This window comes from Camelina sativa, chromosome 20 (genome assembly GCF_030686135.1).
Source record: "Camelina sativa cultivar CO46 ecotype springtype chromosome 20, ASM3068613v1".
Lineage (NCBI taxonomy): Eukaryota > Viridiplantae > Streptophyta > Magnoliopsida > Brassicales > Brassicaceae > Camelina > Camelina sativa.
In genome coordinates, this window is record NC_141899.1 from 19,546,612 (window position 1) to 19,614,883 (window position 68,272).

The 68,272-nt window shown below is 35.7% G+C and overlaps 7 protein-coding genes, 1 long non-coding RNA gene and 3 pseudogenes across 14 annotated transcripts; 4 read left to right on the plus strand and 7 right to left on the minus strand.

Annotated features, from left to right (window-relative positions):
• Positions 1-6,810: 6,810 nt before the first annotated feature.
• Positions 6,811-7,415, minus strand: LOC104751190 (putative small ubiquitin-related modifier 6). The gene is made up of 3 exons (XM_087504248.1): positions 7,277-7,415; positions 7,048-7,200; positions 6,811-6,945 (listed from the first exon to the last, which is right to left on the minus strand). The coding sequence occupies exons 1-3, from the start codon at positions 7,382-7,384 to the stop codon at positions 6,868-6,870; spliced, it is 339 nt and encodes a 112-aa protein (XP_087360374.1). The 5' UTR covers positions 7,385-7,415; the 3' UTR covers positions 6,811-6,867.
• A 3,150-nt stretch (positions 7,416-10,565) lies between these two features.
• On the minus strand, positions 10,566-12,565 carry LOC147919176 (uncharacterized). The gene is made up of 10 exons (XM_087506082.1): positions 12,426-12,565; positions 12,211-12,306; positions 12,051-12,127; positions 11,893-11,975; positions 11,733-11,793; positions 11,595-11,662; positions 11,438-11,519; positions 11,266-11,349; positions 11,098-11,181; positions 10,566-11,007 (listed from the first exon to the last, which is right to left on the minus strand). The coding sequence occupies exons 1-10, from the start codon at positions 12,439-12,441 to the stop codon at positions 10,681-10,683; spliced, it is 978 nt and encodes a 325-aa protein (XP_087362208.1). The 5' UTR covers positions 12,442-12,565; the 3' UTR covers positions 10,566-10,680.
• A 2,828-nt stretch (positions 12,566-15,393) lies between these two features.
• LOC104773986 (uncharacterized) lies at positions 15,394-17,061 on the plus strand (annotated as a pseudogene).
• Positions 17,062-18,239: 1,178 nt separating this feature from the next.
• Positions 18,240-20,173, minus strand: LOC147919177 (uncharacterized). The gene is made up of 6 exons (XM_087503879.1): positions 20,084-20,173; positions 19,725-19,991; positions 19,325-19,611; positions 19,159-19,237; positions 18,621-19,017; positions 18,240-18,531 (listed from the first exon to the last, which is right to left on the minus strand). Exons 1-6 carry the CDS (start codon positions 20,171-20,173, stop codon positions 18,257-18,259), a joined length of 1,395 nt encoding a protein of 464 aa, XP_087360005.1. The 3' UTR covers positions 18,240-18,256.
• Positions 20,174-21,764: 1,591 nt separating this feature from the next.
• Positions 21,765-23,420, plus strand: LOC147919178 (uncharacterized; annotated as a pseudogene).
• A 1,090-nt stretch (positions 23,421-24,510) lies between these two features.
• Positions 24,511-33,541, minus strand: LOC104722908 (uncharacterized). 2 transcript variants are annotated; one of them, XM_087505970.1, is made up of 15 exons: positions 31,523-33,541; positions 29,526-29,591; positions 28,201-29,055; positions 27,720-28,085; positions 27,537-27,641; positions 27,369-27,443; positions 27,201-27,275; positions 27,015-27,107; positions 26,689-26,928; positions 26,453-26,611; positions 26,094-26,360; positions 25,694-25,980; positions 25,528-25,606; positions 24,991-25,387; positions 24,511-24,901 (listed from the first exon to the last, which is right to left on the minus strand). In XM_087505970.1, exons 4-15 carry the CDS (start codon positions 27,915-27,917, stop codon positions 24,627-24,629), a joined length of 2,250 nt encoding a protein of 749 aa, XP_087362096.1. In that variant the 5' UTR covers positions 27,918-28,085; positions 28,201-29,055; positions 29,526-29,591; positions 31,523-33,541; the 3' UTR covers positions 24,511-24,626. The 2 variants fall into 2 exon arrangements, with proteins under 2 accessions (XP_087362096.1, XP_087362097.1); XM_087505971.1 differs by lacking the exon at positions 31,523-33,541 and adding an exon at positions 30,068-30,391.
• On the minus strand, positions 27,948-28,833 carry LOC147919179 (uncharacterized). The gene is made up of 2 exons (XM_087503880.1): positions 28,201-28,833; positions 27,948-28,085 (listed from the first exon to the last, which is right to left on the minus strand). Exons 1-2 carry the CDS (start codon positions 28,831-28,833, stop codon positions 27,948-27,950), a joined length of 771 nt encoding a protein of 256 aa, XP_087360006.1.
• LOC104722902 (uncharacterized) lies at positions 30,626-32,262 on the plus strand. Its single transcript, XR_757259.3, has 2 exons — positions 30,626-30,766; positions 31,101-32,262. It is a non-coding gene; the product is annotated as an uncharacterized LOC104722902 (long non-coding RNA).
• Positions 33,542-38,745: 5,204 nt separating the features above from the next.
• Positions 38,746-40,413, plus strand: LOC104722917 (small ubiquitin-related modifier 1-like). Of its 6 annotated transcripts, none has more exons than XM_010441190.3 (4): positions 38,746-38,920; positions 39,705-39,845; positions 39,936-40,085; positions 40,184-40,413. In XM_010441190.3, exons 2-4 carry the CDS (start codon positions 39,729-39,731, stop codon positions 40,235-40,237), a joined length of 321 nt encoding a protein of 106 aa, XP_010439492.1. In that variant the 5' UTR covers positions 38,746-38,920; positions 39,705-39,728; the 3' UTR covers positions 40,238-40,413. The 6 variants fall into 6 exon arrangements, with proteins under 6 accessions (XP_010439492.1, XP_010439499.1, XP_087360566.1 ...); XM_010441197.3 differs by having other exon boundaries at positions 38,749-38,920; positions 39,701-39,827; XM_087504440.1 differs by having other exon boundaries at positions 38,753-38,920; positions 39,642-39,845.
• A 1,780-nt stretch (positions 40,414-42,193) lies between these two features.
• Positions 42,194-48,993, minus strand: LOC147919180 (uncharacterized; annotated as a pseudogene).
• A 2,961-nt stretch (positions 48,994-51,954) lies between these two features.
• Positions 51,955-54,839, minus strand: LOC147919181 (uncharacterized). The gene is made up of 3 exons (XM_087503881.1): positions 52,857-54,839; positions 52,324-52,406; positions 51,955-52,162 (listed from the first exon to the last, which is right to left on the minus strand). Exons 1-3 carry the CDS (start codon positions 54,837-54,839, stop codon positions 51,955-51,957), a joined length of 2,274 nt encoding a protein of 757 aa, XP_087360007.1.
• Positions 54,840-68,272: the final 13,433 nt, after the last annotated feature.

Below are 68,272 nucleotides of genomic sequence, written 5' to 3' on the forward strand. Positions count from 1 at the left end.
TAGGAATAACAAGGTGTGTTATGACTATAAATATCTTTGATTGAGTTGTGATCAAAGGTATGAGAGATTGAGAACTTTGGTGTTTAGTTTTGAGTTAGTTTCTAAACATAATAAAGAGAGTTATTCTTTATTCAAAGTTTCTTAGTTCTCTTTATTTGGTATCAGAGCTTTAAGGAAAGACGATCCTTGAAACTTGTTCATCGGCCGAGCCATGGCAGACGGTGAAGCAATTATTGCAGCTGACACAACACGCAAGGAGGGTGTTCCTTCTTCGCTACAATGTCCGATGTTAACTGCCACGAATTATACCGTGTGGGCTATGCGAATGAGGATTATGCTGCGCGTACAGAAGGTGTGGGAGACAATTGAACCAGGCTCAATCGATGCTGACAAGAACGATATTGCAACGGCATGGATCTTTCAATCTATACCTGAATCACTTATTCTTCAGGTTGGTGATCAGAAAACTCCAAGAGATATTTGGAACATGATCAAGAACCGGAACCTGGGAGCAGATCGTGTCAAGGAGGCTCGACTGCAAACACTTATGGCTGACTTCGAGAAGTTGACGATGTCGGAGTCAGACACAATTGATGACTTTGCCAACAAGTTATCACTAGTCTCGTCTAAAGCAACTTCACTAGGAGTTCCACTAGAAGAGCCACGGTTGGTTAAGAAGTTCCTGAGCAGTCTGCCGAGAGAAAAATTCATACAGATTGTTGCTTCATTGGAACAGGTTCTCGACCTCAATACAACTGGGTTTGAAGAAATCATCGGGAGGCTTAAGGTTTACGAAGAAAGGACACTTGGTAACCGCAAGCAGGATGAGACAAAGACAAACTCATGTATGCGAGAACAGATCAACCGAACTTTGGAAACTCGAGGGGTCGAGGTCGCGGACGAGGAGGAAGAGGAAATAGAGGACGAGGCAGAGGAAGAGGTTATCAGACGGATCACTCTTCAAACCAGAAAGAACAGAATCAGACCAAAGAGAAGAAAGATAAGGTCTTGATTTGTTTTAGGTGTGATAAACCTGGTCATTATGCATCTGCCTGTCCAGAAAGGACTCGAAATCAAGAGGTTAACAAAACAGAGACTGAGGAAGCAGATGCAACTCTCTACATGCATGAGATCATGTTTCTTAATGAAGAAAAACTACTACCTAAGAAGTTTGAGCAAGAAAGAGTCGAAGAAGGAACTTGGTACTTGGATAATGGCGCATCAAATCATATGACTGGAGTCAAGTCATTCTTTTCGGAGCTGAATGAGAGAATCAGAGGTAGAGTAAAATTTGGAGATGGATCATGTGTTGACATCAGCGGTAAAGGATCAATTCTATTTGAAGGAAAGAATGGAAAGCAACAGTTAGTAAAAGATATTTACTACATACCTGAGCTGAAAAGCAATATTCTGAGCCTAGGAAAAGCAACAGAGCATGGTTGCGATGTCAGAATGAGGCTGAACTATCTGACTTTACACGATCCAAGAGGAAGGCTCTTAGTAAAGGTACTAAGATCACCAAACAGACTCTACAGAATCAAGTTAAAGATTGGACAACCGATCTGTCTGCACACAAGATCCGAAGAAGAAACATGGCGATGGCATGCGAGGCTTGGACACATCAGTTTCAAGACTATTATGAGTATGTCAACTAAGGAGATGGTGTATGGACTACCTAAAATAGAGAAAGAAAACCAACTATGCGAGTCATGCCTTGTTGGTAAGCAAACGCGTCAAGTTTTCCCCACTGCAACACAATATCGTTCTGCAAAAGCCCTAGAGCTGTTACATGCGGACCTGTGCGGACCCATATCACCAGCTACACTAGCACGAAACAGGTATGTGTTCGTGATAATTGATGACTGCACTCGATATATGTGGACTATATTGCTAAAAGAGAAGAGTGAGGCGTTTGAGAAATTTAAAGCTTTCAAGAATCTTGTCGAGAAGGAGTGTGATAAGCAGATCATTACTCTTCGTACTGATAGAGGTGGGGAGTTTACTTCAAGATATTTTCAGGATTTCTATGAAAAAATGGAATAAGAAGACATTTGACAGCCCATTACACTCCACAACAAAACGGAGTTGTTGAAAGGAGGAATCGTACGCTAATGGAGATGACAAGGAGCATTTTAAAAGCTATGAGGGTTCCAAACTACTTTTGGGGAGAAGCAGTTCGGCATTCAACATATTTGATCAATAGAGTACCTACACGAGCTCTAAAGAATCAAACTCCTTATGAGTGTTTTCAAAACACAAAACCGAGTATATAGCATATTAGAGTGTTTGGATGTCTTGCTTATGCAAAAATTGAACCGGTGAACTTGAAGAAGCTTGATGATCGGTCACAAACACTAGTTCATCTTGGGATTGAGCCAGGAACCAAATCTTACAGGCTTTATAATCCAACAACTAGAAGAATTGTTGTTAGTCGTGATGTTGTTTTCAATGAGAAGGATAGTTGGACTTGGAAGGGAGCTGATGAGGTTGTTGAGAGAGAGCCAGGAATGTTCAGTATGACTTGGGGAGAAGTCGTGGATGATGGACAAGGACCATATGTGAACAACCAAACAACGAACAGCCAAGAAAACAGAGCACAAGTCGAAAACAGAGCACAAGTCGAAAACAGAGCACAAGACGATCGAGCTGAACAAGAAGTTGACACTGATCAAGGCGAATCTGATGGAGATGATGTCGAACTTGATAATCAACCTGCAGAATTCGCTCAACCACCGCAACTTTGTCGATCAGAAAGACAAGTGAAGCGTCCTAGTTACCTTGATGATTATGCACTTCTAGCAGATATCGAATGTGAGAGACTTCATTTATCTATCAATGATGAACCATTGAATTACGAAGATGCAAAAGGGCTAACTGTGTGGACAAAGGCGTGTCAAGAGGAAAGCAGCTCTATTGACAAGAATAAGACCTGGACGTTAGTTGAAAAACCAAGAGAAGTGAAGGTGATTGGTCTTAAATGGGTTTTTAAGATCAAACGAAATGCAGATGGATCGATCAGCAAGTATAAAGCACGTTTAGTAGCAAAAGGATATGCTCAACATGAAGGAATCGATTTTGACGAAGTTTTTGCTCCGGTGGCTCGACTTGAAACAATTAGGTTGCTTGTTGGACTTGCTGCTTCTCATGGCTGGGAGATCCACCATCTCAACGTCAAGACCGCGTTTTTACATGGAGAATTAAACGAGGACGTTTATGTGTCTCAACCCGAAGGTTTTGAAAAGAAGGGAGAAGAACATAAGGTTTTCAAACTTGCTAAAGCTTTATACGGGTTGCGACAAGCTCCACGGGCATGGAACACAAAGCTTGATCAGATTTTGAAGAGTTTAAACTTCGAGAAGTGTTCAAAGGAAAGTGTTGTTTACCGTAAGTCAGAAAAATCAACACTTCTTATAGTTGTTGTTTATGTTGATGATTTGTTCATCACTGGGAGTTCATTGGTAATTATACAAGAATTCAAGGCTTCTATGTCTTCTAAGTTTGAGATGACAGACCTCGGTAAGCTCACTTATTACCTTGGTATAGAAGTCCTGCAGAATGAAAACGGCATTGAGCTCAAACAGGAGGGTTATGCAAGAAGAATTCTAAAGGAGGCTGGTTTGGATGAGTGTAACTTAACTCATATACCTATGGAGTTTGGTTTGAAAATGTCCAAAGCAGAAAAGGAGAAGCCTGTAGCAGATGCTACTTTGTATCGTCGAAGAATTGGGTGTTTACGGTACTTGTTGCATACGAGACCTGATCTTGCCTTCTCGGTTGGAGTGGTGAGCAGGTATATGCAGGATCCGCGACAGTCTCATGGTGTTGCTCTTAAGCAAATTTTAAGGTATGTGCAAGGTACGTTAGCTTATGGTTTGGCTTACAAGCGGGGAGGATCGAAGGATATCATTGGCTACTGTGATAGTAGTCACAATGTGGATCTTGACAACGGAAGGAGCACTACCGGGTTCATATTTTACTTTGGAGAATCACCAATTACTTGGTGTGTGCAGAAGCAACAGACGGTTGCTTTATCCTCCTGCGAGGCCGAGTTTATGGCCGCAACAGAAGCTGCAAAACAAGCCATTTGGCTTCAGGATTTGTTGAGTGAGATTACGGGACATAATACAAAGAGGATAAATCTGTACATTGACAACAAATCCGCCATTGAACTCTCCAAGAACCCGGTATTTCACGGCAAAACCAAACACATACACAAACGATACCACTTCATTCGAGAGTGTGTCGAAAATGGTAAAATTGAAGTGGTGTTTATTCCCGGAGAAGAGCAGAAAGCGGATATACTCACTAAAGCACTGGCAAGGATTCAGTTCAAGGAGATGAGGAGCTTCATTGGTGTTCAAGACCTCACTAAAAAGAACTTGAAGCTTAAGGGGGTGAATGTTGGAGTAAGCTTCTAGAAGATTGAAGCTTGAAGCCCAAGATATCATTAGCAAGTCGTTTAATGACAAGATAGGCTTAAAAGGAAAAGTTCCAATTGTAATAGGTTTAGGAAAAGAGAAGTTTTCCATTATCAAAATAGGAATAACAAGGTGTGTTATGACTATAAATATCTTTGATTGAGTTGTGATCAAAGGTATGAGAGATTGAGAACTTTGGTGTTTAGTTTTGAGTTAGTTTCTAAACATAATAAAGAGAGTTATTCTTTATTCAAAGTTTCTTAGTTCTCTTTACATTGGATCTCCCTTTGTGTCACAACAGCCTCATTTTCATTCCAGGTGAATGGAGAACTAGCAGGTTATTTTCGAAGTGATAGAGGCCTGCGACAAGGCTACTCTTTGTCGCCATACTTATTTGTTATTTGTATGGACGTCCTATCTAAGATGTTGGATAGGGCTGCTGGTGCACATGATTTTGGATATCACCCTCGATGTAAGAATTTTGCTTTAACACATTTGTGTTTTGCTGATGATTTCATGATTCTAACGGATGGTAAAGTCAGATCGGTGCATGGTATAGTTAAGGTTCTGAACCTCTTTGCGTGATGTTCTGGTCTTACTATTAGTATGGAAAAGACAACTTTTGTTTTAGATAGTAATAGGAAGCTAATGGGAAATCCTTATACGTTTGGTTTGGGGCAGCTTCCTATCAGATATTTGGGTCTTCCACTTACCACCAAGAAGCTAACCACCGCAGAACTATCTCCTTTATTTGATCAAATACGACATAGAATTGGAACATGGACATCAAAGTTCCTCTCGTTTGCAGGGAGACTTAATTTAATCAGTTATGTTTTATGGAGCATCACTAATTTTTGGATGAGTGCTTTTCGGTTACCTCGTACGAGTGACAATGAAATTGAAGGTATTTGTTCTGCTTTTTTATGGTCAGGGCCTGAGTTAAGTTCACATAAAACGAAGCTATCCTGGTCAAAGGTGTGTAAACCAAAGAGTGAATGAGGACTTGGTCTGTGCTCTCTAAAGGAAGCTAATGCTGTCTATTGTCTAAAGTTGATCTGGCGATTAATTTCTAATGGTGAGTCGTTGTGGGTATAATGGTCAAGGATGAATCTTCTCAAGAATGAATCTTTCTGGTCGGTCAAGTCTACTTCCACATATGGTTCCTTGGATTTGGAAAAGGTTATTAAAATACAGATAGAAAGTATAGTCATTTACCAAAGTTGAGGTCAAGAATGGTGCTCGCACCTCTTTCTGGTATGATAACTAGTCAGACAAGGGTTGTTTGATTGATTTGGGGATTCGGGAACATATGACTTTGCAGAATGTATGGAACCAAAGGAGGCGTCGAAACCATAGGGTGGACTTGTTGAATGGCATTGAGGAGGCTATTACTCAGAAGTATCAGTCCAGAATTCCCGGTCAGGAAGATGTGGTCTTATGGCGGGGTAAGGGGGAAGGTTTCAAGGCAAGGTTTTCAACCAAAGACACTTGGAATCACACACGAACAGCTTCTAACCAAGTAGCTTGGCATAAGGGAGTATGGTTTCCTCACGCAACCCTGAAATATTTTTTTTGTACTTGGCTTGTGATGCATAACCGTTTGTTAACAGGGAATCAAATGTTGGCTTGGAACAATGGTTACTCTGTAAATTATGTTTTCTGTTCAGAGCCATTGGAGACACGAAATCATTCGTTCTTCTCCTGTCAATATACTTATGCAGTTTGGTTAGCCATAGCGCATAAACTTTATCAGCGTAGGTTCACTACAGATTGGCAACAGTTAATGGCTCTCGATTCAGAGTCTCAGTCTGACCGAGTTCAAGGCTTCCTAATTCGATACACTCTCCAACTCATAATTCACTTAATCTGGCAAGAGAAATGCAAGACGGCATGATGAGGCTCCCAGTTCAGAAGCAATCCTTATCGGCTGGATAGACAGGCAGGTGCGAGCTCAACTTCTGGCCATTCTAGCCTTGGGGAACACTCGTTATGCAACGGGCCTTCAGGCATGGTTTGCTACTAGAAGTTAGCAGGATTTTCTATGTATTTCTCAATTCTTTGATTGGTTAAATTTTTTGAAAATCTTTTTATACACAATCTTCAAAACAAGCAGATATAACAAATTATTTTTTCTTTGAATATAATTGAACATTTTATTCAAAAAAATAAAAAAGACGATGCACAAATGGTTTTAATGGTCTTTGTGTAGTATGTTGTAGTATTTAAAATTGATTAGATTATTTATCTACTACTGTAACATCTTTCTATTGTTACTCTATTTCCCCAATGTTTGCAACACTTTTATTCTATTCAAAACTTGTAACTGAAGCAACAGAGTAATTGTTCCTTTCTTGCATGTAACAATGAACCATTTATTGATATATATATATGGATTTAGAAATCTGAATCTGGGTATTATTACATAAATTAAACACTCAAACTCTAAATATTATAGAAGACGAGATGGACCAAAACCACTTTCTTGATACAACATTGCGTCAATTTCATCTCCATCCTTAAGCTTCAGCTAACAAAAAAAAACACAGTGAAAAAAACGGATCAATTGTAACTGACATACGTATCTTATACTATATTATAAGAATCATTGAGCTCAAATGATAATACATACGTCATCCGGAGTATGGTACTCCCGAATTCTCGAGCCATCCAATAGAAAGCGAAATGTGTTCCACTCGACACCTCTCATATCGCTGTAATATTGCATCAACTTAAGCAACTTAGTCTTCCTTCTCACCTTGAACACTCTAACCCCTTCCTCGTCCTATATCCAAGCATGCTATTAGTTAGGTTAATGTAGAATATGTATAGCAACAATCAAATCTTACATGGAATCTTACCTGACCCTTCACGTTCAAAGTAACATGAGTTGACTCCGATGCAACATTACGCTTTGCCCCTTCCTTCTTCACCTTACTCCTTTCATAAACTTTGGTCGTCGTTGACATTTTCTCTAATCAGATCTTTCAATTTCTCAAGAAGTAAAAAAATAAAAAATGAACCATTGTATATATATACATGAGTTTTGGTTAAAAGAATGATCATGGAAAATTAACATTGGGAATATCAATATTATGAATTAGTCATACATTTGTTACCGATGAGTGTATTTCTACAATTAAATGAATTATGAAGTATTGTCTCTTGAATTTTCATATTTTTATTTTTTTTTGAATGGAAGATGACTACTCTATAATTCAATTAATTGTAGAAATACACTCATCCGTAAAAGAAATGTATGACTGATTTGTTATTCCCAATGTTAATTTTCCATGGTCATTCTTTTAAGTTTTAACCAAAACTTCATTAACTAACTACTTAGGATGAATACCCAAATTAATACCTTTAATGCACATTGACTGGTTATAAGTAGGGAGTGGAGATGTTAATAGGTAAACCCTCCCTATTTATACCTACCCCATTTATGTGTAAATTCATTAACCCCATTTAAGGCCTTTGACCCATTTAATATTTCTTTTTTTTTGTAAACTATAGTATCATATAACCAATAAATATTTATTTGATTATCTAAAATTTATTGATTACTAGTAAATTTTTAATAACTTAACTGACATATATAGTGAATATATTAATAGCACTTATTAGTTTTTGATGAATAACTAGGATTTAACTTGCAATATAGACCAAAAAAAAATTATCTAACATGATCTCACTGTCCTAATATTGACAATGTAAAATGTAAACAAAATAGTAAAATGATGATCTAACTTATACTGTAGTATCAAGTTAATAATATATAAAAATTATATTAATGTCGATCTAAAAGCGTTTGTTGTAATTTAAACTATTTATAATTTTAAATATTCATAATATTTAAAATATTATTATAAGCTTAAATATTCAAGAATATTATTTATAACATCTAAAAAGTTTAAAGTTCATTATATCGGAGTATAATAAAACTGTTCAACTAAAAGAACAAAATTAAACGGAATACAAACTTTTAAATGTGAATGTGATTAAATTAAGATTCTTGTTCGCTAAGCACTTCGATTCATTTTGGTCTTGTTTCTAATATAAGTATAAATTATTGTGTAAACAATTTAGTCGATGTGGATGTTGACTACACAATTTTTCCTTCATTTTTGAGTAATATATATTTGTTTACATATATTTGAATTACAACAAATGCAAAAAATAGATTTTTATTAATTTTATGTATTATATGATGATTCAAAGCAATTCTGTAAATCAAATAATAGAAGAATCACAATTTAAAATTTTTGCAAATTCTATATTATTAGTTGTGAAATATGAATATTTCTAAGTGAAAATATACCAGTTTGACACAAATTTAGCAATAAATTGCTAGATTAACACTCAATCCTATCCAATAACTAAATTGACATAATTTTTTAGTAAAAAGACTAAAAACCCATAAATTTTCTTTTATTTTTTTTTTAAAAATGAAAAATGGAAAAAAAATTATAGTATTTAATATTTTGATTTAAAAATATGATTAATGAAAAATAAAAAATGATTAAAAAATATGATGTTTATTTTTTAATATAATTTATAAAAATAAATATGATTTAAAATATAGTGTATAAAAATAATATTCAAAAAATATTAAATAAAAGTATTATGTCTAAAGATATGATTTTAAAATATGAAGTGTAAGATTATATAGTTTAAATAAGTTTTATACAAAATATAATGTATGAAATTATAACTAAAAATAATGTATATAAAAAATATTAAAATAAGATTTATGAAAATCTAATATAATATATAAAAATATGATTTTAAAATAAGATGCTAAACTTTTTAATATGATTTAGGAAAATGAAAATGTATAAAATATGCTTTAAATATATGAGTATAAAAATATGATTTATAAAAAATATAATTAATAAAATATGACTGAAAAAATATAACTTAAAACAAATCTGTTGTCACTATATTTACATTTTACATCTAATAAATTTATTATCAAACACCAGATATGGTGTTCACATAAGTCATAACGTAAACAAACCTGCCATAACATATGGTGTTCACATAAGTCATTTTAGCAATTTTAAAAAAATGTTATAAATCCGTTATCAAACGACATATTTTTGGTTAAATTAAAAAATCAATTGTAACTTTAGAAAAATCTGTTATCACTAGAGGTCAACCTAGTAATTATTTATTTGTAAAAAAATCTGTCATGTTACGACAGATTTTTAATCAAAAAAATAATATGAAATAACTTTGGAAAATAAATCTGCCAGACATTATATAAAATCTATCATATGTTGTGAAAGTCTGTGGTGTCTTTATTGTTAGATAAAGATTTCATGTATATCTTTATCTAATATTTATAAATAAGTTTGTCGTAAAAATAAATATGTCATCAATTATAAATCTATCATAACTGTAGTTAAAAAATCTGTCGTCCAAAATAAGTTTGTCATAAAAAATCTGTCATACAAAAATAAATCGGTTGTTCAAAAACAGATCTGTCATACACAAATAAATCTATCACAACTAGTCCGGCAGACTTTTGAAAATATTTTGATTTTCTTAAAAGAATTTATGGGAGGATAAATTTGATTTTTTTTTTCCTAACAAAGCAAAAAGATATTTTAGGCAAAAAAATAACTCATCTAACCCTCACATTTTATGAGTTACTCTAGTAATTAACCTCTTAATTTGGCTCAATCTAGTTTTTCTCCCTATTTCTAATTCGTTTATCTTTTAGTGAGCTTCATACTATATGAAACTTCACTCTCTTCAAGTCTTCATCCCCTCTTCCTAGGATAATGTTCATCCTCTGAAGTTATAGAAAGTAATAAAATCTTTCCGGAATCCTCTTTTAACCGCCGGAAAGCAAACCAGAAAGTTCCTCAGATTTAATCATATATAGGTGAGTTTCTTCATGGAAATCTATAACTTTTTCTTCTTTTTAAACTCGAGAACGTGTTGGTGAGGGTTCTAACTAAGATGAACTTCTAGGTAAAAAGAGCTTCAGGATCTTTTGGCCAACCTCTCCCCGGTAATAGTCAACTGTGGTCAACAAACCATTCGTAAAATGAGGAGGATACTTCGGTAATGGGAAGGGTAGACTCCATTACTAACAAGTAAATCCTTTCTATGTGAAAAATCTACCATTGCCCGGTGTGGTTTTTTTGGCGTTGCAACACTTTTTGATATTTATTTAACTTGTAAAATATACACTTTTATATTTGTCTTATATTATGTGTTATAGATAGAACATAAGAATCTATGAAGATAAACTTTATTGTTCACGGTCTTCAGCTTCCGTGGAGAGAAGACCGAAGAAGGGATTGGTAATCGCATAGTTCAACTGAAATGCAGCGTCTCGAAGCCGGTTGATGTCTACGTCAAGGTAAGGTAGATAAAAGAACTCAGATCCATCCTCTCTCTTGAACCCACAAAGCTCCAAGAACTCAATACCTTGGCTATATATCCCTACTCTCTCATGGAACAAGCGGTTCGTGAGACGAATTCTTCTATATCTTTCTTCACCTGACTTATTAGCTGCGTTCCTCACAATTGTCAGAAGCGTTTCAAATGCCCTCCTCGTGATTCTTGGATCTTCATCCTAGACAACAAACATACAAGATTTCATCAGCTTTCTTGCTTCTTTTTTTTTTTTTTTTTTCGGAATTAAATCAATATGAGACCTTCTTACTTTGTGGTTTCGTCTTAATGACCTTAAGCATTCCCTCATCTCCTCTGCTTTTGATGCAGGGCTTGGCGGCGACATTATTACCCTCTGTAGTTGCAGTGTTGAAGTAAAACTGTCACGTTCTTCGTAGTTTTAAGGGTAACAAAAAGAATAGATGATGAAGCTTTGTACCTTAGTATTGAGTGGAGAAACATGAGTTGATGTCGAAGCAGATTCTGTTTCAGTTGGTAATCCAAGCCTCCGCTTTCTCTTCAGCTATACACAAACATTTAGTCCCAAATTTTTTTGGTGGAGATCATCAGTTTTCAATTTGAGTGTACAATAAGATATCAAGATTCATCACCTTGTCTTCATTAACTTTAAGCATAATTTGCTCTCTTGCTTTTTTCCCCTCATCTTTCTCAGCTTTCCTCAAAGCTATATTCCTGTTTTTATAGTATCCAACATTGTTTTATTTAATTCAAAGGGACAATGAGATAAACAAACTCTCTTCCTCATACCGTCTTCTTTCGTTTTCTTCAGGAATTCTCTTTGTCTCCATCATCTCTTTCCCTGCTCGTATCCTTTCCTGCAAGAGAGTTAGAGCTGTAAGTCTTCTTCGTGAAGATATTGTATGGTGCAAGCTAATTCCTTCGTACCTTTTCTCTTTCTCTTTCACGTTTAGTTTCTTCTTCTTCTCTTAGTTTACGAGCTTGTTCCCTAATAATATATGAACAATGAAGTATTGAAGTCATTTGTCCTTATAAAGAATTAAGTTTAGGAAATATGCATATATGTTCGAATGGGAGAGTTACTTACATTAGTTCTTTAGCTCTTGCCTGAGAAGTTTCTGCAGTATCATCATATGCATTTGGAGACTCAATCTCAATGTTAAATTCCATCTACAAGAACACCTTATTCAAAAGTTTGTATGGAATCTATGAAAAAGAAAAGAAGATGAATATAATTATACATACCAAAGGCATTTTTTCAAACTGTGAATCGTTCTCATGGTCTATGATCCAGTTCACAGCTTCTTCAAGACTAGAGTTACCTAAAGATGAAAAGAGAGACAAAATATGGATGATCCATGACATGATTCTAGGAATTTTTTGAAGTAGTTTTTACAACATATACCAGAGTGATGCAGAGCCCATGCTGCTCGAGCCATTGAGAATCCCATATCTTCGAGCTCCTTCAGCAATCCACGATTAACCTCAACTGCATCATTTTCTGTTTAATTACAACCAAGAACATCAAGAACAGCTTACAAAAACAAAGATGGTCTAACAAAAAAACAGAGCAATTATCGATCTTATATGATTGAAACAAAGAAGAAGCTATATTGTCACCAATATGTGCTGCCATATTTCAAAGATATCAAGTATATCTTGATGTGAGCAGACGATGCAAGAATGGTTTTAATGGTATGTTGCAATATTGATAATTGGTTAGATTCTTTAACTAATTATGTGACTCTTTTGTTACTTCCGTTAGTCAAAGTTTGCAACTCTTTTATTCTATTCAAAACTTGTAAAATAAGCAACAAAGCTTTTGTTCCTTTCTTGCATGTAACATTGAACCATATACTGTGTATATGTGAATTTAAAAATCTAAATATGTGTACTATTACATTCACACCATAAACACTCAACCTCTAAACAAACCACAATGAAAACAATAAAAGATAATTTTTGAGTGATTTATCTTAACATTTTGTAAGGATCTTTAAGTTTTAATTATAAAATATAGAACTCATCAGGTGTATGATACTTGTAAGAGAGAAATGTATATTAGGGATATAATTGTAATTAGTGTATATCAAAACCCTTGTGTATGAGACTATATATATCTTGTAACTCATATCAATAAGAAATAAGTGGCTTCCATAATATGGTATCAGAGCAGTAGTATCCTAAAAACCCTAAAATTTTTTTTTTACGCCGCTCTTCTTATCTCTCTTTTAAATCTTCATCTTCTTCTACCTCTCTCTTTGCTTCTCTCTCTCTCTCTTGCCACCATGTCTTCTCAGAGTGTAACCATTGTCACCTCCGATCCATCGCTCCTTCACAACGTTAACATGGCTAACGTCACGAAGCTCACAGCCACCAATTTCATGATGTGGAATCGCCAAGTTCATGCCTTGTTGGATGGACATGAACTTGCAGGGTATCTCGATGGTTCCACCGGCTCTCCCCTCAGGTCCTCACCTCCGATGGCGTTGACAAGGTCAATCCTGCGTACAGCCACTGGAAACGACAAGACAAACTCATCTTTGCGAGTCTTCTTGGTGCTATCTCTGTCGAAGTTCAACCCTTGCTCTCCAATGTAGAACTGCAGTTGACCGCTTCTTTGATTTAAAAATCATTTTCCACGTGAATTCTAATTCTCTTATTAGTTACTAGGTTACACCAGGATACTTTTTTTTTTTTTTTGACCGCTCACTACTCCCACCGAATACTTTTTGTAACTATTTTAAGATATATTTAATTATTAAAAATATGACTTTTTTTGAATTGGATTAATTATAAAATCTATAGTTTATACAATGAGAAGATAAAAAAATGCACTAATAAATATAAATAGAGAAATCTCAAAGTCAAATCTAAGATGACTTATAAATATCTATATTTAAATTGGGTAAAATTAATTATATAGATAGCCTAACCAATCCTAATTTAAATATATTAGTGTAGTTTGAATTTGTAGTGTAATTTTTGTAGTTTTTATAAATTTAATCACATAATTGTTATATAATTTTTTTTATATCGATCTTATTTTCGGGTAACTTCAAATGACTTTGTTGAGAAAGATCAGTACCTGTTAATTTTTTAGTACCATCATATTTGAATCATTTTTTAATGGGAAATTTTCAAAAATAGCACAAATTTAAGTTTTTCTTCCAGACTTAGCACACATTTTTTTATTTTCCAAAATTAGCACACAAGCTCTAATTAAATATTAAAACATTAAAAATAGAGAAATGCCCTAAAATGCCACTCAAATAGTTTTTTCCCTCAAATACCACACATTCCTTATTTTTCCATCAATACCATTCATTAATAAATATAATGACTCTTTTATCCTTGCATTTTATAAACCCAAATTGTGTTAAGATTTTATAAACTCAAATTATTTCTTCCACGAGATACGATGGCACCAACTTCTCCGACGAGATCTTCTGGTAACGATTAGCTCCGTCGTTGTGTCCCATCATTTCCGGCGATATCTGTCAACTTTGTCTAGCTCCGATGTCAGTTTAGTGATCGATCCTGCTTAATTTGATAGTGGTTCCTCTCGATTCGCAATTTCAATTTGGTAGTGGTTCCTCTCGATTCATATTGAGATCTAGCCTCAATCACAAGGTGATCTCTAACTGATTAGTGACTATGATTGAGTTATACTCTGTTTGTGGGGAGTGGAAACAAAACCATAGAGGAGTATGGGATTTTGCAATTGTTTCTAAAAAAGGAAGATCTCTTAGTGAAGTAGATGAGAATATCACATATAAGGTTTTAGCTGAGATGGTAATTGAAGATTTTGGACTTGATTGTTTAGTGAATGATATCAAACTTAGCTATAGGCTTTCTTCAAGGATGAATTTGATGGTAGAAGATTCTCCACCAATGTATTTGCGAAATGATCGTCAAGTACAGATATTTTTCAGGAAGTTTCAAGATGACCCTGAGTTGAATCGTTTATGTGTGACTGTAAGTGAATACACTGTAGTTTTCTTACTGCATTAGTATGTCTTTCTTATATATGATGTTTTTTTTTGTTTTTTTATGTAGTTGCCTATTGATTCTGGGAATGTTGAAAGTAATACTCTGTCAGCTACTTTAGAGAACAACCGATGCATTCAAGGTTTTCAGTTTTCAAATAGTGATATATCTGTTGCATCAGTTCATTATCTAACCAAGGTAAACTTGGCTTTATTTTTTTACTCAAAAAACAATGTCTTACAAATGATAGAATACATATGTGCTTTTTGTAATAGGTGCTTGCTGTGAAGAATAGAGTCATATATATTAGAATCTTTCTTTGTGCATTAAGAAGGATATGATGAAATCAAGTCTGATATCTATATGTTAGGAAAGTCGTCCTAAAGTCTTTATCAGATATCCCCTAATGTTTACATTTTATATGTAGGAGTTTCATGAACCAAGTGGAAGTGGCGCCACAGTTTCTGAATCACATTCTGATACCTGTTCAACTGCTGAAAAAGTGATTTATGATGGTATTCCTAGAGGTTTTTCACATCACACTCAAGGGACTGATTATATACATGAGGGGAAATATTTCAAAAACAAAGTAGAGTTGATGATGAAGATGCGGCTGTTTGCACTTGAGTTCAAGTTTGAGTTCAGATCTTTGTGGTCAGACAGAACAAGATTGATATTGGGTTGTGTCGACCCTAGATGCAACTGGAAGATGCGTGCAACGAAGCTCAAGTCATCTGATTTCTTTGTAGTGATTAAGTATATGGGAGAACACAATTGTGATACAACGTACAGGAATGCGAACCATAGGCAAGCCACTGCAAAACTCCTTGGTTCTTTTATTTGCAGTCATTTTGCAGAAAAGAAGGCTGGACTCAAGCCAAAACAGATAATTGAGAGAGTTAGATTAGATCATGGTGTTCATATACAATACAAAAAAGCTTGGAGAGCAAAAGAGGCAGCTCAGATTTTGGTTAGAGGAACTCCTGAGGACAGTTACCACAACATAGCAAAATGGTTGTTCATGGCTAAGGAAAGAAATCCAGGATCAGTTGTTTATCTTGAGATGGATTCTGGTACTAAATTCAAATATGTGTTCATTGCATTCGGTCCATCGATAAGAGGTTTTGATTTGCTGAGAAGAGTGATTGCAGTAGATGGTACCTTCTTGAAGGGGAAATTTAAAGGAACTTTATGAGTAGCTACAGCACAAGATGGAGATCATCACCTATACCCGATAGGCTTTGCTATTGTTGATTCAGAAAATGATAAATCTTGGAATTGGTTTTTTAGGTGTCTCCGTACTATCATACCTGATGCCCCAGATTTGGTGTTTGTCTCTGATCGTGCATCGTCCATTGCAAAAGCACTTACAGAGTTGTATCCAGCATCACATCATGGAATCTGCAAATACCACCTTGGAAACAACATCAAAGTAAGTTTCAAGGGTCAATCATATTTGCCACTTGTTGAATCTGCAGCCATTGCTTATACTCGTGAAGAGTTTGCTAAAATATTCATCCAGATTCAAGATGCTAATCCTAAGTTGGCTGAGTATTTACAAAAGGCTGATTTCAGAAAATGGGCTCGTTCCTATGCTCCTTCTAATCGTTACAATATTATGACAACAAACATTGCTGAATCATTTAATTCGATGTTGAAAGAACCAAGAGAGTTGCCAGTTCTTTCTCTCCTTGAGACAATCAGGTTAACTTTGACTTCGTGGTTTCATGAGAGACGTGAAAAGGCTGCTAAACATGACAAGCTTGTCACGCCGCAAGTAGTGAACAAGTTGGTATCAAGGTTCTCAGATGCAATGAAACTTGACGTTTTCCAAGTTGATGAAGACGAGTTTGAGGTGAAGGACAACATTAATAAGTTTATTGTTCACTTGAAAAACATGCATTGCAGTTGCTGTGTTTATGACATCGACAAAATTCCGTGCATTCATGCCATTGCTGCTGCGAAGCGTTCAAATAGGGATGAAAATAAGTTTGTTCATGTTTGCTACTTGACTGAGACATGGGCTAAAGTATATGCTGAAAGCATACACCCGAATGGAGATATAAAAGATTGGATTTTCCCTGATTCTATAGAAGAATTCTTTTGTGCACCTCCATTTAGTAAGCCAAACAGTGGGAGACCACCAAAAAAAAGAAAGCGATCTGTTGGAGAATTTGGGGTGCCAGGTTCAAAGTCTCAGAGTCACAAGTGCAGTAGATGTGGCACAGCAGGACACAATAAGAGTACATGCCGACTTCCCATATGATTATCGGTTAGTTATAAATTTCATACAACAAAGCTATATGTTGAATCTGTGACATTTTTGGGATATGTATTTTAACATTTTTCATTTTTTTTTTTGTAGGTGTTGTAGAGGATGATACAAATAGGATGATGTGTTTCATACTTTACAGTATTCTATTCTTTAATTTCAATTTATAGTTTTCATTTGATTGGGTAGTCATTCTGTTATGTGAAACATTAAGACAACATACTTTTATATTGTGAAGGAAGGTCATCCTGAATTTCAGAAACTCCTTCCTAAATATAATTAAGTTTTTTAGTAGATATAATTTGTCTTTCCTTTATGTTGTTATTTATGAAAGCTTTCAGTTTTTTTAACACACATTCTTGTTTTTGTGTGTTTTTATAGGTTGTGAATCCATTTTTGCATCATTATTTCTTAAATTAAATGCTATCCTAAATAACAAAATAGTCTTCCTAAAATAAATAGCCTATATATTTCATCATATATAATAAAGTTTATTACTAATTACCGAATAACAGGCTTTGGCCTACTGGTTACTCTCCCCTTTGTAAACTCTCGATGTCGCGGGTTCGAACCTCCTGGATGCGCATTTAAGGAATGCCATCCTTATTTTTCGTAATCCTTTCCTAAATGTCATCCTAAGTGTTTCACCATATATAATAAAGCTTATTACTAATTACCGAATTACAGGCTTTGGCCTACTGGTTACTCTCCCCCTTGTAAACTCTCGATGTTGCGGGTTCGAACCTCCTAGGTGCGCATTTAAGGAATGCCATCCTTATTTTTTGTAATCCCTTCCTAAATGTTATCCTAAGTGTTTCACCATATATAATAAAGTTTATTACTAATTACTGAATAACAGGCTTTGGCCTACTGGTTACTCTCCCCATTGTAAACTCTCGATGTCGCGGGTTTGAACCTCCTGGGTGCGCATTTAAGGAATGCCATCCTTATTTTTTATTTTTTTGAGGAAAGTCATCCTGATTTTCTATAAACCCTTCCTAAATAACTTTTCATTCTTTCCCTAATTTGTACAAAGACCATCTAAAATAAGAAAAGTTTCACAAAACACACCATTTACTAAGTATTTTAACATTTAAATCATAATTCCAAAACACACAACATATGATTCGAATAAATCCCTTGTAAACTTATAAATCCAAAGAAAAGTCTACCATCTGAAAACAAAAAATCAACCTCTAAACATCTCAATCTTCTTAAGAATTATATCATGATAGATATCAAAACATAACTTGGCTCTAATATCTTCTGAAACCTCTTCTTGAAGCTTACTCATCATCTCTTCTACGCCCATTGAGTGGCATTTCACCATTTTGAGGATGAATAATCCACAGTTTGCTTCACTCTTAATGCGACGAAAGAACTTCTTAGGGCATAAGACTTTAAATGGAGACAGATCAACTGTTCCTCTGTTTCTTTCAGTGCGTAAGAGATAAGGTATCATCTCTGCAATACACACAAATAGTTATCAGTAATATATCACAAGCATAAAATTCACATCATAATCAAATTATCATAATCAAATAAGTTCTTACCTGCAATTGGCTTAACATGAGTTTCCACCAAGTCACCTTTACTCTCATGAGTTCGACAATCAAAAACAGTAATCTTCCTGGACTTGAAGCTTATTTCCATACCAATGTACTGTTTGTATTTAGAGTTATAGGCAATACCATAAACTCCCTCGAGATCCTGCCACTTCTCAGTAGGATGACAAACCGAAGGCAACTTCCCACTCACAATATCAGTGACTTCTTTTGGAAACACGTGTTGTGATTTAAACTTATCCTCCTTGAAACTGAAGTATCCAGCTTTCAAATTTGAAAAGAAGTCTGGCTTCACAAAGGTTGATTTCGGAAGTCTCTTGTTGTGAAAATAAATGGGATCCTTGTTTCTTCTCAACCAAAGTAATCCCAAAGCTGCATCAATATGCTACATTAAAAAAAGAAAGAAAAAGACTTTTAGTATATTAGGAGAAATAGACACGATAATATTTAATAATCTGACATTCAGGATAAGATTCATGAAACCACCCAACACAAAAGAAACTGAAACAAATTTTGTGAGCAGTACCGTTTCTTGCAATTTCTTCTCTGGTCTTCCCAGCAAATGTATCCAATGTGAGGTTAATGGTTCTGTATCCGTTATTACCCTGGAATTATCAAAAAAACATTCTCTTATACTTTGATAAAAACTTAATTTTTAAAGTTGACAAGAATTGTTAAAACGTCACACTAACCCTGTTCTGATATTTGAGCTCTTCCAAGAATTTAATTCTTCAATATCATTGAAAGATGGAGACAGGAAAGGGTTGAACATTGGATGAATAGCAGATGTGGCAGGGTTTCTTGGTGCTTTATATGGAGTAATGGTTGAAAATGATGGAGTTGTGAGCCGATTGCTTTGCCTTGGAACATGCTTCTCACCTTCACCATCATCTTTTTGCTTCTCATCATCACCATCAACTTTTTGCTTCTTTCTTGGAATAACAATTTTATCTTTCTTATCCAGCTTTCTCTTTTTTTCCTGAAATGGAGATGTAACAAAGAAACGTGTTTATGAATGTCCTCTTTGTACTTTTTACAAAAATCAGCAATGATATATACAAAACAAACAAGAACTGAATTAAATTAACATACCTCAGGTGAACTAAAACATTTAAGATCAAATGATGGTCCTTCATCTTGTGGATTCTGTTTGTCTTCTTTTTCATCATCACCATCATTTGGGCTCACTCCTTCTGGTACATAATCTTCTTCTTTATCAAGACCATCATTTAGATTCTCACCTTCCTGAGGAAGGTTCACTTCATCATCACCTTCCTGAGGAAGGTTCTCTTCATCATCACCTTCCTGAGGAAGGTTCACTTCATCATCACCTTCTTGAGGAAGGTTCTCCTCATCACCCTACAAGCAAAACACGTTTTAGAACCTTTTTTAGCTTAAGAAGACTTTCTTACAAAATTAATAACAGGAAAAAGTTGTATAATAAAACTTACATCAACAGCTGAATCGAGTTTCTGGGTCATCTGAGCTTCTGAATCGAGCTTCTGGGTCATCTGAGCTTCTGAATCAAACTTCTGGGTCATTTGAGCTTCTGAATCGAGCTTTTCGGTTTGGGTGAACCTCTCTGTTTGGTTTTCGCTTGGAGTAATTATTTCACTTGTCAATATAATGTGTTAGAATATTTTTAAAAAGTTCTAAGAATCATTAAATTTACCTCAGCAGTTAAAACTTCTGGATTTGGTTCACCTTCCTTCTCACATTTTAGCACACATTTTTTTATTTTCCAAAATTAGCACACAAGCTCTAATTAAATATTAAAACATTAAAAATAGAGAAATGCCCTAAAATGCCACTCAAATAGTTTTTTCCCTCAAATACCACACATTCCTTATTTTTCCATCAATACCATTCATTAATAAATATAATGACTCTTTTATCCTTGCATTTTATAAACCCAAATTGTGTTAAGATTTTATAAACTCAAATTATTTCTTCCACGAGATACGATGGCACCAACTTCTCCGACGAGATCTTCCGGTAACGATTAGCTCCGTCGTTGTGTCCCATCATTTCCGGCGATATCTGTCAACTTTGTCTAGCTCCGATGTCAGTTTAGTGATCGATCCTGCTTAATTTGATAGTGGTTCCTCTCGATTCGCAATTTCAATTTGGTAGTGGTTCCTCTCGATTCATATTGAGATCTAGCCTCAATCACAAGGTGATCTCTAACTGATTAGTGACTATGATTGAGTTATACTCTGTTTGTGGGGAGTGGAAACAAAACCATAGAGGAGTATGGGATTTTACAATTGATTCTAAAAAAAGGAGGATCTCTTAGTGAAGTAGATGAGAATATCACATATAAGGTTTTAGCTGAGATGGTAATTGAAGATTTTGGACTTGATTGTTTAGTGAATGATATCAAACTTAGCTATAGGCTTTCTTCAAGGATGAATTTGATGGTAGAAGATTCTCCACCAATGTATTTGCGAAATGATCGTCAAGTATATATATTTTTCAGGAAGTTTCAAGATGACCCTGAGTTGAATCGTTTATGTGTGACTGTAAGTGAATACACTGTAGTTTTCTTACTGCATTAGTATGTCTTTCTTATATATGATGTTTTTTTTTGTTTTTTTATGTAGTTGCCTATTGATTCTGGGAATGTTGAAAGTAATACTCTGTCAGCTACTTTAGAGAACAACCGATGCATTCAAGGTTTTCAGTTTTCAAATAGTGATATATCTGTTGCACCAGTTCATTATCTAACCAAGGTAAACTTGGCTCTATTTTTTTACTCAAAAAACAATGTCTTACAAATGATAGAATACATATGTGCTTTTTGTAATAGGTGCTTGCTGTGAAGAATAGAGTCATATATATTAGAATCTTTCTTTGTGCATTAAGAAGGATATGATGAAATCAAGTCTGATATCTATATGTTAGGAAAGTCGTCCTAAAGTCTTTATCAGATATCCCCTAATGTTTACATTTTATATGTAGGAGTTTCATGAACCAAGTGGAAGTGGCGCCACAGTTTCTGAATCACATTGTGATACCTGTTCAACTGCTGAAAAAGTGATTTATGATGGTATTCCTAGAGGTTTTTCACATCACACTCAAGGGACTGATTATATACATGAGGGGAAATATTTCAAAAACAAAGTAGAGTTGATGATGAAGATGCGGCTGTTTGCACTTGAGTTCAAGTTTGAGTTCAGATCTTTGTGGTCAGACAGAACAAGATTGATATTGGGTTGTGTCGACCCTAGATGCAACTGGAAGATGCGTGCAACGAAGCTCAAGTCATCTGATTTCTTTGTAGTGATTAAGTATATGGGAGAACACAATTGTGATACAGCGTACAGGAATGCGAACCATAGGCAAGCCACTGCAAAACTCCTTGGTTCTTTTATTTGCAGTCATTTTGCAGAAAAGAAGGCTGGACTCAAGCCAAAACAGATAATTGAGAGAGTTAGATTAGATCATGGTGTTCATATACAATACAAAAAAGCTTGGAGAGCAAAAGAGGCAGCTCAGATTTTGGTTAGAGGAACTCCTGAGGACAGTTACCACAACATAGCAAAATGGTTGTTCATGGCTAAGGAAAGAAATCCAGGATCAGTTATTTATCTTGAGATGGATTCTGGTACTAAATTCAAATATGTGTTCATTGCATTCGGTCCATCGATAAGAGGTTTTGATTTGCTGAGAAGAGTGATTGCAGTAGATGGTACCTTCTTGAAGGGGAAATTTAAAGGAACTTTATGAGTAGCTACAGCACAAGATGGAGATCATCACCTATACCCGATAGGCTTTGCTATTGTTGATTCAGAAAATGATAAATCTTGGAATTGGTTTTTTAGGTGTCTCCGTACTATCATACCTGATGCCCCAGATTTGGTGTTTGTCTCTGATCGTGCATCGTCCATTGCAAAAGCACTTACAGAGTTGTATCCAGCATCACATCATGGAATCTGCAAATACCACCTTGGAAACAACATCAAAGTAAGTTTCAAGGGTCAATTATATTTGCCACTTGTTGAATCTGCAGCCATTGCTTATACTCGTGAAGAGTTTGCTAAAATATTCATCCAGATTCAAGATGCAAATCCTAAGTTGGCTGAGTATTTACAAAAGGCTGATTTCAGAAAATGGGCTCGTTCCTATGCTCCTTCTAATCGTTACAATATTATGACAACAAACATTGCTGAATCATTTAATTCGATGTTGAAAGAACCAAGAGAGTTGCCAGTTCTTTCTCTCCTTGAGACAATCAGGTTAACTTTGACTTCGTGGTTTCATGAGAGACGTGAAAAGGCTGCTAAACATGACAAGCTTGTCACGCCGCAAGTAGTGAACAAGTTGGTATCAAGGTTCTCAGATGCAATGAAACTTGACGTTTTCCAAGTTGATGAAGACGAGTTTGAGGTGAAGGACAACATTAATAAGTTTATTGTTCACTTGAAAAACATGCATTGCAGTTGCTGTGTTTTTGACATCGACAAAATTCCGTGCATTCATGCCATTGCTGCTGCGAAGCGTTCAAATAGGGATGAAAATAAGTTTGTTCATGTTTGCTACTTGACTGAGACATGGGCTAAAGTATATGCTGAAAGCATACACCCGAATGGAGATATAAAAGATTGGATTTTCCCTGATTCTATAGAATAATTCTTTTGTGCACCTCCATTTAGTAAGCCAAACAGTGGGAGACCACCAAAAAAAAGAAAGCGATCTGTTGGAGAATTTGGGGTGCCAGGTTCAAAGTCTCAGAGTCACAAGTGCGGTAGATGTGGCACAGCAGGACACAATAAGAGTACATGCTGACTTCCCATATGATTATCGGTTAGTTATAAATTTCATACAACAAAGCTATATGTTGAATCTGTGACATTTTTGGGATATGTATTTTAACATTTTTCATTTTTTTTTTGTAGGTGTTGTAGAGGATGATACAAATAGGATGATGTGTTTCATACTTTACAGTATTCTATTCTTTAATTTCAATTTATAGTTTTCATTTGATTGGGTAGTCATTCTGTTATGTGAAACATTAAGACAACATACTTTTATATTGTGAAGGAAGGTCATCCTGAATTTCAGAAACTCCTTCCTAAATATAATTAAGTTTTTTAGTAGATATAATTTGTCTTTCCTTTATGTTATTATTTATGAAAGCTTTCAGTTTTTTTAACACACATTCTTGTTTTTGTGTGTTTTTATAGGTTGTGAATCCATTTTTGCATCATTATTTCTTAAATTAAATGCTATCCTAAATAACAAAATAGTCTTCCTAAAATAAATAGCCTATATATTTCATCATATATAATAAAGCTTATTACTAATTACCGAATAACAGGCTTTGGCCTACTGGTTACTCTCCCCCTTGTAAACTCTCGATGTCGCGGGTTCGAACCTCCTGGATGCGCATTTAAGGAATGCCATCCTTATTTTTCGTAATCCTTTCCTAAATGTCATCCTAAGTGTTTCACCATATATAATAAAGCTTATTACTAATTACCGAATTACAGGCTTTGGCCTACTGGTTACTCTCCCCCTTGTAAACTCTCGATGTCGCGGGTTCGAACCTCCTAGGTGCGCATTTAAGGAATGCCATCCTTATTTTTTGTAATCCCTTCCTAAATGTTATCCTAAGTGTTTCACCATATATAATAAAGTTTATTACTAATTACCGAATAACAGGCTTTGGCCTACTGGTTACTCTCCCCATTGTAAACTCTCGATGTCGCGGGTTTGAACCTCCTGGGTGTGCATTTAAGGAATGCCATCCTTATTTTTTATTTTTTTGAGGAAAGTCATCCTGATTTTCTATAAACCCTTCCTAAATAACTTTTCATTCTTTCCCTAATTTGTACAAAGACCATCTAAAATAAGAAAAGTTTCACAAAACACACCATTTACTAAGTATTTTAACATTTAAATCAAAATTCCAAAACACACAACATATGATTCGAATAAATCCATTGTAAACTTATAAATCCAAAGAAAAGTCTACCATCTGAAAACAAAAAATCAACCTCTAAACATCTCAATCTTCTTAAGAATTATATCATGATAGATATCAAAACATAACTTGGCTCTAATATCTTCTGAAACCTCTTCTTGAAGCTTACTCATCATCTCTTCTACGCCCATTGAGTGGCATTTCACCATTTTGAGGATGAATAATCCACAGTTTGCTTCACTCTTAATGCGACGAAAGAACTTCTTAGGGCATAAGACTTTAAATGGAGACAGATCAACTGTTCCTCTGTTTCTTTCAGTGCGTAAGAGATAAGGTATCATCTCTGCAATACACACAAATAGTTATCAGTAATATATCACAAGCATAAAATTCACATCATAATCAAATTATCATAATCAAATAAGTTCTTACCTGCAATTGGCTTAACATGAGTTTCCACCAAGTCACCTTTACTCTCATGAGTTCGACAATCAAAAACAGTAATCTTCCTGGACTTGAAGCTTATTTCCATACCAATGTACTGTTTGTATTTAGAGTTATAGGCAATACCATAAACTCCCTCGAGATCCTGCCACTTCTCAGTAGGATGACAAACCGAAGGCAACTTCCCACTCACAATATCAGTGACTTCTTTTGGAAACACGTGTTGTGATTTAAACTTATCCTCCTTGAAACTGAAGTATCCAGCTTTCAAATTTGAAAAGAAGTCTGGCTTCACAAAGGTTGATTTTGGAAGTCTCTTGTTGTGAAAATAAATGGGATCCTTGTTTCTTCTCAACCAAAGTAATCCCAAAGCTGCATCAATATGCTACATTAAAAAAGAAAGAAAAAGACTTTTAGTATATTAGGAGAAATAGACACGATAATATTTAATAATCTGACATTCAGGATAAGATTCATGAAACCACCCAACACAAAAGAAACTGAAACAAATTTTGTGAGCAGTACCGTTTCTTGCAATTTCTTCTCTGGTCTTCCCAGCAAATGTATCCAATGTGAGGTTAATGGTTCTGTATCCGTTATTACCCTGGAATTATCAAAAAAACATTCTCTTATACTTTGATAAAAACTTAATTTTTAAAGTTGACAAGAATTGTTAAAACGTCACACTAACCCTGTTCTGATATTTGAGCTCTTCCAAGAATTTAATTCTTCAATATCATTGAAAGATGGAGACAGGAAAGGGTTGAACATTGGATGAATAGCAGATGTGGCAGGGTTTCTTGGTGCTTTATATGGAGTAATGGTTGAAAATGATGGAGTTGTGAGCCGATTGCTTTGCCTTGGAACATGCTTCTCACCTTCACCATCATCTTTTTGCTTCTCACCATCACCATCAACTTTTTGCTTCTTTCTTGGAATAACAAATTTATCTTTCTTATCCAGCTTTCTCTTTTTTTCCTGAAATCAAGATGTAACAAAGAAACGTGTTTATGAATGTCGTCTTTGTACTTTTTACAAAAATCAGCAATGATATATACAAAACAAACAAGAACTGAATTAAATTAACATACCTCAGGTGAACTAAAACATTTAAGATCAAATGATGGTCCTTCATCTTGTGGATTCTGTTTGTCTTCTTTTTCATCATCACCATCATTTGGGCTCACTCCTTCTGGTACATAATCTTCTTCTTTATCAAGACCATCATTTAGATTCTCACCTTCCTGAGGAAGGTTCACTTCATCATCACCTTCCTGAGGAAGGTTCTCTTCATCATCACCTTCCTGAGGAAGGTTCACTTCATCATCACCTTCCTGAGGAAGGTTCTCCTCATCACCCTACAAGCAAAACACGTTTTAGAACCTTTTTTAGCTTAAGAAGACTTTCTTACAAAATTAATAACAGGAAAAAGTTGTATAATAAAACTTACATCAACAGCTGAATCGAGTTTCTGGGTCATCTGAGCTTCTGAATCGAGCTTCTGGGTCATCTGAGCTTCTGAATCAAACTTCTGGGTCATCTGAGCTTCTGAATCGAGCTTTTCGGTTTGGGTGAACCTCTCTGTTTGGTTTTCGCTTGGAGTAAAGAACTAGAGATGAATTATTTCACTTGTCAATATAATGTGTTAGAATATTTTTAAAAAGTTCTAAGAATCATTAAATTTACCTCAGCAGTTAAAACTTCTGGATTTGGTTCACCTTCCTTCTCTTTCTGATTTAGTTCACCTTCATTCTCTCTATGGAAAAACAGTATTTGTTCTTTTCCAAAAAATTCTTCTTTCTTTGATTTGTCCATTAAAACACTGATTCCTGTATCATGAATTGCTCGCACTATTCCTTTGCTCCCTTTGTTCTCACACCTAACTTCAACTTCTTGCAGCAATTGTACACAGTCATTCAATGATTGCTGAAAAAAACATTAGAAGCTTTTAGTACATTGATTAAGAATACTTTCCCTATCATTCAAAATACAAATACCAAACCAATTCTTACCTCCTTAGTAATCTGAGTCTCAGAAGTCAGAGCCACATGCACTGTTTTTTGTTCAGTGGTAGACCTGTTAGATGGTCGGATCCCATCACCACACTGCAAATATAATTCGTTTTTTAGGAAGCTTTAGTGCATAATTATGAATACTTTCCCTAATATTCAAACAACAAATAAGAAACAGATTCTTACCTCCTTAGGAATCTGAGTCTCAGATGTATATTGTTCAGTGGGAGAATTGTTAGTTGGACGGATCCCATCACCACTCTGTAAATACAAATCGTTTTTAGGAAGCATTAGTACATAATTAAGACTACTTTCCCTAAAATTTAATTTACAAGTAAGAAAAAAAATTCTTACCTCCGTAGGAATCTGAAAGTCACATGTATATTGTTCAGTGGGAGAATTGTTAGTCGGATGGATCCCATCACCACTCTGCAAATACAAATCGTTTTTAGGAAGCATTAGTACAGAATTAAGACTACTTTCCCTAAAATTTAATTTACAAGTAAGAAAAAAAATTCTTACCTCCATAGGAATCTGAGAGTCAGAAACTTGAGTCACATTATCTGTACTTTGTTCAGCGCTTGGAGAACTGGCAACTGGAGACATTCCACTATCTTGGTGTTGCTCCTACAACACAAAACAAAAACGGTTACCAGTTGATAAAGAGGAAGCTGGAAGTTGATAAAAAAAAAAAAAATGTTTTACCTGATCGTCTGTATTGGTAGGTTTATAATTTCTCAGACTCTCCTCTATTTTCGATAACCGGCAATTGATATCTCTGAACCCATCCGTAACCATGTTGTAAAGTTTATCTAGCTTCTCCATTAGTGACTCTCCAGAAGAGGATGGCTTTAGTGTCTCCTTGTTACGTAACTGGTAAGAATTCCTAGCAATATCTTCCATCACTGCACCAACATCCAATGCTCTTTTTCTCTAGTCTTCAAGTGTCAATTTGTATCCCTTGTTCAGTACATCTGTTAACATACTCAAATCTTGATCAGGAGTGTCTTCCAAGAAGACTGTATCTTCTGTATCATCGGGTATCGATGGTAATATGTGAATAACCTTGAGCTGCACACAATCAATATTTGAAAATGATATTAGTTCTTCTTACGATCGTGATTATATTTGAAAACGATTCAATATTTTAAAACAATTTAGTCCTAAATTAAAGAGAATAACTTACATGGTTTGATGTTTCAATGTTCTCCACTTGAGAAATCGATGGATTAACTGTACGTGTATATTTTTCACAGAGATATGCTGATGGTCGCTCAATTACACTCAATGTGCTGAAAGATGACTTTAACATAGGAACAGACTCTAGAATCCACAAGTGCAGTGCCAACGGATATCCATGTAAGTCATATTTATGCTTCATCAGATTTAATTTGACATTCTTCTTTACTGACTTAATCAGAATATTATAAGCATCTTTCCCCCACGGATAATTAGCCAAGACATCCAGATGCTGAGCTCTCTTAAGGTTTTTTGCAGGAAGCTTGTTACCTTTGTACCTCTGAAAGAAGATGCTTTCGATAAGGATCACCATCGCAAGAGAGAATCTTTCATCTGATGCCTCTGGATTAGTTTCTTGTAGAATATCCAAAAGATCTTCATATGTGTGAGCATCTTCAGTGTTAGCCCAGTCATAGCGATTCTGCCGTTGATCTTCATTAGCTCCCCATTCAGTGCATTTCAATCCAGTGACCATATGAAATTCTCTTATTGAGAATCTCATTGGTTGTCCTCCAAAATGCATCCATAGTTCATTATCCTTTGATACCTTTAAACTCCTGCTCAGAAAACAGTGCACCATCTTCCCAGACATCATCAGTCCTCTGTTGATAACCTTCAAAATAGGTCCCAGGAACGAATTCTTGATCCTCTCATACTCCGCAACTGAGAGGATGCTTTTTACTTGTATGACAGCATCGTAGTTTGGAAACTGGTTTATCTTCACATCTGATCTTGGTTCCTCTCCAATGTTGAAACAAAGTTCAGGAAGCTTTATATCTATAGGGAAAGAATCACCCATATCCTGCAACATATAAAAGAAAGAGAAGAAACGCATATCATATCAGGAAAGTGATCCTAAATTATATAGATGCTTTCATGAACTTTAAAAAAAACTAGCATCTGACTGTAAAGATGAAACGCATATCATATCAGGAAAGTGATCCTAAATTATATAGATGCTTTCATGAATTTTTTAAAAAAAACTAGCCATCTGACTAAATTATGCTTTCACTAAACGGATTCATATGCATTCAGTAATCACTGAAACTCTAGCAATTAGAAACCGTATACCAAACCTAACTATGCTAAAGGGATCGAAAAATATGAGAAAGCAGTAATGGAGTAACCATGGAGGGAATGTGAGTAAACTTGTCAACAAACCAACTTAAAATTCAATTGCTTTATCACTAATGAGATGAATAGGGTTACCGGAAGCTGCAAAACACATAATATCACACATAAATCACACAATTTCTTCAAAGGAAGACTTACTTGCTCTGGATTTGGACTTCCTTCCTCAATCTATACTTGTCTTCCACCCAAGTATATAGGAGAAGCCTATTACACAAAACGGAAACAGATAAGAACAAAGTGAAATAGGAACAAAAGATCACAATTAATCTAGATTAATCTAGTGAGGTAACTGTTGAATATAATCTTAGACCCGAAAACTGAAATAATCTACAACAAAAACTCAAAAACAACAAGAATTGAATTATAACCCACAAGAATCTAACTTAATTTCCCATCGAATTGATTTAGGGTTTAAGAAAATCAAAATTAGACATAAATAAAGTCAAGAAATATAATCTGATTTGAAATTCGATTGCTTTGATCACTAACCCTATCGATTTACACGAAATCAAACACATAATCACACATAATCACACAACCCTATCAAACTTGCATCTAATTGATTTAGGTTTAAAAAAAATCAAAATTAAACACACATAAACATAGCAAAAAAGAACCGCAAATCGAAATATGTTGAGATAATGGTGGTTAGATCAAAAAGAACAACAGCGACGACATACAGCGAGGAGATAGGTCGGTAAAGCGGCGAGCCTCCGGTAACCACCGTATCAGATCCTTTTTGGAATGAGGTGACGGAAGGAGATGAAGAAGAAGTCGATTTCGATGAAACGGCGACTCGAGATGGCGATATATGCCGGCGAGATATGCCGGCGACGAGAGTCTGATGATCAGTCTTTTCGTCTCAAGAGAGAGGAGACGCGAACGAGGGTTTGAGGAATGTGAGGGTATTTTCGTCAGACGTTTTAATTAGAAATGTTAGAAATGGAAATTATTGGGCCTTGTGGTATTTTTGACCCAAAAACTAAAAATGATGGTATCCATGACAATTGCCCATAAAAATATTAATTCAACTTTCCGACGATTCTCTAATTCTTTCTGTTACCAATCTCGGCGCCGCCGGCGATGGTATCAACTATGATTCTTCTGCAATCAGTCAACCATCGACGCTTGCAATCGTCACTAGTCATCGTCTTCCTCCATCTGCGGTGTCGTTTTCCGTTACAGCACCTATTTGACCGCCAAGCTCCATCTCCGATCTTGCGTCGTCGTTCTCGATGTGACGGAGAACCCAATGATTCTCGGTGGGCCAAGGATCGAGAGTTATTATCCAGTGGAGAATTTTTTGGGTTGATATCACCGATGTGGAGCGATTGATGGTAGGGATCACAGTCAGATTCGATTATAAGAAGAACGTGATGGTGAGTTGGAATCATATTGGTTCTTGCTTGAGTGATGAGTGTAGACTAGGCCTTGTTGGATTTGTTGACTTTAGAAATGTTGAGACCTGGAACATCATATTTGTTAATTTTTAAGGAGTGTGTTGAGACATGCGTATTAGTGGTTAGTTTTGATAATTTCTGCTTTTCACAACAACTCTCTATGAACTAATTTCAGTATCTTAGATCGAAGATAAGTAACACTAGCTGAGACTCTACGCTTATGTGATTGTGCAATGTTTAATAATATAGTTCGAAGAGTAATCTCAAGATTGAATAAATCTCTGGTTTTGTTATTTCACACCACTCATTGCAGCTTGCACATTGTGAGGTGCGAGAACACACAAGTCCTCGATGTATCCACCCTTGGGGACTTCAACACTCCAAATAAAGATTGAATCGACATTGAAGATTCAACACTGTTATAATAAGATGGATTCTACTAAAGATGGTTGGATGACTCTCGATGGGAATTGAATGTTTCTGCACTACAAGAGTGTCAGATGTTTCTACTGGACAAGTTAATTGTTGTTGCAGTAACTGTGATTGAGTTTGCTATATGTTCTCTTTAATCTCAAGAAAATTCAAGAAGAATCATGTGAAATTCATGAAAGATTTCTTGAATTTCAGGATGACATTCATAAAAGTTTAGAATTCATGATGAACCTTAGGAAGACCTTCATAAAAAATCTAGACATCAGTAAACACAAGGGTGAGGCTTTTAACGTATCTACTCACCTGATCCCAAGTCTTGTCTCTGGACAAAAGTGTATGCTGGTTTGCTTATCCACTCTTCTTTCAATTGCAACAATATTAGCTTTTTTTTTTCTTCAACTAAAAACATTTTGAGACGCAAGCCGTGTCAAATTCACCAGTATTGTGGTTTGAAGGGCTGAGTAGGAGCCCCTTCTATGTCTTTTTCCGACAGCAATTTCAGCTTCGTGATGTACTGTGGGGGATTGTCGAAACTAGTGGAGGCTAATACCACTTCTCTCCTCAAAGTGCTTGTCAACTTGTGGCAAACTCGGAGCTCGGATCGAGTTGCCCCACCAATAATGAATACAAAGATGTGTTGCCCCAGCTTCTTGAAGTCCGTAGAAGCAATTTTCAACACTGAGTCACTGGAGTATCAATCGTCAGAAGTCTGAGGACGCCCCCATGTTGCAATTCTTCTTGATCTCATAGAATGAGGGGTGGCTTTTCGCTCTGGAACCGCTGCGGGAGCAGAACTCTTCCTTACTGATCCTGTTTTTGGTTCACTCTCCTCCTTATGACTTGACTGGTTCATACATAGATTGTTGCTTTTAGATAGATCGCCTTTCAGGAGTTTCTCAAGCAGCTCCTCGATCAGGGGATAAAACCGGAACAGTTGTCATGTTTCTTCTTCATCAGATCAATCTTTCCTGTTTGCTTGTTTTGTCTTTCTAGCATCAAACTTTATTAGTGGATAAACAAACAAAAATTGAATTACTTTATAAATGATGAAGTCATTATCATCTTCTCACAATAAATCAGAATCCCTACTGTACTGTGTTATCCCTAAGTAAAAAACACTTTGTTTTAAAAATTTAAGAAGGATTCAATAATATTTGTGAATGATTCCTTGCATTTCAGGATAGTCTTCATGAAAATAATGTCTCATAAGATTATATGAAAATTACATATTTAAAGTGTTTTCTAAATAAATTTCATAATGGTTGAAAAGAATTAAGAAATGACTCAATTATATTCAGGGTGGATTCAATAACATTAACTCATATATCTGTCATATAAACAAATGTTTTAGGAAAGATTCAATAATATTCATGAAGGTCTCTTTTCAATTCAAGAAAACCTTCATGAAAAAAAAAGGATTAAAATTCAAATAACCGGCTACAACCGCTTACAAGAACTCGATCTCGTGTTCCTTTAGTATTTGTAAATAGAGCGCGTAACTAATAAGCCAAACTTTTCATTAAGTGAAAATATAGCAATAAATATCTATATGCAAGAAAGGTAAACATTATAGTATGCAAAAATGTGTTTTCAAGTCCAACTTTTAGGAAGGTCTTCCTATACTTTAAAAAGTCATTCCTAAATTTCAAGGAATGAGTCCTTCCTAAATGTTCATAAATGATAATAAAACTATAAATCTTATATAAACAGAGTGAGTAACAAGTTTTATGGTGAAAAATATAGCATTAAGTTTAAATTATTTGAAAAAAGAAACATCATCCAAATGGACATTACTTTTGATAAAGTTCTCTTATCTCTCTCTTTCTTGAAAAGAACCTTGTTCTACTTCCATTACCACCAATATCACAAACACAATGGGTTTAAAACTCTTAAACGACTCAAAAACTTTTTTTTCAGAAAAGAAGGATTTCATAATGTTAAAGAAAAATTTCTTAATATTTAGGAAGACATTCTTGAATTTTAGGAAGATTTTTCTAAATATTCATAAATTCTAAAAAGAGTGATAACTAGAAACAAATTTTAGGATAAACTTGCTCATTAGCTTCATAACGTTCTGCAGTGACTGGCACTTTCATCTTCTGCAGTTTGAAGAACCTATCTGTCTTTCCTCCATCACCACCACCATTACTCACATTTCTCTGTCTTTCACACAGTAATGGAGCTTTTCTCACACATCTGTTACTCCAATTCCATCAACTCCACTAGATGTTTTTGGCAAAACAAGTGACATCACCACAATTAGACCTTGCACTGATGGATTACTCTCCAAATGAAACTCTTTTTTTATGTACAACACATCTCCTGCAAAATTCCAAAGAAAGCTTTAAAAATCCACAATACAAAAACAAAAGAGATAAGCTATAAGGATGAAGCAGAATATGTGAATCATATCAAATACCCATCAAAATCATTTCTATCATGGTCGTACATTTTTATAAGCATAATTACGGTTTTGGAACATAAACAACCAAAATCAATCACATGCAATTGTGGTGTTATCCCACCGTTTTAACAAGTTGCCAACAGCAGAAGCAACAACAACAAGTACAGCTCCACTCATAATTTCGTCTTATCTTTTTGAAGAAATCTGAAGTGAATTTCAGAAAATAAAGTTATTAACCAACGATGAGTGAGACAAAACCTACATGAAAAATCAAAATCATATACAATCACTGGTAAGCTAAAAGATAAAGAGAGAGGTAACACCAAAAAAGCAAGACCATCTTAACTCCATGATGCTCAAGAGATGCGTAGATGCTTGTCTATAGCCTAGAAAGAATTCCTTATTTCGAAGTCATATTGAACCAACAAACCATCTAAATCTCTCACCATCAAGCCCCTTAGAGACACTCTCCTACAAATCATGAACCACATCTTCTAAAGCAGAACGATTCACATTGCAATCAGACCCAAATACAACACAATTGAGAGTCTATGTTCAGTCTAATTCCATCAAAAGCTTAGAAACATTTCTAAACTAGGTTCTGTTCCGATTTCTTCTTTGTTTAACGAATTAAGCTAGAATTGCAGATCCTTAATTTGATTCACAAACTAATCAAACCAAGTTCAGAGTAAACAGAAAAATCAAAGATTTAGGAAAGTAATGATGAATATTGAACTGTGGCTCACCTAGATGCGTAAAATTGGTTAATCGATGATGGAGCAAGCGATGGTAGAACTGGGTTCCGACGAGAACACGACGACGGCGAGAAATTATTGATATATTAGATTCTCCTCTATCTTATTTTTTTAATTAATTTTAAATGGTAAAAGATTATAAATAAATATAATAATGCTACTTTTGGAATAATATAGTATGTGTGCTAATTTTGGAAGAAAAACTTAGATGTGTGCTATTTAAGGGTATTTCTCTTTTTTAATTGCTTCAATCATCTAGGGTGTATATATATTTGATCATATCATCACCTGCGGGTTTGGTTTTCATTATTATTTTTATATTATATTTCTTATATATTTTTTATTTCATAAATTAATAAATGCTGTTAAGAATCAAGTATTATAATTAATTAAATTTTTGATATCTTTTTTTTTGCTATTATTATTTGCATCAACATATGATACTTGAGGTTTTGATTTCATAAATTAAATTTTTGAATATATTTTATTTCATATGATACAGTTCCCATGATTTGAATAACCAACTACATCCACAGCAGTTGTCTAATGCAATATTATGCAAGTTAAGTAATAATTAGGAACAAAACTGATACCAAACTTTACTCTAAGCACACTACGATTATTTCCACCAAAAAAAAAGTACACTAAGATTATGAGATTAGCTCTAATAGGCTGTGTAAACATCGTCAAGAGATAAAGACTATTATTTGGCATGCCTTTAATCTTATATCTCAATGATAAAGCCAAATCATTTCCATCACTAATTAAAATATTCTTTTGAAAGCCATGTGACCTAAAAATAAATAATTTTCTACTTATCATCATATGTAAGAAAACCAATCAACAATACAGAAGAAACAAACTGTAACGCCCCGACCGCCACTTCTTAGTGGGTCCCACGTCCTCTTACTAGGCCGATAAGCACATAAATATCCGACGGCCGGTTTGCTACGTCCGGGAGGCTTTAAAGACTTGTTACCGTCCCGACAAATCACCACATGATCTTTCCTTGTGTTTTGTCCTCACTCACAAAGTTCCGACAGCCACTTCCCGGAAGGTCACCCATCCTAAGACTACTCCAGCTCAAGCACGCTTAACTCTGGAGTTCTCTCAGGACCCTTGACCGAAAAGATAAGTGCACTTTGGTGACATAGGTGGCCAAATCAATTCTTTTAAACCTCTTCGCAAGTCTCTGAAACCGGGGTGTCACAATTCATCCCCACTATCAGATCGTAACGTCCTCGTTGCGCACAAAGACTGTCACCCTCAATGGTGTGAGCCCACTCAACTCCACACTCGTCTGGGTTTGGCTCTGATACCACATGTAATGCCCCCACCGCCACCTCTTAGTGGGCTTCATGTCCAATTCCAGTCCATGGCCCACCTTTCTTAATGGGCATCACATCCTCTCACTAGGCCTATGAGCCCATCCATATCCGACGGCCGGTTTGCTACGTCCTCGGAAGGCTTTAAAGACTTGTTACAGTACCTAACTCGCACAGTTCCGACAATCACTTCCCGAAAGATCACCCATCCTGAGACTATTCCAGCATAAGCACGCTTAACTGTGGAGTTCTCTCAGGACCTTTGACAGAAAAGATAAGTGTACTTTGATGAAATAGGTGGCCAAATCAATTATTTTAAACCTTTCCGCAAACCAGGGTGTCACAATTCACCTCCACTAACAGATCTCAATGTCCTTGTTGCGCACCAAGACCGTCACCCCCGACGGTGTGAGTCCACTTGACTCCACACTCGTCTGGGTTCGGCTCTGATACCACACTCCACAAATCATCAGGTTATTATTCTTAAATGAACAGATGAACATCATGAGAGAAACATATGAAAAACAATGATCAAAGATATTAGGAACCAGCCGAGATTACAACATCCTCTCCACTGGTAACTGCACAATAATGACATTGACTCAATGTCAAAGAATAAAATTACCAGATTTATAAACCGGAACAACTCCAAAAAGGTCTCTCTATTCTTTTTTTTTTTTTAACAACAGAAACATAACATAAAAAAATTGCAGAGAATTCTCTTAGAATCATGTATGATGTAATAGATTAACTATACTTTCATCTCAATCGTTCAGTGGAAAATGATAAGGAGCCATAGAAAACAAAAGTCAAATCTGAATAGGGGTATGTGATAAGGAGATTCTCAAACAGCCTCCAAACCAAACTAAAGCAACAGGTTATGGTACTTTCACACGGAGATTAATGTACCCAGCAACAACCTATCTCCAACCTACAAAAAATCAGCTAAACACCAAAGATAGCTTCGTAGAATCAAAACCCACAATTTCAATCTCACAATTATCCCAGATTCAGCCAAATACCAAAGATCAAGAAAACATTCAAAATTCAAACCTCGATAGCTTTGTCAAATCGAATCCGGTCCTTGTTCACATCCATCTCTCGAAGCTTCTCAATCAAACCATCTCCAATCGACATTCTTCAGATTGTCCTCCACCCGAGTCATTGAGTTCCAAAAACCTCTGAGAAATCTTCTTTCCCTAGGCTATGGATCAATCGTGGCTTCTCATAGATCAGTACAAACGAAGAAAAGAAGGAATCGATCGACAGATAGAAGAAGAAATTGACATAGAAAAGAAGAAGAAGAAATCGATGTGTTCACCTTGTCAAATAAAACAATGACGTGTATTCATTGTTATAATTTTATTGGTTACCCATTTTAACTGATGTGTCAACTCCTCATTCAACTAAAAGGTTGATGTGTCAGCTTTGTATTTGTAGAAAAACACATCTGTTTTTATTGTATTGATTATACAGTTTTAATTATTATATTAGAAATAAAAAAAAGAATTAAGTTACTTCAATGCTTAATTCTGAAAATTATTTATTTCTTTTGTTATTATTATGAAGATGAGGTGAGGTGACTAAGAAATCCTCATTCAGATGGTGAGGTGTTCCAGCTGCACTAGGAATTCCTCCTTATGTTCCTAGTGTTCCTCAGTTTCCCCCACCTTCTCCAACAATGGTTGCTCCCATGGAGTAAATATCCAGATCTGGCGGATATCTAGATCCGTCTAAGGGTTACCATGGAGGATCTGTTGCAGTCGATGAACCAAATGTTTGTTCAAAATGAGGCATTCCAGCAAACTGATCAAAGGTCAATTAAAATCTAATGTGTTCTTTACAATAATCGAATGATATATTGTTGTAACACTTTAGGATCGTACCCTCAAATACCAAGCAATACATTATGAGATAATGAAGAATAAGTAAAGCTAAGACAAAGAGAAGTTATAAATTTTTGTGACTAACAAAAACCATAATAGATGCAAGTAATTGTATTTAGTAAGTAAAAGGCATTAGGAACCAGGAATTGTTAGTGAATTATGATAATAAATACATACTTTAGCAGGGAATGCGTTAAACATCGTTCTCGAACTCAAATCACGATTAAAAAGCTAACTTAGTCTCGCACGGTTACCAATCTATGCAATGGATTTTTCTTGACCCTAAACTGATCTCGTTTGAATTCAGCAAATCAAGTAAGCATTAACAAGTTCAAGTTTGATTTGTTCAAAAAGAGTCTTAGCTTAAAGTTTCGGTTGTTAAGGATCATGTTACTCACCTATGTTCATTTCAAGAAACTCAACAACACTGTTGATGTCTAGATGAATCAATTTAAGTTTTTTTGTTTTTCAAAGTGACATTTCGGATTTGAAACACCAAAAGAAAATACAAAACCGACAATTTCATTTTCTCACTAGTTACGAGTTAACTGGCTAGTTTCCTTTCATATCACATGTAAAAGATATAAAATTAATTAATTTAAATTTCACAAATTATACCTTAAAGTACAAGAATCTTGCGTCCACCCAAAGGCAGATCTAGAAACTAACTTTAGCTGGAGCAAAAATATTGAACTATAGCAAAATATAAAATAGTTATAAAATAAAATTCTCCTACCAAAAATGTTAGAAAACATATCCATTAGAAACATGAAATATGAACTTCCACTGAAACCAAAATAATAGAAGTGAAAATAAAAATTTTCCATATTTTTATCAATTTATAGCTCATCAGAATGATAAAAGAAAAAAAATCCAAAAATATGAAACATCTTACTTACATAAAAAGAAAAAAGAGAAATTCAAAAAATGTACTTTCAATTTTTTCATCTATATTTTTAAAATTAGAGTTGGTGAACTAAAGTTTATATTCAAATTATATCTTTAATTTTGTGAATGTGGATATTTTTCTAAAATAGAATTCATATTTCGGATTAAAAACGATGGGTTTAAAGTCAAACCCTCTAATCTTGAAAGAGAGTTTCTTTAGGTTTATTCTCGAATCATATATATAAACTCATTCTTCCTCGTATTCTCCGTCATGAAAAAATCTTCTTCCTTTATATCTACAAGCAAAAGTATTCTTCTACCTCGTTTCCTCCGACGGAATAGTTCTTATTAGTTGTTAATTTCTTTCTTCACCACCTAAACAATTGATTTTTCTTTCTTTTTCTTTTTTACTTTGTTATTATCCTCATCTTCTTACTGTAAAGGTACTAGCTCACTCTCTCTAATTCCCTATTATGGATACATATATTTACATTAATAATGATGCTATAAGTGATTATTCATTGCAGTTTTCTGATGTGATTCGCAATTCATCTTCTTAGTTAGTTTTTCTGAAACTTCTTTTGTAAACTTTTTTTCTCCGGTTTGAGCTATGGTCGATAAAAAACATTAACTAAGAAGATCTTCTTAATTAATTTATTTCGACGAAAAGTGAGTTAGATTTCTTCTTTAATATACTTGTTTGCGTTGTGCACTTATATTAGTTTGGGTTATATACTCTCTATTTCATTGATTTAATTTTGATGATTTGGATTTTGAGTTGTATTACTTCTAAAATGATTAATTTTGTATTGGCCCTGCTCGTTGACCAGTCGTCAGCGCGACTGCGATCAACCAACGCGACTTGTTTTTTTTTTTTTTTTTTGTTCAAACCAACGCGACTTGTTATGCTGCGTTTGTTTGACATTTTTTTTTTTTTTTTAATTTGTTAATTTATCAAATTAATATATGGATCTACACTATCATTTTTAAGAAACGAATTAACCGATTTCTAAAAATAATAAACTACTTAATACTTTATTTATTTTCTATCAGAATGAATAGTTTAGATACATACATTTAGAAAAAAGTAAACTCGTTATGAACAGAGAACCATAAATTGGTTTAAGTATTTAATCTTAAAATTACCTAATCTTTAAAATACAGGGTAACATAACTCTAATGAAGAATAACATGTAAAACCTCACATTAATTCCTTTCATAAGGCAGAGGATAATTTGGAGAAAGTGACCTATGTCACCGCCAAGATCGGATAGAACCGACGACGGCAACTGCAGCAACAACAATGAAGGAGGGGTACCCGATCACGAAGAGAACAAAATCGTACTCAAAGTAAGATTTCATTGTCAGGTTAGCAAAATTAGAAACTGCTTTAGTGTTGTTTATTTACAAGGGTACCATAATTTTTGATATTATGAGACTGAAATAGTAAAATCTCAGGATGATAGTGTGAGACACTTCAAGATGAAAAGAACCATGAGGTTTAAAAAACTCATGAAAAGCTACTGTGAGCTTCAAAATCTTGATCTCTACAACACCGTCTTCTTCTGCTATGCTCGTCGTCTCAATCCTGAACAAACACCTGATGAGGTAATTTGATGTGTGTTGTTTTCATGTTTCTTGGTCTAAAGATAAAACCATGATTCATGGCCTATAATGTGATCTAATTGTTTGATGTACTGATGCAGCTTGATATGGAAGATGGAGATGAAATCGAAGCATTAATTGGTTGGCCGATGTAGAGGATTTGATTCGTAACATTATTGTTACCATCATATGTGAATGTGTTTTATTTCTATTACTAGTTTTGTATGGATCTTTGGTGGTTGAACTCATAACTGGTCATGTACTTTGTATCAGTTCAGATGAGATGAGAATGATGATAATAAAGACAAGTCTAGACTTGTTATCATTGACATAGTGGTATGTGTGGAGTTTTGGGAAGAGAATTTAGACGAACAATATGGGACAATTGCATTTTTTGTACCTTTATTTGCATTTGAATGAAATCGTAAATCCCATATTCGATTTTTGAGAAATATAACCACTAAGGGTGCTGGAATTACAGTTGACTCCCTTACGACAAAACAAAAAGCAGAAGCCGAAATGACAGATTTAATCCGAGGAAGTCTGCAATAAATATCTTTACGGTTGATTTCAAATTAACGTCAAAGGGAAGACTTAAAAGTATGTCTACTCCTTAATTATAGGTTAAATATTAATTTTAAAAATTATAAAATAATTTGGTAAACCGTTTAACCAAATAATAACCACATAGACTTCCTGCATTGTAATAAAATAAATTTACATATAAACTAGTCAAATTAAGGGAGGAAAGGCTGATTAGGTTAAAATTATTTGATTTAGGGTTTGCTTAAGTAGACTTCTCTGTAGACTATTGGTGGTTGACTTTCTTATGCCATCAACTATTAATATTATATTATTTTAAGCTCACCGACAATTTAATCAAACCGATAGCTGAACCTAACCGAATGCGTACCAATTCCTTGATTTTAACCTAACCGGATTTGGTAACCATATAACTACTTCTTTCTGTAAGTCAACCCTAGTTTGTATGTGCTTTCTCTCTCTCCACAATTTCTCTCTCTAAAATTCTGATATAGTTGCTCTCGAAAATTCAGATTCTATCCTCATCATTTATCGTCTTCGAAACTCAAGGACATCTCAGATAAGTATTCTCATCATTTATCGTCGGCTATTTGCTTTTGTAACGCTTTAGCTAATTTTGTTCGAAAATATATATGTTCTCATAGTTTTTTGTTCATTTTGCACACAGATATGGGGTTACACAGCTACACTCAGCCATCTTCTAGTTCTTTGCAAGTATGGAGTGAAGGTCCACCCAAAGTAAACTTTCTTGGCCTGACAGTTGGAATTCCTGACAAATGTTTCTGCGGAAGGGAAACCAATATGAAATATTCCACCACAGCCGAAAATCCTGGAAGGATTTTCTTTGGATGCAATAACCATGAGGTTGTTAGATTGTATGATGGTTTATTCGTTTGGTATAATTATTATTTGAGTATAGATAATATTCTTATGGTATATTTATTTCTATGGTACAGTATAGGATGGAGAGGACCATATTATGAAATGGTGGGATGAGGCTATTATGTAAGAACCACTACAAGAAATATGTGTATCGATAGCACCACTAAAACGCTATGGTAGGTTTATGATAGCATTTCTATAAACGCTATCTTTGCCGCTGCCATCTTAGACCCCCCATCTAACATAGCGTTAATTGATGTGCTATTATAAATCAATATACGATAGCACTATTGTTGCTGCTATAAAAGGGTTTACAATAGCATCTATTATCTGCCATTTGATACTTTATTATGGCAATTCCTGTATGCAATTATAAACTTAGTAATGACAATAAATTACTGCTATTTTATACTTTACATTAGTGTTTTGTTTCTGCAGTACAAGATTGTATTATAACGTTTATCTGTGCATTTCAATATTCAAATATTAATTAATACAATATTGTAATTTAATTATAAATATTTATATTGAATTGCAAATTGCATAAATCATTCATACAAAATACTTAAATATCTTCACAAACCAAGTTCAAACTCATACTAAACTTAAAAACCATGTCTGAAACATTCAAGATAATTAAAGTCTAATGAAAAGGAGATGAACAACTTGGGTAGCTCTACATGACTTCAATCCTGGGAGCACATAACAACTTTGTCCTCTGGCCATGCAATAGAAGTACCAAGCGCATCTTCCATTGTCTCAATTTCAGAACTTTTCCTCCACACTGCTGCACTTTTGATCTTCACAACATCTACCCAAACTCGAACTGCATCTGGACCCAAGGGTACACAATGGACATTAACACATGGATCATTTGATGCCCATCATCCTTCAGCAACAACTCGGTTACTACCAGTTATATCCATGAGCTTGCATTTCTTATTATCCTTCATGACATTCTGCTGCGGAGTTGAGAAAACCACATAACAAAATAACTAACTAATACCACATAACATTCTAGAGTTTCACCAAGCAATACCCAACAACAGTTCCAAAAAAAAAAAATATGTATAGCTAGAGTTCAAGGAAATTACCATTGTAGATTGTTTAGTTTTCTTTGCAGGAGCTTTTGGAGTTGATTGAGATGTTTCAGAAGTAGCCATTGGACCTGCTGCAGATGTCTTTGGAGTTTCTGGAGACTTCTCAAGAGAAGGTGAAGGACCTGTTGTTGCTGGAGACTTCCGACCTTGTGAATATTTCTGAACCGATACTTCTATTTCTGTTTCATTCTCCACTCTATTGGCAGGCCAAGCTACGAAAGAATGTAATGTTTGCTCCATCTTTTCACATCATGTGTAGGTCTCCATGGAAATGCAAGAGGTAATAGTACTACATCCACATAAACTTTCACTGCATTTGGTCCAATAGGAATACCATTAACCATAGCCTGAGGGTCTCTTGACTAACAACGTCCTTCAGCAACAGGTTTGTCATAATTTTTACCCCAACCCATCAGTGTGCATCTGTTCTTTGAACTTAAGTATGGGCTCTGTGAAACACAATAACATTAACTACATAGTCTTATAGGCAACAATTCATTATCAATAAACTAATACCAATGTTATTACCATCAAAAGTTCAAGATTAAGTCAAAAGAAGGAAAACATTAAGTACCTTTGGCACAGAGTCATCTTCACTGACTTCTTTGTCTGCATCAACACAACTATCTGCATTCCATGAAATTATATGACCAACAGCCTCCTCTATTGATCCTATTTCTGTTGTAGGTCTCCAAAGACATGCATTTGGGATGATGGCTGATTCAACCAACACTTTCACAGAGTCAGGTCCTAATGGAATTTCATTAACATACTCCTCAAGATCAGCTGAAAGTAGTCGGCCCTCAGCGACAGTTTCCTCAGTTCCAGTCCAATCAATCAACAAACACTTAGCTGGTACTGATTTGTTAACACTCTATTAACATGAAAATCACATTTAGCCAATTTATTAAGTATATAAAGGGAAGGAAGACGAGATCTTAATGACTTACTCTTGGAGTTGAGGCTTCACCTTGCTCATCTTCTCTCTGTAGTAAAATGACAGTGTAAATATATTGGACTGTAGTCAAATCAGAAGTTGCGCATAATAGTAGGTCCTAGTGATAAAGGCTTACCTGATTATTCATTTTCTGAACAATTGCCTCTAACTCTTGAACTTTTTGTTGCAGTTGAGCTTGATTTTCTTACATTTGATTCATATAGGCAGACTTTACTTGGTAACAAGCTAGCTTTGTCGTAGACATACCTCGACCATAGCCCTTAACCGACCTGGATTATCAGGTCCTAATATTTGACTGAGTGTATTATTCTTACCAAAAGTAGTTGTTGATGAGGAAGTACCGCCAGTTTCAACATCCTCAGCCTTTCTCTGAACAACATCAAAGAAAATTCTACGATGTAATCATAACAGAAATCAGAGAAGTGATAGAAATTAAGATTAATCTCCTATACTTACTATCTTTTCAGCAGCCTGGTTATTAACTGGATTCCCATCTTTCTTTGTTCGTGACTTGACCCACACTTTCAGCCTTGTCAGTTGAGAGGTTTCAGGGCAACTCTTTTTCTGTAGAACAACCAAAGTTCAATGATCATTCATTTTTATAAACCAAATTAAAAAGCATTGTACTAACCATTTCTTCAGTCAATCGAACCATCCCTTTTCGGCTAACAGTGTGAGGAATCTGTTTCTGCTGTCTCTCCTTGTATGAATCACTCACAGCCTTAAAGGCTAAGCTAGTTTTTTGGTTGACAAATTTACGCCACTCCATCGGGGGAATGTTCTTCGGTTTCAGCTGCATCCTATCCTTCATAGTCCTAGCTTTCCGGATCTTTGTTACTACTCGTGATTTGAAGGATCTCCAATTACATCCCATCTGCCTGAACACAGCAGTCTTCTGAAACTCCTCATCTAATTCAAACCTTGCCTGCATTTCAGTTAGAATATTTAGCTAAGAAGACACACTTATAATATTTAGCTAACAAAGACACAGTAGAAGAAACTTTTACCTGAATAGATTTCCAGAGAACTATTTTGATATTTTCACTAACCTTTCTCCAATCATCGATTAATATAGGAACATGTTCTCTTACCAATACACCAAGGTATGATGACAGTTTCACTGACCCTGGTCCACACGGTTCACCAAATTCTGTGAAATCAACCGTTTCTCGTACATTTGGATCTCTGCCTATATGTTTCATTCTAGTAGGTCCACGTCTTTTCTTAGATGGAGGTTGAACTGGATCCTGTTCTTGATCTGCTGCAGCCTGTTCAGTTTCAATCTCAACATCATCAGTTCTTTCATCCTGCTCTTTATTCAGCTCAGTTCCATTCTCTATATCATGGTTGTTTTCCTCTCGCTCTGTATTCAGCTCAGTTTCATTCTCAACATCCTCAGCGTTTGTCACTTGCCCTGCATTCAACTCTCTTTCATTCTCAATTTCTACTGCAACTTTATCCCCCTTCTTATTCACTTTCTTTTTTCTGTTGTTTTGGTTGTTTTTACGCGCCATACTGGTTCACCTGAAAGCAAAATGGAAAACTAAATTAGAACACATGTTCCATGACTCACAAAATAAGAGAAACTACATTTAGTCAACACACAAGCAACAAACAACACACAATGGCGACACACAAGCAACAGACAACACATATAATTCCTACATTAATACTCTTTCACACATATATCCCTTCACAATCATTTCGAGCATTATGATCTTCATCATCTAACTCATCAGTGTCCATGTCAACAGCTGCAGCCACTGGCCCGATATCTCCAATAGCATCTTCATGCACTTCCTCGCTGTATCTTCTAGAAGAACCTTGCATCACAACATTCCAATTCGATGAATCATCTTCTTTTAAATAAAAAACTTGCTTCGCTTGAGAGGCTAGTATATATGGGTCCCTTGCAAACGAATGTTGTCCTTGGTTGAAGTTGACAAGTGTGAATCCATCTTCTTCCTTGACTCCATTTCCTTTGTTAGCCCATTGACACCGAAATATTGGTATGTAAAAGTTGTTGTAATCTAACAGAATAATGTCCACCACTCTGCCATAATAAGAGACCATATCAACCAGCTGTGAAGTGTCTCTTGCACTAGCTCTACACAGCGAGATAGCCTCATAAAGAACCCCACTGTTCTGACTTTGCCTTGAAACTGAACTGGTGTGAAATCTGTGACCATTTACTATATAACCAGTGTAAGAACGTGCAATGCTGCGAGGACCATATGCCAACCACTTAAGTATCTCTTCATGTCCTTCTGAATTCATAGGTACCTACCAAATATAGACAATTCAATGTAACAACAGTCAGTTGGCGATATATCCTAAATGGTAATGTAACTTAACACCAATATTGACCTGTTCTTTTTACCATCCAGCAAAATGCTTAGCATGCATATTCCACAGCATGTAGCATCACGATTACATTTTTTATTTGACTCTTGCAGATATTGAAGGTCCATGCTACAAAAAAATCAGAACTACTATCAGTTGATGTTCTTTATAAAAGGACAGGACTTGTGAAAAAAAACACAACAAAATTGCATTCACTTACTCGACAAAAGGTTCCACTAAGGCCATATTTTGAATGACAGCAAGATGAGCTATTCTCTTCTCTGTCTCACTAAGCGTAATAGTAGTGGCTGCGGATATTGGACGACCCTCTAAGATAGGGCTGCTATGGTCCTCATCATTTCTTTCTGCTTTTTCAACAACACTTGTTGTCGTTTTCAAAAACTCACTGCAAAACTGCATGCATTCTTCTGAGAGGTACGCCTCAGCAATACATCCTTCCAGTCTAGCTGGATTTCTTACAAAGTCTTTCATGACTTTCATGTACCTGCACACATATACCAAACATATACATTAATGTAACAACAGTCAAAATGATAACATAAACACGCTAACAATTAAAAGACAGCACAAAACTACCTTTCAAATGGATACATCCATCAAAAGTGTACTGGTCCACATAGCCGAGCTTTCCTGCCTAAGTGTACAGTCAGGTGCACTATAACATCGAAGAAGCTTGGTGGAAAATATCTCTCAAACATGCAGAGAGTTTCAACGATCTCAGTTTCCATTACTGCTATTTGCTCCCTGTCTATAACTCTCTGACATAACTTGTTGAAGAATATGCACATGCGTGTAATACATATCCTCGGGCCTTTAGGAAGCAAACCTTTTAGCGCAGCCGGGAGGAGTTGCTGCATCAACACATGATAATCATGTGATTTGAGTCCTGATATCTTGCAATCATCCATTGTTACGCCTCTGGATATGTTAGAACAATACCCATCTGGTTCTCTAAAGTCTAATAATCTCTTGCAAAATACTCTTTTCTCTGTCTTTGTCAATGACCATGGTGCTGCAGGAAGGTAAGTTCTTTTACCTTTTGTTTGAGGATGCAGATCCATACGAATACCAAGAAGTTGCAAATCCTTTCTCGCGTTAAGACCATCTTTGGATTTCCGACAGTGCAACAATGTAGAGACTAGGCTATCAGCCACATTTTTCTCCACATGCATAACATCCAAGTTATGCCTCACTGGTAATTCCTAAACAATACAAGATAGATAAAATAAAACAAAATTAAAAAAAATCATACTTTCTCAATTGTGAAGAACTAAATAATAAACAGAAGATACATACCTCCCAATAAGGCAGTTTGAAAAATATGGACCGTTTTTTCCATCTTAATAACTCTTCTGCGTCTACTACATCTTCCTCTTCCTCTTCCTTTGATTCAGTTTCATCATCAGAGCCTGATCCAACAGTTTTCGTCAGTTTTCTCTTCCTTCCACTCTCTTTAGCATTTCCAAAATCATTCTTGAAGTTTTTCAATAGTTGACTAATATCATGACCTGTCTGAATCCTACCCTTTGTCCCATATTCAGATTTTCCATCAAACCAAGATTTCTTTGAACGATACCTATGTGTCGGTGGCAACCTCTTTCTATGACACATATACACATGCTTCCTGCTATGCTTCAACCAGTGACTATCAGTAGATTTCCCACATATAGGACATGCCATTTTACCCTTAACTTTGCAGCCTGCAAGATTGCCGTACGCCGGAAAATCGTTTATTGTCCAGAGAAGGATCGCCTTGAGCGTGAAAGTAGTTTTGCTATAAACGTCATAAGTTACCTCTCCCGTGCTCCACAGATGATTCAGATCCTCAATGAGAGGTTCTAAGTATACATCAATATTGTTTCCAGGTTGGTGCGGACCAGGAATCAACAAGGTGAGAAATATGTGTTCTTTCTTCATACATAAGTAAGGAGGCATATTATTGTTAACCAATAGCACTGGCCAACAACTATACTTAGAATTGCACATATTGAATGGATTGAATACATCAGTTGAAAGTCCAAGCCGGATGTTCCTTTCTTCACTAGCAAAGGAAGGGTACCTATCGTTTATTTGATCCCAAGCCACAGAATCCACGGGATGACGGATTTTACCGTCGCTGCTCTTGTTTGTGAAATGCCACCTTAAATTCTTTGCGATTTCCTCAGACTTAAACATTCTCTTCAGCCTTGGGATAATTGGAAAGTATCTCAAAACTTTCTGTGGGACACCCTTCTGTACTTCACCAGTTTGCATGTTAATCTTCCATCTTGAAGCCTTGCATTTTGGACAACTCTCAGCCATCTCATACTTCTTTCTAAATAAAATGCAGTCATTTACACATACATGTATCTTCTCATAACCTATACCTAATGATCTCAGAAATTTCTTCACTTCATAGAATGACGTGTGAAGAACATTGTCCACGGGTAACATTTCTGACAATGTCTCAAGCAGCTTGTCGAAACTTTTGTCTGACCAACCATTCTCAGTCTTTAATCTATAAAGAGTCACAATAGCTGATAGCTTGCTATGACTTGAACAGTTTGGATACAAAGGTGTCTCCGCATCTGCTATCTTTGATAAGAACTCATCTTCTTGCTTGTCTTCACCCTCAGGAATCTCATATAAGTTATCCTTCTGAAACAGTTCTTCATCTAAATATTCAGCAGCTTGAAATAATCTGAAAATCTCATCATTCCACTGGGAAGTTTTTCTTCCATCTTGAGCCTCTGAGTCCACTTCTCCATGATGAAACCAATCATTCCGCATCTTGTAAGTCTCATCCATTCCCTTTGTCACAAGATGATGCACTACAGTGCTTGGTTGATGACGATCTAAATTTTGACAGTCTATACATGGACATATTACCAAGTCACTATCTCCTAACACCGCATTAACAAAGCTCCAAGCACCTCTCTCATATGCAGGATCAGCTCTATAGTGTAGTAGTATGAAAGCAGACAAACATAAACTCTTATTCATCCTATGAGCACTCATTTAAAACACAACCTACATATATATATACTCCATACCTGCGAAGATAAACCCATGCCTTGTCCAACATTTTATGTTTAAACCTTAGTGAAGGGTTAAACAAGTTCATCAAACTCAGATTATTCAAATAACAATACCAAATAACAACTTAATCATTAACAGATTTTAATAACATATACATAAAAGTCACAGCTTATTCAACAGTCAAAGACACAACAAAAAACTAGCTACCTTCTTTGTTATCGAGAAAAACATTTAAGATAAAATCACATATATTATTCTTTGTCAAACACATAGACATAACAATAACAGCTTTTGTCAAACACATAGACATAACAATAAAAGCTTATGTCAAACACACATGAACATTGGGGAACATTGCTTCTTACCTCTATAACCAAATGCCTCAAGGAGATGATTGTCTTGCTTCTTTTCAGTACTAAAACAACTGGCTTCTTTGTTACCCCTTGCTTGAAACACAGAAGAACAAAATTAATTAGTAAGTAAAATACGAACTACTGAAGTTGAAGAAAAACCTAATCGACTTATTCAAGTGAAAATAGCAAACAAAAGAACAATCAAATACTGACTATTAATAGGTTCTAAATTGAGTCCTAAATTTGACAATGTTGAGTCCTAAATTTAACAATTTTGAGTTCTAAAAATAACAAACAAAAGAACAATCTCACACTCATAAGTTGAGTCCTAAATTTAACAATGTTGAGTCCTAAATTGAACAATGTTGAGTCGTTAATGACATTGTCTTCTTCACTCAATCATTTGGGCTAAGCAGTGTCACCCGAAACACAAAACACAAAGCACATCAAAGAGGACAATTGAAGCCGTCGAAGCTTGAAATTACCAGATACAATTCGGGTAAAGGAAAACCTAATAGAGGTATAGATTGGTGAATTCGTACCTTCGAGTTTTGTCTTCTTGCAGAGATCTGATGTGAACTCGAATCTGAAGAACCCTAATTTGAACGATGGAGATGCAAATTTCAGCTGCCGAAGGTGGAGATTAGCACCGGAAATGTGGAGGCCGTCGAAGATAGAGATTATTGCCGGCAAAGAACATAGATTATTGCCGTCGAAGATAGAGATTGTTACCGTCGATTGAAATCGAGATTGTAGCAGAGAGAGAGATGTAGAATCGAGATGTTTTTTCTTTTAGTCAAAAATATATTTTTTTCTTTAAGAAAGTTGTCTTTTTTTACTAAGTATGGCGCTCAGTATTGGCGCTTATAGCACAATATTAGGCTCCAAAACACAATTTAGCTTCCCGCATAGTAAAATTACGGTAAAGCACTAATCTAATGCTGTAATAAAGTACCCTAACCAAGTTTGCTATCTACAATAGCAGTTTCCAAATTAGTGCTATCCTCATGTGCTATGAATACACATATTTCTTGTAGTGAACTTCAAGAAATGAGAGGTGGACTTGCTGACCAAAGGGATTCTATTACAGCCATCCAGGAAAATGATGAAATGCTATGGGTTCAGCAAGAGCTAGACAAGGTGAAAGATCAGATGAAGGAATTATGTCTGTCAATTCGTCGTGTACGCGGGGTGGTCGAGAATGTCTTAATCGCAAGTATAATCTTAATTGTTGTATTAATCTCTTTTGCTTCGTAGATCTTTCAATTAAAAACTGTGAACCTCTCTTTATCGTGGCCGTTTGTTTGAATGGCGTATTTATGTCTGTAATCTGGTAACTTGCTTCAGTTTTTGTAATATATAGACGATATCGTTGACTTCATTATTTGACCTATTTAGTAGACTTCTCCATTAAGAAGTCAGTCGACAAAGTCTACTCGTTAATGATTTACAACGCGATGGTTTGCGTTATTAATTATGTAACTGTTCATTGTAACCGTTTCGTCTCGTATATATAAACCAGCCCGGGGCCTTTTGATTATTTTAAAATTGCAACCAAAAAAGTTATCAGTAAATCATTTCTTTTCTCTTTTAAAAAATTAGTACGTAGTTCATCTTCACGACGGAGAATTGGTGATTGAAAGTCTTTAAGTACTTGTATCGGTCAATATAAATCATCCACGCTTAACTGGAGACTGATCACGGTTGGGTAATTGAAACTTTCTCTATATCACTTCACTTCATCATATCATTCACGTTTGTTTCATTCTTAGAAAGATTCTATATCATATCACTTTATACTTGTAAGTGTAGAATTCTATATTCACACGCAACTTTTATCCCTATATTAATTTGGTAGATTTGATAGATTGCAGTTTAAAGTACGTTTTAGTTTCCCCAGACAGAAGTCTACTTGATAAGTCTTCAGCATAATAGTACAAAAATTAATTAGATTTGATGGATTTGCAGTTTAAAGTACGTTTTAGTTTCCCCAGAAAGAAGTCTACTTGATAAGTCTTCAGCATAGTAGTACAAAAATTAATTAGATTTGATGGATTTGCAGTTTAAAGTACGTTTTAGTTTCCCCAGAAAGAAGTCTACTTGATAAGTCTTCAGCATAATAGTACAAAAATTAATTAGATTTGATGAATTTGCAGTTTAAAGTACGTTTTAGTTTCCCCAGAAAGAAGTCTACTTGATAAGTCTTCAGCATAGTAGTACAAAAATTAATTAGATTTGATGGATTTGCAGACGGTTCAGTTTCCCGTGGAGAATTCTGCCAGAGAAGTCATCAACATAATCATTACAAGGTATAAATTGATTTGATGTTAGTTGGCAGTAATATTTATATGTTTAATTTACCGATAAGCGAGATCCGGTTTTAATCGGTTTCTTTATAATTTCCTGGTACTGTTTCTAATAAAATGGTTTTGGTTTTATAAAATTGGGATTATTATAATTATTGTAATTTTATTCAACTTAAAAACCGAGATAACAAAGGATAGTTATCTCTAATTCTTTCTCATAAGGAACTAGAAAACTCTTCTCTTCCGCTTATCTCTGCCGCTTATCTCTATCGCTTATCACTAACGGTTTGTTCATGTTAAACCTAAATCTCTATCTTTCGGATTGTCAGTTTACTTACTTTGTTTAACTTATTTGTACCAGATCTCGACGAACTCTGTATTCTTCAACCCAGCCGCTTCAGCTTCATCTTCGCCACATCGCCTTCGCCGTCGTTGTCCTCTTTGATCAAACTGAAGGTTGACTTTGATAGTAGCCTTCTTTTCCAATTTGACGCATAGACTTATTGGATTAGTCTTCCTCTTTCTCAATCTCTCGTTTTTAATTTTCTCGCGAAACCTAATCTTATCTTGCAGAATGGATGAGAGAAAACTAGAATTTCCTTGGTTTACCACACCAGAGTTCACCAAACCGTTAACAACTTATGTGTTAACAACACCAGAGTTCACCAAACCTTTAACAACTTGTTCTTTCATTTCTCTTATAGATTATTTAAGTACCTCGGTTTCTTCTCTGAACCAACGGATCTCATCCCTCGCATCCAATATGCTCCGCCTCTGTCAACCACGTGATGGTTCTGCGTCTAACCAATGGAAAAACCCATGAACAGTGCATCTAAAGAAATTTCTTCTCGGATTTGCATCTGTCCATGATTTCACAATTATTGTCGATCTACCGCAGTAGTTGCAGATTGTACTAGTAATTTGTATTTGCAAATTTGTATCGGAAACTGACCCCAAAATTTGACTCATCATCCTCTAGTTGTTGGTGCTTGGTTAAGAAGAGGAGTATCATAAAATGGTCTTACGAGTAAATGATAGTTAAGTACTACTCTTTAATAATGTCGACTTGAACACGTGGGATAATCCCGAATGTTTTATTACAGAGACAAATTATTGCTACACGATGACTTCACGATGAAGTTAACTTTACTCGCCATCTTCAGCAACTTGAACAAATTGTATAATTGTTAGTGTGACCGACGAACATATACAAAACGTAAAAAAATGTATCAAGTGGGATTGTTACTTACACAATGAGGTCGAGTATGTCCAGGCTGTCTGCATTTTGAACAAGCATATTGTTTGCAAGACTTCCTCAGCTTGCTCCCATTTTTACGTGACAGTTCTAGCCATGTTAGCCAACGAGAATTCTTTTGCCTCCCAGGCTTCCGCTTCGGTATGGGAGGTATACATCGGATATCTAGCCCAATTGGATTGTGCTCGACATTGAGCATGATGTTAGCCGTGTACGACGCATAGACATAATCTTTTTTATAGTAAGCTTCGACTACGGTAGACATATGCCATCCGCTTGACTTGGCAGCCTTAATCGCATGTGAACATGGTATTTTCTCAACATTAAAAACCCCGCATGAACAAGATTTTGCTTCCAAGTCAACCAAACAGTCACGCTGCCCACCCCTAACGTAGAAACGCCAACCATCAATGCGTTCTACCTTCATCATATCTACATAATGCTCCCTTACGGCCAATAAGAACTCAACACCCTGGCTAAAAGTGGTTGTCAGACTAAGTGCATCCTCTCGTCTTTTCCAATACCACCTACCTGAATTTTTCTTAATAAACTCAATCAGATATGTGATAGGATAACCTTTGGCTTTCTTTAGCATGGAGTTGATAGATTCCGCAATGTTGCTAGTCTTGATGTTGTATCTATCTCCTGTACAGTAAACCCAAAACCATAAAGCTGGATCTGCCTCATTCAAGTATGCTGTAAGGGCCGGATTTACGTTAGTAAGGGAAGCCATGTAGCGGTTGTAATCATCATATGTATGCACATATGCTGCCTCTTTCACCAAGTACATCAGTTGCTTCCCATGGAAACTAGAAATTATGTTTTGTTGGAGATGGTAGTAACATATCCCTCGTGTTGCCCATGGCATAACATTGCGACATGCTTTAGCTATTGAACTACACCTATCCAAAACTACTACCAGTGGATATTCATCTGAGATACACTCACTTAATTTGGTGAAAAACCAATCCCATGAAGCATCATACTCCGAGTCCACAATTCCAAAAGCCAACGGAAATATCTGAGAGTTATCATCCTGTGCGCAAGCGACTAGCAATACACCTTCATACTTTCTAGTGAGATGGATCCCATCAACCACAATAACTCGCCTCATGTAATTGAAACCACGGATTGAAGCATCAAAAGATAGGAAAATGTACTTAAACCTATACTTGTCATCAACAACAAGGTCAACAACACTTCCCGGGTTTGACTGCTCTATTTTTCTAAGACAATAAGGCAACTTCGCATATCCAGATTTGGCGTTTCCTCTCACATATTCCAAGGCATATTGTAAAGCCCTGTACGAAGTTGTGTAATCCAATGTCATGCCGAACATTGTTCTCATTGAATATTTGATATGTTGTGGGACAACACCATCTACTATTCCTACCTGGTCTACAAAAAGCATCCTAATATATTTGGAGGTGCAACGCCTACGGTGAGCTATGCGGTCCACAATAGAACATGTATGCACGTACAGATATTTGGTGACCCAAAAAGTGGTTGGATCATTCTTCACAGTGGCCACGACCCTCCACGTGTATCCTGGCACAGAGCATATTGCCACCAACCGAGACTTTGTGGACTTCTTAATTTTGAAAGAGAATTTTAACATAATAGCGGTCAAACGCACCTCTTTTATGACATCATGTTTACATGGAAAGCATTGACCTACTTTCAGTTGGTTTATCCAAGGATTATTTAACTGTCCATGAATACCACCAACAAACGGTTTCCCTTCTTCAGCATCTACATCCAGGTGATCTCCATCTTCATCGTCATCTTCATCTTCAAATTTCCCGTACTCATTGTAATCGAAATCCATGTCATCAACATCTTTTGGCTTCTCATCTATAGTATAATGGAGAGCTTCTTGGCATTCTTCTACACATTCATCCGCACCTGGATCCACATCGTCTATAGAACAAGAGTTGTTTGCATCATTAACACATTGCTTAACCGGCTGTCCATCCATGCATCGCGTAGAGACGCAAAGGCGAACAACATTCCTACTACTAAAATCTATCAATTTCTGAACTGATCTATCATTTGTGACATAGACAAGAGGGGTATCTTAGGGCAATTGCTGAAGCATCATCTTTGTTAAGGGATACGATAAATTAACCATCTATGTTTCTTTGTCAATCAGATAATCTTCTACAGCCATTTCAAGAAGCTCAGCGTATGTACAACCGTGTCGCAAAAAAAACATTCTCCCCCCTTTGCGTCCATCCATATCAAAATGTCAAGAACCATTTCTCGTCACCCATACTCCGAAAACAACAGGTATTTGCGCCATTTACCTGAAAGATTAAGCAGCAAATCAAATACTCATTACATAGCTGATTATCCATAGAAGTCTTAAATCAATAACCTAGATGCCTAACAAAACCAAAAACATGATTGATCCAAAAGTATAATATATTATCATGAAAAAAATAGACAGAGGGAAGTACATAATCGATACAAAACAAATGAACTACAAAAGCAATAAGAAAAATTTATAAATTTCAATTAAACACTATTTCAATTATACAGACTTTACAGATAACTCCAACACTTTGACTTCCTAAATTGGTCTACCTTAATGACCTAACTGCCTATGAAAATCAAAAACTTGATTTCTCCATATGTATAATATGGATTCATGTCAAAAACATACAGAGGCAAGTAAATAACATATATCAAAGAATACAACAAGAAAATCTTAAAAGTTATTCACCAATTTGCAATAATTTGGTTTTCAAATTATTCTGACTTCATGTTGACGTCAACGGGTAGACATAAAAAAGACTATACGAAGATAACTACAAATGAAGTCTATTTCTTGCTGTCTATTTTTGCAATTACAATTTAACAAAGCAGACAGCGGACAAAGTCTACCAGAACCGGTTGACTTCTTTTGTGGTCTTCCTTTGTTAATTTTTTGGTCAGTTTTGTAATTAAATAGATAAAACTAGGTAGACTTCAATGGAAAGTTAAACTGGTTAACTTCAGTTATAGTCTACTCTAGTTATTTTTGCAATTGACCAACCCATTGACTTTACAATAGACTTTTGTCTAACAAGTAGACTTCATCTATCTGTCAACGAGAAAAAGTAAACTTCATCGTGGTTAGTTTTGCAATTGACCAAGTTTGACTTTTCCCAAGTAGACTACGTACGAAGTCTACAGTAATGATGACTTCGTTTGCAGTCTGCCGTGGTCATTTTTGGGGTTGACCAACATTTTAATTTTTTAATTAGTAGACTTCTTTTGCAGTCAACTAATTATTTTAATATAATAATATTACGGTCAATGCTTAAATATTTTGGTCAACTCCAAAAATAGTCATTATAGAAGTCTACTCGTTTATTATTGTAAGAAGACTTCTTAGTCCAACAGTCATCACTAAAAAGTCAAGAATTTGGTCAATTGCAAAAATACGCCTTAGTAGACTGCAAACAAGGTATCGGTTGGAAATATTTTAATGCAGTCTAAACTATATTTTTTTGTTTTCAAATAAAATTAAGGAGACTGAAATTTAAGTCTACGGGCTCGAAAGTAGAAAAAAATTAAATTGCAAAACTGACCACATAGTAGACTTTACATGATATTATGACGGTTGGACTAACAAATGAAGTCTAATTTCGACAAAAATAAAGAAAATCACAAAATCTACCGGAAAATAACCTTATCATAGGTTGTTTCGCAATGTCAAGCACCAAAGACGTCGTATTTAGTCACCGCTGAAGAAACACAGCGCCAATTTTCCTTGTTCATGAGATATAACAAGATTAACGAACTTTCAATTTTTTCGATTAAAATGGAGAGGAGATGGAAGAAAATGAAGTTCTCATAGCATTGGGTGTTATTTAAGCTCACAAATCGGGTTGTTGAAGCATTACGAGCTTCAAATTTAGTTGTTCATGGTGGTTGGAAAATTGATGGCGGTGGTACAACCGTAAATAAGACAAGAAGATGAAGATATAGATGTAATTAACATTTTCGCAAGAAATTCAAATAAATCAGAAATAATGGCATTTCTGTGAATACATTGAATGACAGAGGATTTAATAGGGAGAAAGTGGCAAATGTTGGAGAAGGAAAAATAGGGATCTAGTCTTGCAATTGACTCAAGTTAGAGGTCTAATTTTGCAACCGTCCCGAACATTATTGTGTTTCCGAGAGATGTTTATGATGATCATAAGGTTGTTATGTAGTATGTTATGCATGATCTAAGCCGCACTTATATTAGTAAGACTGAATATTATATATGATAATAACATAATTCTTTTCAGTTTGATGTGTGTAAAATTGATATTTGCATACACAAGAAAAAACTTGGCATATTGTTATTTTCAAAGAATCTATGTGTTAGAAAATTTGAAGCCCTTAAACTGCAAGAATCTTGCCTCCACTAGTCGAAAGCCTCTACCTATATATTATTTGTTTTCCATTTTAAAAGTCTTCGGATGAGGGTATTTACATCCTCTCGTACGTTCTACTGCACATTCGTTGTTTGGAAGCGTCAATCAGCTACACTAGAATTGTTGTCAAAATTGAATCCCTAGCACTTGTATAAATTTGGGTCTATCTAATCCCTATATACGCCTTAAAGACTATATACGCCTAATATAAAAATACACATAGGATTTGAATGGTAGATTGGAAAGGAAAAAAATAGGGTAAATTGGTAGAACGGATAAAAATTCTATGTTTGTCATCAATATAAAATTTTGGGCCCATCGTATTAAGACATTCACTCAAAATTTTGGGATCATATTTAACAAAACCAAACATGAATATACATGGGCCACATCTATCATAATTGTTTGACTATTCATGGGTTTGATATATATATTTTTTATGTCCAGATTTATTATTTATTAAAAATTACGAGAAGTGTTACATAGACGATTCTACCATGAGCAATTCCTTCTGACCCTATTAAATTCACGGCAAACAATAATTTCTTTTCCATATTCCTTTTGGACACTTTGGATTTTGATTCTAATTGTGCATCACTAGAGATCTCATGTAAACTTGTCTTCATTAATCTGCATAATTGTTAATATATTGCATTATCTGGGACTTGAATTCGTAGAACGGTAGAAGCATCAATTAACCCTTGGACTAACCATTGGACCAAGGGGTTCCACAAGTTTGGTATTTGTTTATACAAGATTTGTTACATAAGTTACAAATCAAATCAAAATTTCTATTTTTGTTTGTTTGTTTATAACACATTTGATACTATTTGAAAATTTTTGGTTTTCAGAGTTTAGTTAAATAAATTGATATAATGAGAAATAATCCGAAGATAAGGAACTTATTAAAACACATAATATTTTTTAAAAAAGAGAGAAGAAAAGTTATATTTCTATCAACTATATAATCAATGGAGAATATAGAAGAATCACTATGTTTAGTATTAACATAATTAAAAAAAAAATCAATTGAGGATAGTAGACTTATTACGTTTAAAAAAAATACATTTTTAATATAAAAAACATTTGCATTGAAAAATCTGCAAATGAACTTAAGAAACGTGAGTCTATTGATTTTTTTATTTGAAAAATAAAATAGACGTTATATTTTGTTTTTTTCTCTTATTATGAATTTTAACATTTTTAGTTATTGTTCATCAAACGTAATAGACGTTATATTGTTTTAACTATATTTTTATGTTTGTTATATTGTGGTAAGTGAAAAATTTCTAAGTAATGGCGGTTAGATGAAAATTTTCAACAAAGTATTGGTGGATAAGTGATTTTAGCTTCCCGCTCAGTGATTTTTTTGTTAGCGTTTTAGTGCTATGATATAGTAACCAAAATAAAATATTATCTTTCATAGCATTTACGGAGACTGCGTTATGCTTTTCTGCTATTGATTTCCATATTTTTTTGAGTGATAATTGTTAATAAATCATATTATCTGGGATTCGAACCCGAGACCTATGGTGTAGAAGCATTACTTAACCCTTGATTAACCATTGAGCTAAAACAGGGGACTTCCACAAGTTTGGTATTTGTTTATAGAAGAGATTTGTCAGATAAGCAATAAATTAAATCAAAATTACCTTTTTCTTTTTCTTAACTTACTTTATAACACATTGGATACTATTTAAACAATTAAGGTTTTCAGATTTTAGTTAAATAAATTGATATAATGGGAAATAAGTCAAGGACATGGAACTGATTAAAAACACATAATAATTTTAAAAAGAGAGAAGGAGAGTTATATTTCTACCAACTATATAATAAAATGGAGAATGAAGAAGAATCACCATGTTCAGTTTTAACATAATTTTTTTTAAAAATCAATTGAGAATAGTAGACTTTTTACGTTTAAAAAATATATTTATGATATAAAACATATTTACTTCAAAAAAATGGAAAAATGATTGTCAGGTACGCCAAGTATAGACCAACATATTGAAACGACCCGACCAGTTTTTTTTATATAATAATATTAATAATAATAATTATTATAATAATAATAATAATAATAATAATAATAATAATAATAATTTATATATAATAGCAAACTCGTTTTTGAGAGACTGCTGATGTTTTCTTTTTCATCCAACAGTTTAGATTGTTTTAGTTTCTCATCCAACAGTTATTTAATAATATTATTAATAAATATAACGTCTATTACGTTTGATGAACAATAACTAACGTCTATTTAATTTATTAAATAAATGAAAAGGCACCTCTTTTCTTCCTTTCCCAAATCGTCGTTTCTTTTTGTTTTGCCCTACAGAATCAACGCTTCTCTTCGTAAAAACCTGTTCAATAACCTCTTTTCATACCTTTATATTTGGAATTTGCTCAACTTACAACTTATTTGGTTTTGTGCACTTCTCTCTCGCTTATTCTCTTGAGATGTCTTGCTTTGTCTCTTCCTCTTATACCAAGTGAGTTCTGTTACAAAAAATCATCGTTTAGTTAGACTGTAAAAAATAGCCACTGTTTAATAAATTCGTTGGTTCTTGAGTTATTTAATTCATTTGACTTTGTATGATCATTTTTAGTTCTGTTTTAGAATCCCTGATTTGCAATTTTCATTCACTCATCATCGCTGATCTGGGTTTGATCTTGTTGTTCATCATTTTTGTACCTTCTCTCTGGTTCTCCTTTTGGTGACTTGTTGTATAGGTATTGCAATTGTAACATTTCTTCTATGATTGAGTAAACATATGATGGTTATTTTAGACATATATCTTTAGCAACATGCCGTTATGATCAGGCATTGGTCAATGGATAGAGGTGAAATTTCATAACGTCTCTTTTAAAACTGTAGGTTGGGTTCATTCTCGGTGGTTAGAGGTGTCAAGCGGGCCTCCTGCCCGCGGGTCTAGCCCATTTAGTATCATAGCGGGACAGGCTTGAACATCATTTTTTGTGTCCATGAAATAGCAGACTTAGCGGATTAGTCCATCACAGGTTGCGGGTTGGAGCGGGCTAACCCGTTGCGGATTGCGGGTTTGCGGGTCGACCCGTCAAAGTCTGAAACCTTTCTTTGAACTTTGAAGCTTCTGTTTCACTTAAGAGTTTGTAAAGGTTTTAGAATAAAACTTATAATCGAAAACCTTAAACTTAAGAGTGTTTTCAGTTTGTTTAACAAGGAAACTGAAGAGTCTTTTTATTTTTTACGACTTACGCGACTCAAACATAGAAATGAGAGTTGAGAGATTTTCGTTTGTTAATTGTGAGTATCATTGGAGGCTTGGAAGCTGAATCCATACACATCTGAACATATTTGTAATGGTAATGTTTCATACTTATCCTTGACCTTTGATTGCATTCTGTTTTGAACTTTTGATTTTTCATTTTAGTGTTTGAAGTTGCAGGTTTATGCAGGTTTAGTATTTTGAACTTTTGATTTTTCAGTTAAATGTGTTCTAAGTTGCAGGTTTATGTATCTTTGACCTTTGATTGCATTCTGTTTTGAACTTTTGATTTTTCAGTTTTAGTGTTCTAAGTTGCAGGTTTATGCAGGTTTAGTGTTCTAAGTTGCAGCTTGGTGACAACATCCAAACCAGTCATATGAAGCCACAGGAAGAAACAGATCGCCATTTGGGTTTTCGGTTAGCGAGTTATGATCAAATCCGTAAGACAGCTCTGAAACAAAACAGACCAGCGAGCAGCCAACTTTGAGAGCGATTTACCATCAAACACACAAGGAATCAGAAGGTGATCTTTATATCACTGGAAAGATCTCGCTGCCAAGTTTCTACAACACCTTTCAAAGCAAGAATCCAAGTTTTGTAGCCATAGTAACTGAAGAATAAATTAGCAACCTGTGAAAAAAAAAAGAACTGTTCTTGAAACCTGCAACCTTGTTTTCATCATTCTTTGATTTCTCTGCAACTATCAGAGTTATCTTTATTCTTTAAGAGGAAAAACTATTTTTGATGGCATTATCAACAACAAAATTCACTATTTCTTCCTTTTGAACTTTTTTCTATGAAGCTCTTTTTGATGAATCTATTTGCTCTTCGTTTCAATAGACAACGGTTACATGCTCTTGTTGATTGTGTGTTTCAAATTAGAAATCCATGCCATGACACATACATCATACCAACTCCAAGATTTCCTATCAAAAGAAATACAGAGCTGCTAATTGCTGATCACACAAATTCAACATCAAAATGAACAAAAACTAAGAATGAAAACTAAAACCAAGAATGTACACAATGCCAGCGGGCCGGACCGTTAACCCGTTGGGTCTTGCGGGACGGGTCTAGACATATATATTTCGCTCGCGGTCCTAAACGGGCCGGTCGGCAGCGGTCCAAAAAAAAGTCCACGGCGGGGCGGGCTAGATGGGCGCGGGCTGGCCCGTTTGACACCTCTAGTCTCAAAACAAAGATTTAGTTCCATTTTTAAAAAAATATCTATATCTTAGCATTTGTTCCATTAATGAATAAGTTGGGTTTATTAAATGTAGAGTTTAAGACTACTTATGTGGATTTTGGGGATTAGATGGCTGTAATGTATGTTTCAGTTGGAGATTTGTTAAATCTTGAGTCAGAACTACAAAGTATGTTACTTAGTTAAATACTCATGTAATGTATATATGGGCGAAAAATTACGAAGTTCAATTTTCTCATGTAACTATTTTCTGCAACACTTTATTTGGGGGGTTTGACTATATATATTTGGTATTTGCACGGTCAGAACTCAGAAGCAATCAGTCACCATTCCGCACCATAAGTGGCTTTAGTCATTAACTTGCTACCGTTGTTGTTTATTTTTTGTGACGTTTCATCTTACTGCTACCATCGTTTCAATGTACATTTTACCCTCTAACAATTTTCTTGCAGCCTGCAGGTGATATTACTGTTACCGATGTTCTTTCACCAGTTGAGAAGATACATCCTACAATCGTCACTCGCCAGTATAACTGTTCTATTCACTTCAGTGATCTCTCGCTTCCATATGGTCCTTGACTCCTTGTGGATGATCAAAATGAACTTAAAACATTAATTCCTAGAGTTTATAATCTCTTCACCAACTAATATGGTTGAGACTGGGCTATGTAGATGACAATTTGATAACACATATTGTTGTGTTTTGAACCGATTTAGTTTCAGACCGATGAGTAACTTGTTTGTTTGTGTGTGTAGAACAAGAACGAGTGAGAGAGAGAAACGACACGAGGGTTTACAAGTTCCCAATGTCAAGGTGACCAAGGTAAGTCTTGGAGAGCTAAAACCAGCTCTCAAGGTTTATATCAAGTGTTTAAAACAGAGAACAAGAAACCAGAAAGAAGAACAACCCTAGAGAGATTTTCACCAAGATGAGAAGGAAGAAGATAAGCTCTAAAACCTCTATCTTTCTCTCTAGATCTTTCTGCTTGATACTCACACTTCTTCTTACTCTTTTGTCTCACCCTGTGCTCTCCTTATATAACCGTTGAACGTCTTTCTTTACAGCTCACATTCAACCTAAAGGAGCAACAAACTTTGGAGCACAGCTTCGTGTACGGAGACACGTCCACAAGGCGACATAACACTAAGAGTAATCCAGAACTTGCAACTGGGCCATGAATGAGATAAGAAGCTTACCGGGCCTTTGCCTACCCACAAGGCCCATTAGTCTCATTCGATGCCCAAAACATTTGTTGGACTGAATCGTCTCACAAATCTCCACCTCGATTCTTCCGACAAACCAAGAGAACCCTGTCCGATCCTCTTCCTTGTTCCGATCATCCCGATCGAAACCCTAGCTCACTCACGAGCTAGAACTAGTGCCTGTAAACAAATAGATCCCTCCTCCCATCCTCAAATTTCTTCACCGGTAGAGGTTTAGTAAGAAGGTCTGCTGGATTGATCTCTGTATCGATCTTTGACACAATCACATCCCCATCTGCAATCACATCTCGGATGAAATGGTATCGCACCTGAATATGTTTTGTCCTCTCATGGAAGACACTGTTCTTCGCTAGGCAGAGAGCACTTTGAGAGTCGCTGAAGATCTCAACACTCTCCTGCTTGAATCCGAGCTCACAGGTAATTCTTCTTAACCATAGAGCTTCCTTTACTGCTTCGGTTAAGGCCATGTATTCTGCTTCTGTTGATGATAGTGCAACAATCTGTTGCAGGCCAGAACGCCAGCTAACGGTGTTTCCTCAAACTTGAAAGACATATCCAGTAATGGATCTTCTCCGATACAGGTCAGTAGCATAGTCACTGTCGCAGTAACCTACGATATCAAATTTGTCCAGATAACTGCTTCCCTTTAAATATCAGACAACAGTTTGAGCTTCCCTTTAAATATCTGAGCGACCAGATAACTGCTTCCCAATGTGTCTTGTTAGGGGAGCTCATAAACCGACTCACAAGTCCCACAGCATGAGCGATGTCTGGTCTGGAGCCTACCATCGCGTACATGATGCTTCCGACTGCGCTTGAATAAGGTATGTTCCTCATCCTTGACTCGGTTTCTGCCTTCTCTTCTTTACTTGTACTAGCGAGCTTGAAATGACAACCCATAGGTGTCTGAACCATCCTTGAATCTTCAACCCCAAAGGTCTTTAACACTTTATTAATGTAGGCTTCCTGAGATAGAATTAGAGTTCCCTTCTGTCTATCCCTTATAATGTCCATACCTAGGATCCTTTTGGCTGGTCCTAGGTCCTTCATTTCAAACTCCTTGCTAAGTAACGCCTTCACCTTACTGATCTCATGTGAATCTTTAGCTGCTATTAGCATGTCGTCCACATAGAGAAGTAGGTAAACTTTCTTTCCTTCACCGTAATCTATGAAATACACACAAGTGTCAAACTGACTTCTTGAAAACTTCTGTGACTTCATAAACTTGTCGAATCTCAAATTCCATTGCCTTGGAGACTGTTTTAAACCGTATAGAGATTTCTGAAGTAGACAAACTTGATTTCCTTGTTCATATCCTTCTGGCTGTTCCATGAGTATTCTCTCTTCCAAATCCCCATTCAGAAAAGCAGTCTTCACATCTAACTGTTCCAGCTCAAAGTCTTGATCAACTACCATTGACAACATCAATCTTATAGTAGTGTGCTTTACAACTGGTGCAAACACTTCATTGTAGTCAATACCCTCAACCTGAGCATAGCCTTTTGCTACTAACCTGGCTTTAAACCTTGGTTCTTCATCTTCAGTTAACCCTGGTTTAAGCTTAAATATCCACTTACAGCCAATAACCTTTTGTCCTTCTGGTCTCTCTATCAATCTCCAGGTTTGACTCTTACTGTGTGATGCCATTTCCTCATCAGCTGCTCCACCCCATTTTCTCTTTTTCTTTGTTGTTCATTGCTTCTTGAAATGTTCTCGGTTCTTCAACCTCAAAAAGCTCTGACATAGTTAAAGCATAAGCTGCTACATCACCATCATCAAACCTGCTAGGCGGTTTAATAGTTCTCCTTTCTCTATCTCTTGCCAGGAGATACGAATCAAGACCCGTTGGTGAAAATATTCCTTCAGAGTTTAACTCTGTTTCTTCTTCAGTGTTTATTTCTGAGGTAGCTCCACCTCCAACTGAACATTCTCCTTGCTCTCTAATCACTACACCTTCCTGATTACTGTCTGTGAGAGTGACACCAATTTTTCTTTTATCCGAAGCTTGTTCTTCGGTCTCACTCGACAGTTTTCCAATGTCCTTGTAGAGAGTATCTTCCCAAAATGTTACATCCCGACTGATGACACATTTTTTCTCTTCATAACTCCAAATTCTGTATCCCTTCACTCCTTGTGGATACCCCATGAATACTCCCTTCTTTGCTCGTGGTTTCAATTTCCCTTGATCAACGTGATAATACACAAGACAACCAAACCTCTTCATGTGTCCATACTCTGGTTTCGAACCTGTCCAGACTTCCTCTAGAACTTCAAAATTCAGAGGTGTTGATGGTGACCTATTTATCATGTATACCACTGTGGAGGTTGCTTCAGCCCAAAAAACTTCTCCTAGTCCTGTTTCACTCAACAGACTTCTCACCTTTTCCAAAATAGTTCTATTTAGCCTTTCAGCCACTCCATTTTGTTGTGGAGTGTAGGGACAAGTCTTGTGTCTCATTATGCCATGAGACTTGCAATGATCATCAAAGATTTTGTTGCAATACTCAAGTCCATTATTTGTCCTTAGTGTCTTCAGCTTCTTCCCGCTTTGATTTTCCACCAAGGTTTTCCACTCCACAAACTTGCTGAATGCTTCGTCTTTTGTCTTTAAAAAGTAGACCCAAACTTTTCTGGAGAAGTCATCAACAAATGAGATGTAATTTTGGATTTTGACAGACTTGGAGTGACGTTAGGAGATCCCCACAGGTCAGAGTGAACATACTCCAAACGGTCCTTGGAAGTGTGCTTTCCACTTTTGAATGATGACCTGTGAAACTTTCCAAGAACACAGAATTCACAGTCTTTCAGCTCTGAGATGTCTTCTGGTTTTAACATTTCTTTCTTTGCCAGTAGCTGTAGACCTTTCTCACTCATGTGCCCCAACCTGCTGTGCCATAGCATGGTCCTATCTCCATCTTTAATTGCTGAGTTTGCTTGTTCCACCACCGGTTTTCCGTCGAGGATATACAGGGTGTCTTTGTAGTCACCAGCCAAAGCCTCTTTATCTTTACAGAACACACGCAGTCTAAAATCTTTAGACTGGAACCAACATCCTTCTGATTCCAGTTGTCCCATAGAGATTAAGTTTCTCTTTGCGGTTGGTGAATACCTGACTTTTGTCAATATGACAGTAGTGTTGTCATGATTAACGATCTTGATCTTCCCTATAGCTGTAATGTCGCAGAACGTATCATTTCCCATTAGGATCTTTCCTCCATCGACTTCTTCAACATCAAACATTAGATCCTTCCGATAGGTTAGATGATAAGAACACCCTGTATCCAGAATCCACCCTTTCCTAGTCCTTTCAGATGTAGTTAGTACCACGGGTTCAGAATTTATGCCTTCTCCAACGCCTGCTTCAGCGTTACTGGTTTGACCTTTCTTGGGACAATCCTTTTTAAAATGTCCCTCAGCTCCACAAGTCCAGCATGTCTTCTTTCCCTTAGCCTTCTCTTTTCCTTTATTTGCTTGTTTTCCTTTTTGATTTGGCTTTTTATCAGTCTTCTTGTACTGAACGTAGAGACCTTCACCGCTGGACTTAGCCAAATAGTTTCCGCTTTGCTTCAACTCCGTTTCCAAAGAGTAGGCTGACTGAGTTATCTCCTTTAGCGTAATGGTTTCCTTACCCCCCTATACTTGAGAGTATGAACCAGCTGCGCAAACTTTGATGGTAAGCTGTTAAGGAGAATAATAGCCTGTTCTTCATCACTTAGTTCCACATCTAGACTTCCCAAATCCTGAACCAGTTTGTTGAACACGTCCAGATTCTTGTCCAGATTCTTATCTTCCTCCATCTTAAAACTGTAGAATCTCTGCTTGAGGTAGAATCTGTTTGGTAGAGACTTATCCTGATACTGAGACTCCAGTTCTTCCCACATACGTTGAGCAGTGGTGTGTTTCATGAGCTTTCTCAACACCGGATCCGTTACACTCATACCCAGCAGATTTCTAACTCTTCTGTCCTTAGCTAACCACTTAGGATCTGATTCACTTTCTTTCTCTCATGAAGCTTCGGGTGAGTCCTCAGTCTTGATGACTGACTCCAGACCAAGTATTTCCAGTTGGCCTAACATCCTATGCTTCCAGATCGAGAAGTCACCTTCCCCATCAAACTTATCCACTTCGAACTTTCCCAGAGTAGGCTCCATCTACTCCTATCTCCAAACTTGATCAGAATCTAGGGATACAAATATCAAGAACAAAACCACTCAGAACACCACACCAAAACCCAGAAAACCACGATATGCAACTAGATCCAGAACACCCAGATAATCTTCCCTTAGAGCTTCACACTAATACCCGGGATACAGAAGATAACACCTAGAACTCAGAAACCAGATAAGAACCGTTACCTGCTGAGATTAGATCTTCTGATGTATGAACTTCACGAAAGAATATCTCAAGCTGAAAGACACCAACTTTATGACCTCCAACCTTGCTCTGATACCATTTGTTGTGTTTTGAACCGATTTAGTTTCAGACCGATGAGTAACTTGTTTGTTTGTGTGTGTAGAACAAGAACGAGTGAGAGAAAGAAACGACACGAGGGTTTACAAGTTCCCAAGGTCAAGGTGACCAAGGTACGTCTTGGAGAGCTAAAACCAGCTCTCAAGGTTTATATCAAGTGTTTAAAACAGAGTACAAGAAACCAGAAAGAAGAACAACCCTAGAGAGATTTTCACCAAGATGAGAAGGAAGAAGATAAGCTCTAAAACCTCTATCTTTCTCTCTAGATCTTTCTGCTTGATACTCACACTTCTTCTTACTCTTTTGTCTTCACCCTGTGCTCTCCTTATATAACCGTTGAATGTCTTTCTTTACAGCTCACATTCAACCTAAAGGAGCAACAAACTTTGGAGCACAGCTTCGTGTACGGAGACACGTCCACAAGGCGATATAACACTAAGAGTAATCCAGAACTTGCAACCGGGCCATGAATGAGATAAGAAGCTTACCGGGCCTTTGCCTACCCACAAGGCCCATTAGTCTCATTCAATGCCCAAGACATTTGTTGGACTGAATCGTCTCACACATATCTATTTGATCGTATGGAAGCGACTGTGATGGTACCATATGTTCTCACTTCTCTCACATGTTTTTGATACCTTAGGAAAGGGGAATTTTTTTAGTTGGAGTTAATAAACAGTCTAATATTCTCATGATTTAGTTGCTCCAGGCGAAGGAAAAAACAAATGTCTCATCAACGGAGATAATATATTAATATGAGAAGCACAAAAAAGAGTATTTAACTAAGTAACATACATGTTTAGGAACTCAGAACTCCTTTACTTCGTTACAAATCATAATTTTTGTAACCCTGC

Bases quoted from the DNA above. Each gene is read 5' to 3' on its own strand.
- LOC104751190 (XM_087504248.1), bottom strand. From the start codon at position 7,384: ATGTCAACGACGACCAAAGTTTATGAAAGGAGTAAGGTGAAGAAGGAA. The intron at 7,201-7,276 runs GTAAGATTCCAT...GCTTGGATATAG, and splicing joins CTTTGAACGTGAAGGGTCAG to GACGAGGAAGGGGTTAGAGT. The intron at 6,946-7,047 runs GTATGTATTATC...TTTTTTTGTTAG, and splicing joins AGTACCATACTCCGGATGAC to CTGAAGCTTAAGGATGGAGA.
- LOC147919176 (XM_087506082.1), bottom strand. The intron at 11,663-11,732 runs GTACGAAGGAAT...ACTCTCTTGCAG, and splicing joins GTGAAAGAGAAAGAGAAAAG to GAAAGGATACGAGCAGGGAA. The intron at 11,182-11,265 runs GTACAAAGCTTC...CTGCAACTACAG, and splicing joins TTTCTCCACTCAATACTAAG to AGGGTAATAATGTCGCCGCC.
- LOC147919177 (XM_087503879.1), bottom strand. From the start codon at position 20,173: ATGACCCAGAAGTTTGATTCAGAAGCTCAGATGACCCAGAAGCTCGAT. The intron at 19,612-19,724 runs GTATGTTAATTT...TCTCCATTTCAG, and splicing joins AATGTTTTAGTTCACCTGAG to GAAAAAAAGAGAAAGCTGGA. The intron at 19,018-19,158 runs GTACTGCTCACA...TTTTTAATGTAG, and splicing joins AGAAGAAATTGCAAGAAACG to CATATTGATGCAGCTTTGGG.
- LOC104722908 (XM_087505970.1), bottom strand. From the start codon at position 27,917: ATGGAAGATATTGCTAGGAATTCTTACCAGTTACGTAACAAGGAGACA. The intron at 26,929-27,014 runs GTAAGAATTGGT...TGTTTTTTTCAG, and splicing joins AGACTCAGATTACTAAGGAG to CAATCATTGAATGACTGTGT. The intron at 26,361-26,452 runs GTAAGTTTTATT...TTTTGCTTGTAG, and splicing joins AACTCGATTCAGCTGTTGAT to GGTGATGAGGAGAACCTTCC.
- LOC147919179 (XM_087503880.1), bottom strand. From the start codon at position 28,833: ATGGTGCACTGTTTTCTGAGCAGGAGTTTAAAGGTATCAAAGGATAAT. The intron at 28,086-28,200 runs GTAAGTTATTCT...GATTGTGTGCAG, and splicing joins ACATTGAAACATCAAACCAT to CTCAAGGTTATTCACATATT.
- LOC104722917 (XM_010441190.3), top strand. From the start codon at position 39,729: ATGTCACCGCCAAGATCGGATAGAACCGACGACGGCAACTGCAGCAAC. The intron at 39,846-39,935 runs GTTAGCAAAATT...GTAAAATCTCAG, and splicing joins AAGTAAGATTTCATTGTCAG to GATGATAGTGTGAGACACTT. The intron at 40,086-40,183 runs GTAATTTGATGT...GTACTGATGCAG, and splicing joins CTGAACAAACACCTGATGAG to CTTGATATGGAAGATGGAGA.
- LOC147919181 (XM_087503881.1), bottom strand. From the start codon at position 54,839: ATGGATGGACAGCCGGTTAAGCAATGTGTTAATGATGCAAACAACTCT. The intron at 52,407-52,856 runs GTAAGTAACAAT...TCCATTGGTTAG, and splicing joins GACATACTCGACCTCATTGT to ACGCAGAACCATCACGTGGT. The intron at 52,163-52,323 runs GTACTTAAATAA...AGATAAGATTAG, and splicing joins GGTTCAGAGAAGAAACCGAG to GTTTCGCGAGAAAATTAAAA.